Below are 72,089 nucleotides of genomic sequence, written 5' to 3'. Positions count from 1 at the left end.
CAGATTATTAGGGAGACAATCTTCTTTCTTTCAAGATTCTAAATACGGGTTTCAATAAATAGTGAAAGTTACATACCAACTGAAGAAACAAAGAATGAAAAATATTTCCCTCTGAAACGGGGATCTGCTTGGGTGGTCCGATCACGTGGCGTCTACTCAACAAACAAGCATTACTTTGCCTCCTGACCCTGATAATCTCTCCTACTAATCTACAAATTTTTTATTTTTGTGATCAAATTCTTTTTCTTTGTTTTTTTTTGTCTTTTTGTTGTGAATTTTGGTGGGTTTCCTTGGGCTTTTATTATCTTGGGTGTTACCTTCTCCATTTTGATGAAATTAGATTTTCATTTTCATGTTTTCTCGGGGTTTCTAGTACTTGTTTTGGGGGCACCTTGTAGGTGCAAACTTTCTGGTTATGGCATTAGTCTTGGAAGTTTTGCATCAATTAAACATGGGAAAGTCCAAATTTTCTATGGTTTTCTCGTTTGTGACTTTCTGAGTTTTTCCATTTACGTCATGTTATAGCCCTTTAGGTCCATTAAAACATTGTTTAACCATCCGACTTCCGATTTTTGATGTGTTACCTTCTCCATTTTGATGAAACTAGGTCTTAATTTTCATGCTTTCTTGGGGCATCTAGTACTCCTTTTGGGGACACCTTGTAAGGATAAATTTTGTGGTGGCAAGATTAATTAGAAAAAGCCACATAAATGTATGTTTAATGAACACACATTAAACATAGATAAAGTATTTGATGAAAAATAACTTCAATTAAGATGTCTAAGTGAAAATTATTGGCAAGCCCATTTATGTGTTCAGCCTAACATTTAATTTTTTAACAAAAAGACCCACGAAAAAAGAAAGAAAAACAACAAGAAGAAAAGAAGAACGAGTCACGTGATTAGCACATGGTAAGGATCGTTCCGTTTATTCAAATTCCAATCAGATTCTTACCAAAAAATCTTCTTTCCAGATTTCAAGTACGATGCCAATAAATAGAGCACAATAGAAATAAAGAATGAAAATTTTCCTCCGAAACTTCTCGATCGACTTGACTAGTCCGATTACATGGTATCTACTCAACATTACTTTGCCTACTAATCTAGATGATTTCATCCCTTTTTTCCCTTCTTACCTTTTAATTTCTGATTTTAGCGATAAAAATTATTCTTTCTATTTGTTTTCATCTATTTTTCGTGTGATGTTTTGGGGTTTTTTTGAATTTTTAATGTACAGGTGCACATATACAAACACGTGTAGATCTGTATATATCTTCGATATGTTCAAGTTTTGATTCGATGCAAATAATATTTATTCGTGAATACCAATTCTTATGGAAGCAGGCTCGAGTTGTTCCACAAGCATTCTATGGATGAGAAGGAGACATTGGGGGTGCAATGATTTACTACACCTGGAAGGCTAGGAATTGGAAGGTTTTCGAGAATAGAAGTGTACATACCAACTTTGTTATAGCACAGATACAGAGGGAAACTAAACTTAAATTAGAAATGTTATAGATAGTGAAGAGAGCTCATAAGATCTAATACTTGAAACATAGTAATAGTATTTAGTTTTAATTTCATAGCTGCAGTAGGCATACAAGATGTAACTAGTGGTGTATTTGTTTGTTTTGGGTTTCTGTGAGGCTTAGAGGCAGCAACACCCTTCCTGGAGGGTGGTTGTTGTCCTAAGTGCTCATTAGGTTGTAAATGCTTTTGGCTGGTATGGTAATATATTAACAGTTTATTACAAAAACAAAAAAACAAGAAGAAGAAAAGGAAGAACAAGTCACGTGACTAGTTCATAGTAAGCACCATTCTGTTTATTCTAATTCCAATCAGATTCTTACCGACACAATCTTCTTTCAAGATTCCAAGTACGATGCCAATAAATAGTGAGCATTACATATCAATAGAAATAAAGAATGAATATTCTCCTTTGAAACTTCTTGATTTGTTTGAATGGTCCGATAACATGGTAACTACTTAACATTCCTTTGCATCCTAATCCTGATTGTCGTACCCCATTTTAAACCGAGTCCAAATTGAGAGTACAACATATTGGTGATTTCTATTTATTTTATTTTAAGGAGTCGCCACCTAATTAATTTAACGGTGAATTAGGACACCTAGATGTTAACTAAGGTAAAGTTAAAACTAAACCTTTGTTAATAGTCTGCTTAACCAATGTGATTCTAGGTAAGGGCTCTATATTATCCTAAAGGGAAGGGGTTAGGCATCCTTTAGAATCCGCTAACTACGGTTATCCGACCAAACTTAGGTTAATTAATTGAGGCTAAATATAACACTTAAATTTTAAGAAAATGGGTTGCAAATGTTATAAAGGTTTTAAAGGAAAACATAGTAATGTTATTTAGACTAACTTGAAGAAATATAATGATTTGTATATAGATAGAAGCTTTTTAAGAGAAATCTAGACTTATCTTTTTAATAAAATGCAAAAGGTAACGAGTTTTCTTCCTCTAACTTTATTTGGTTGTATTCGGCTAAAATATGTATAATTGGATGAATCTTGAAAACAACGTTTATAAAATATGCTTGAGTTTATATTTGCGTATTAGTGACGTTTTAAAATGTATATGATAGAATAAAATATGATTCCCTTTACTTAAAATATATAGTCTTATGGAATTAATTTTAGTCTTCCTTAAACTAACTACCCATTTTACTAAAATCAAACCCATTAATTTCGCTAACTTCACTACGGTTCATCTAATCTAGTAAGACAAAATAAAACGTTAGTCATACAAGGCAAATAAAATACACAACAATAAAAATAAGGAAGAGAGTAAAGAGTGAATGGGCTAGGCACATTTTCTCGGACTGCTGCTGCGGTCTGTTTTGCTATTGGGCTTTGACCCATTTATTAAGACCCGAATGCTGCGAACTGTTCATGCTATTGGGCTTCAGCCCAGATTTTGTTTTCTATCTATGCTGCAGCTGGGCTGACACAAGAGAAGAGTTTCGTTGGGCTTTTAGCCCAACGCTGAATACGGGAGAAGACGAGTCCCCTCGGACTCGTAAGCGATGTTCATGCATAAAAAAAATGGAAAGAAAAGGATTAGCACATAACCAATAAATAAGACTAAACATGTATAATGTAAATGATTCATGTATATACCAGGTATACTCTCATGTATATATCCTAATATATACATGATGTCTCCTAAACCAATGCTTCAGTTCATTTGTTTACAGAGGCCAACAGGCAGAACACAAGGCCTTCTTTGCAATCGTGAATATAGGGGACAACAGTCATTGAACAATTTTTAGGCAATTATAAAACTTCCTCATATGTATTATGAAAATCCCAAGTAGGAAAAGAAAAACAGAAGATGGAGGAGAGGAATAGAAACACATAAGAAAACAAGTCACAAAGGGGGCAGGAGTGTTATGCAGAAAAATTAGCAGGAAACAGTAGCATAGAGTAGCATGGGTATGCAGCAGTCAAGATGAAAGAGAACAGGCAAGTTACAGCATGTTTGAAGGGAAGAGATTATGCAAAATTTATTCAATGATACACGATGACATGTCTAGTACGGGGAGAATAATCAACTCTAGATAAAGCACAATCCAAGCAACAAACTGAGTGTGACAGTAGGAATGCATCAGGGTCAATTATCACATTCAACAGAAAGGAAATAGCCAAGACAAGTCATGGAGTCAGTCACTGTACAAAAACAGATGAGTTCAGAAACAATTCCAAAAGCAGATGTGGGCATGAGCAGGAGACAATGCACAAGTACATACATGTGAAATTCACATCATAAAAAGACCTTAGTGACACAAACAGTAATAAAGTCAAACACATACTCCTTTGAAAGGGCAAAAACAGTAAACAGCAGTTGTAGGCAAGGCAAAAGGGAGAAGTATGCGGCTGCTGAGGACAAGCAAAGGCAAATTAGGTTGACAACCAACTCAAAACATTAATGTAGAGCTGAGTGGAATTTTTCCCTACAGTAAGACATAGAGGGAACATTTCAAAGTGGGAAGACACTGCAGCAGACTGACCAAGCTAAGCATGGATCATGTTCAAACAGGCTGTGGACTAAACAGCTTCTAATGAGTACCTCTTAGGACAGTTTTCACTTTAAACGGAGCTTATAGGAATGCCAGTGATTAGGTAAATGTATCTTAGCTCAGGTTAGGTTGAAGCAGTAACTAAACCAAGCTAAACCAACTAATGCATACAAACCAGATAACAACATCGTATGTATGATTTCTAAACTAAGCTATATAAAAAAAAAGGGCTAATGTTAATCAAATTTTGACTTAAAACTCATAAACTGACTAAATTATAAATCAAGCAGAGAAACAGAGAAACATATCCAACAAATATATAAAGGGCCCATTAACAGACTAATCTGCCAGAAGTCAATAAAGTTGCACTAGGCATCATATTAAGCCAACTAAACAACCCTCATATGCATAATTATCAAGCTAATCTAACAACTTAATATGATGAATGTCACACTTACAGATAGTCGGCTAGACCATATCTGATTAATACTGAACATACATAAATTACTAAGAAATGCTTAGTGACTAACGCATACCAACAGAATCCAATTAATCACTAAGCTAACACTCGACCATCACTTAGGCATAAGTTAAATAGATGGATAAAGCACAAAGCAATAGTCACATAGACATCAAATTTCAGGAATTGAGTCAACATGAGTTTGATTGAAGAATACGCTGACTTTAAACACCAAAATCGCCGTAAGTGATAACCAGCAAATGAATAAGCTAATCTAAACAGGCCCAAACAAACATGACTATGTCAAATTAGAGACCAAAACGAATCAGCGAACAACATTGACATATCATGTAATCATTTCATCGTATCTAACCCAAGCAGATTTCGTTCATGTCAGAGTATATTACTTGAATAAACAGAGTAAAAGAGGGACAGTGTCGACCTGTTTTAATCATATACACAATATACCTAAGGTATATACACCATGATGTGTATATCAGATGTATATCGAATGCATACCTCCCCCTTTACCTTAATACCCGTTGTATATCCTATGTATATTCAGCTTTGAATAGGTTCTAACTCCTGAGAATTCAGTCTAAGCATCCAAAACTACGATGTACATCTTTCAAATTCATTTTAGTAATCAACATCCTATCCTAACAGCATCCAAACATCCACAAACAACACGACGACAGGGAAACTACATAGTTAGCTAACTAGAGCAAAAACTAAATATTGAAAGTAAGAGACGTATCAAGATTTACCTTTTTTGTGTGCAGTGAACTGAGGCGTCGGGTCTCGGACCTATACTCGACTGCTACGAGATCTGAGCTTGAATCCACTCAGACCCAGAATAGTAGTAAAAAAAATGATTTAATATTTCGACTGAACTTCAAGATAAAAAACGAAAATTGATGAACCCAGTTCTTTTCTGGGGAATTTGAGGCGATAAAAAGTTTATGCTTTCGGGTATTCGAAAAAAAATACTGAAATAACTCCTATTTTTCATAGATTCGAAACAGCTAAGAATAATCTTTTCTTAGGGGGATCTCGGCCAACTCCACTTGTTCTTTTCAGGGGATTTCAGGTTCAAGATCTCCTTCCTAAGGGATTTCTTGCGATTCTCAGCCTTGATTCTTAGGGAATTTCATGAATCGAAAAACTCCTCCTTTAAGGATTAAACTCACAACTATTTATAGGATTTTTTATCTTTTGCGTTGAAGAAAGAGAAAGGGAGCGGGGGGAAGTGCGGTAGGTGAAAAAAGGAAGAGGAGCGGGGGGCAAACGGCGGTGGTGGGGACGAAGAGATGGTGGAGAGGAGCGGATGAGAGAGAGAGGTGAAAGAAGAGAGAGGGAGGAAGGGGTGTGCGGCTGAGGAGAAAAAAATGAAGGGGAAGGGAACCCTTGTTTTGAACGAGAATTGGGCCGCCGGGTCGGGTCCGGGTATTGGGCTGGTTATTTTAAAATGTTGGGCTGGTTGTAGATGAATAGGGTGTTGGGCTGGGTATTAAAATGACTTGTGGGTTGGTTTTATGGAATTGAGTTGATGAATTAAAATATGGGCAGAGTGAAAGAAATAGTTTGGCATCTAATTTAAATAAAAGACCTATTTTAATTAATTATACATTAGTGGGTGTCAAAATATCATTTAATATAAAAGTATGCAATTATTGGTGTTCAGATAAAAATAAAAATTATATGAGGTCGTAATAGCCGTGCAATAATATTTCGAAAGTCCACAGTAAATAAACACTATTATTTAATTATGCGAAGATAAATGCGATGTGTGTGCGTAAGCTGGTAAAAATGCTGATATGATAAAAATGTGAATTATAATAATACTGGTAACAAAATAACAATAATAATAATAATAATAACAGCTAGTAACTGTAATAATGAAACACCGATATTGATAAGGAGCTAATAAATTATAAAAAAATATGAATAATTATTTCTTAAGTTGCCAAAAATATTAGAAGCGTGAATAGATATTTTGGGGAAGGCGGGACAAAATTGGGTGTCAACAACTTGTCCCTCTTTGCCCGGTAATGATGAAAGAATTTTCGGACAAAGACGTTGACTCAGTAGCCTATTTTGTCCCGGCTAAAGGAAATTTGATAGGATTATGGTCGAACTCCGGTTTCCGAGTTGCCTACATATCTCGAGCTGCGCGAGAATCAGGTCGGGTGTAGTTCTGGGATAACTACGACACCTTATGAATAACGAATCCCGATTGACGCGAATTTTGCAAAATTATCTCAGTGTCGAATTATGATGACACTGGGTATTATGGTAGAAACTCGAAAATTCTGAAAATTGGATATGCTGGAATGAAGACGGAATATTTGGGTTTGGAGACGAGTGTTCGAGGTAGATCTTTGACCCTTGTCGGGAAGTCTGATTATCCTTTCCAACAAATTGCCCCAGTTCGCTGCCGAAGAAATAGTTCCACGAGTTGATGTGTGATGCCAACTTTAATATTGTCAAAAAGCCATAAGCTAAAAACAATTGTTAGCAATAAAAAAATATATGTGTAAATAAGACAGGGTTGGAGAAGTTTATACTTATAACCCATGTCTCGGAAGTTGAATCCACAACATACTTTGGAGATGAATTAAATTTATGGCTTCCACTTGAAGAAGAATTAAGTCAACATTGATATCCACTTTAACGAAAGCTAAATCCACATCCACGTTTGTTTTTAAGGAAATCTAAAACCATGATGATGTCCGCTTTTTGAGGAAGTCTAATTTATGATCACCTTCAAATCCATATGTGCAAAATCCATAGTGCGGAAATAGTAATCCACGTCCTCATTCACGGAATCCATGCCCACATCATAAAACTCATGATGTAGAAAAATGAATTCATGTCCACGTCCAAAGATCCACTATGCCCAAATATAAATTCACATCTACGTCCACATTTCACGGTACAAAAATATAAATCCACCTCCACTTTTGCAAACTTTAAGTGCAAAGAGATAAATCTACCTCCATGTCCACAAGATCTATAATGTAAAAAAAATAAATCCACGTCCACGAAATTCACTGTGCTGGAATTTAAATCCATGTTTATGCCCAAAATCCACAATGCAAAATAAATCCACGTCCACTTCCACGAACTTTATAATGTAGAAAAATAAATCCATGTCCACATCCGCATTTCACGGTACAAAAATATAAATCCACATCCACTTCCACAGACTTTAAGGGCGAAAAAATAAATCCACTTCCACGTCTGCATTCCACGGTACAAAAATATAAATCCATATCCGCTTCCACGGTACAAAAAATATAAATCCTCATCCACTTGTACGGTATAAAATATAAATCTACATCCACTTCCACGGTGCAAAAATAAAAATTCACATCCACTTCCGTGGTACAAAATATAAATCCACATCCACTTCCACGGTACAAAAATATAAATCCACATCCACTTCCACTGTACAAAATGTAAATCCACATCCACTTCCACGGTGCAAAAATATAAATCCACATCCACTTCCGTGGTACAAAATATAAATCCACATCCACTTCCACGGTGCAAAAATATAAATCCACATCCACTTCCGTGGTACAAAATATAAATCCACATCCACTTCCACGGTACAAAAATATAAATCCACATCCACTTCCACAAAATTTGTAATGCGGGAAAGATAAATCCACGTCCACGTCCACGTCCCAATGTTCATAATGTAAGAAGATAAATCCACTTCCACATCCACAATATCCACGATGCAGAAAATAAATTCACGTCCACTTTCACAAATTTTATAATGTAAAAATATAAATCCACTTCCACGTCCACATCCACGAAGTCATTTGTGCGAAAAATGATAGATCCACGTCTACTTTCACAAAATTTATAATGCAAGAAAGATAAATCCACGTCCACGTCCACGTCTACAATGTTTATAATGTAAAAAGATAAATCCACTTCCACGTCCACAATATCCACAATGCAGAAAATAAATCCACGCCCACTTCCATAAAAGTTTATAATGTAAGAAATATAAATCCACTTCCACGTCCACATCCACGAAGTCATTAGTGCGAAAACGTAAATCCACTTTCACAAAATTTATAATGCGAGAAAGATAAATGCGCGTCCATGTCCACAATGCTCATAATGCAGAAAGATATATCTACGTCCACATCCACAATATCCTCATCATAGAAAATAAATCCACGTTCACATAATCCATGATACTGAAATATAAATCCATGACTGCTTTCATAATTTGTAATGTAGAAATGTCTATCCACGTTTATGTCCACATCCACAAAATCATTCGTGAAGAGATATGATTCCACATCCATGTCCCGTTGTGACGGAAGTTAAATCTACAATCGTCCCCACGATTTAACATATGGTGCAAGATTTTGATCCTATCATCTCATTAAATACCACATTCTAAAAAGAACTTGTTAGCGACTTGAAATACATAAATATGTATGAAGTGATGATAAAGTTGAGGAATTTAAACCGATAACAGGTGACCATGTCCGTATCCACTTCGAAGAAGGTTAAATCCACGATTATGTATCCTTGATCCATCGAGAAATGCCACGAGCTAAAACAACTGTTAGTGGTAAGAGTATGTAAATAGCTGGATTTGAAAGAATTTACGCTTACAACCCTTGGTTGAGAAGATAAATTCATGTCCACTGTTGCAATCAAAATTTCATGAAGAGTGGAACAACGTCCACCGTTTAGCGCAAGCTAAATTTATGTCCACATTGAAGGATGTTTGCCTTTCGAAGAAAGCTAACTCATTGATCATGTCCATAATTAAAATCTGAGAAGAGTCCAATATGCACCACATCCATGTCAATTGAAACCTGTCTCATCAAAGAAAAATTGTGAGTTTAAAAGAAAATTGGTTGACTTGTGCTTGTTGGGGAACTTGGTCCTTGAATTGATTCTTGTCTCAGTCGCGTCCACGTTCTTCGATGCCTCACCAGATATTTTGCTTTGCCAAGGAGTTTCAGTTATAAGTAATAAAAAGTGTATTTTGAAAATAAGAGTAACGAGACTTGGATGACTTCGAAGAGAAATACTTAGTGGCTCTAATAGATAAAATGATTGTGCAGACTCGAATTCGAACTTATCAACATTTTAGAAAGACATGGACGAACTTTATTTAAAGTTGTTGAACATTTAAGACCACTTTTGTGCTACTTCTAAAAACATTGCCCCAGTTTCCAGTCCTGGAGGCGCTTGGTTCTAAACAATTGAAAAGTGAGAAAGTTGTAATGAAAATTTTTGAAAGCGATTTGATCGATTTCAAAAATTTGTCCCAGTTTCAAGATATTAGGACACATGAATTTAAACAATGGGAAGACCAATATCTTAAATAAAAATCCTTATGTGTCTCATAGGGACCAAAATGGTTGGACAAACCGAAGATAAAAAACATAGAAGGGCTGAACCCGCCTTGGGTTGCCTACGTATCCCAAAGGAATTAGGTCAGACGTAGTTCGTGAAAACTTGTTGGGGAGGAAAATGATTCATTTCTAGAGGGGCGACCGAACTCAGTGTCATGGATTGAAAGGGACTACAAAATTGTGTGTTGGGACCCTGATGAATAGATCGCGTTGTGTGCCTAGATCCTGATGCATACTCTGCTTTGTGTGCTAGAGCTTTAAAATGGAATACCCGCATTAGAAGGTGGGCGCCTGACTGAAATTAAAATGCCCGCATTATGAGGTGGGACTGAAATTTCAAAATACCCGCATTGTGAGATGGGTGCCTGAACTGAAATTTAAAATACCCGCATTATGAGGTGGGTGCCTGGACTGAAATTTAAAATACCCGCATTATGAGGTGGGTTCCTGGACTGAAATTTAAAATACCCGCATTATGAGGTGGGTGCCTGGACTGAAATTTAAAATACCCGCATTATGAGGTGGGTGCCTAAACTGAAATTTAAAAATACCCGCATTATGAGGTGGGTGCCTGAACTGAAATTTAAAATACCCGCATTATGAGGTGGGTGCCTGGACTGAAATTTAAAAATACCTGCATTATGAGGTGGGTACCTGAACTGAAATTTAAAAATACCCGCATTATGAGGTGGGTACCTGGACTGAAATTTAAAATATCCGCATTATGAGGTGGGTGCCTGAACTGAAATTTAAAATACCCGCATTATGAGGTGGGTACCTGGACTGAAATTTAAAATATCCGCATTATGAGGTGGGTGCCTGAACTGAAATTTAAAAATTCCCGCATTATGAGGTGGGTGCCTGAACTGAAATTTAAAATACCAGCATTATGAGGTGGGTGCCTGAATTGAAATTTAAAATACCCGCATTATGAAGTGGGTGCCTGGACTGAAATTTAAAATACCCGCATTATGAGGTGGGTGCCTGGTTCGGAATGAGCTGGTCGAGAAGCGGTAAAATAGCTTGCTTGGTTAAGTTCATCCAAGTTTGGGAATTGAGGTGGCATGGGCAAAGTCCGACGAACCCCATGAGATGGAGTCATATGTGGCGGAGTTTGAGAAAATGACCGATTTTGAAGTACCCTACGACTCAGTTTAGCAACTTGTTGCTCCAGACGAGCAATGATCTCAAATGTGTTTCTGTTTCATTAGAGGATGTGGGATTACTTGTGATCGGTAAACTAAGAGATGGCTCGGATGAAGTGGTTGCATTGATCAAACGAGTCTTTTTTTGTTAGCCAGGTGATTAGTAATGAGTCAGAGTCTAATTTGTTTTTGGTTAACCAGGTGATTATGAATGCTCCGCCAGTTCCCCTTTAGCACAAGTCAACCTTTTGTTTTGAAAATGAGTTTAAAAGGAAAAAAAAAAGATAAAACAAAAAAAGATAAAACAAAAAAAGAAAAAAGAAAACGAGTCAGTATAGTGTAAGGACATGTTATTGCACATAAACACATTATTGCACATAATACATCGCGTTCTATAATGCAAGGGACCTCTTTATGCCAGAGGTAGGCCTAACGAACATTTGAAGGACAAACATGTCTTTTATGTATCATTCCACCACTCTTCCTAAAACTAATTACAAGAATAATAAAAAATTATTACATGCCAGTTAAATATTCAAAGTTAATCTAAGATATCTAATACTTCATCTCCACTGATTTCTTTTAGTTGTCTTCAACCCTCCGGCATTAATTGGATGCTCCACGACAACCTGCAACAAAATGTCAGTTTTTCCTGAAATATTTATCTATAGAGTACTAGGTCCACATATTCCACATAATTGTCCTTCAAATAATGCACATAGATAGTGAATAGTGTCACTTAGAGTCATAGACTCATTTGGACATTTGGTAAGGTTGACTAATGAACTTAATACACCAAGGGTATTAAGCCTCCTAGGTTTAAAATGATGCATGTCCTTACAAGGTTTTGGTTTCGCTCTACCTAAGTAGACTAAGAGTTGGTTTCCTATGACACAAGGCTCCCCCAAGCGGACAATTTGGGAGTGGAAAGTCCGTGGCCGTCGACTACACCACCGATCGACTAAATCCACTAGACCAATCCAACTAAAGGGGTAATTTAGTAGTGCACAGGCGCGAACCGCGAAGCCGCTTTAAGTGTGTGAATATGTGTGAGTTTTCCAGGAGTGGAAGAAATATGAACGGAATGCCAATTTAATAAAAGAAAAAAAACATATCTATTACATGGCAAAGGCAAATAAGGCATAAAACAATAATAAAGACATTTAAAGCATATGAGGCAAAACAAACAAACACCAACAAAATATTAATTAACCTAAGTCTATTGTGGTCAGAACCTAAGATTCCCCAGTGGAGTCACCAAGCTGTTATACCCCGTTTTAACCGGGTTAAATTTAGAGTACAACATATTGGAGATTCCTATTTTTGTTTTATTTTAAGGAGTCGCCACCTAATTGATTTTAAGGTGAATTAGGGCACCTAATTATTAACTAAGATAAAGTTAACTAAACCTCCGTTAATAGTTTGCTTAATCAGTGTGATTCTAGGTAAGGGTTCTATATTATCCCAAAGGGAAGGGGTTAGACATCCTTTAGAATCCGTTAACTACGGTTATCCGACCAAACTTAGGTTAATTAATTAAGGCTAAATATAGAAATGGCTTACGAATATTGCTAAGGTTTTAAAGGAAAATAATGTTAGTTAAGATTTACGGAAAATATAATAATTTGTACAAAAGAGGACTTTAAACGCTACTTTAAAATAAGACTTATAAATGTCGCTTAGACTTTAAATGAAAATATAGTAAATGTTATTCAAAGATGAGACTTGTAGGAAATATGATAATTTGCCCATAAATAATAGCTTTTGAGAAAAGATTTAGCAATTTTGAACTTTGAATAAATTATGTTATATGAATGTAGCAATGTAGAAAAATATAGGCTTATAAACAGGATTCAAAAGGAAGTGAGTTTTCTTTCTCCTTTTTATTACTTCTTATTAATTATGCTTAGCTAAAAATATGCATGATTGATTCAAACTTGAAGAGTTATCTATAAAATATACTTGAGTTTATACTTGCATATTAGTGACTTTTTGGAATTTCTAGGATAGAAAGATAAAACACAATTCTTTTAATTCAAAATATGTAATCATGCTATTTTTTGAGAATCAATTATTCGGAAAGTGAATATTAAGATGTTATAAATAACTCTAAAAGGAAAAAAGAAAAACTCACTTCCTCTTGAATCCTATTCATAAACCTAGATTTTTCTACATTGCTATATTCATATAACATAATTTATCCAAAGTTCAAAATTGCTAAATATTTCCTCAAAAGCTATTATTTATGGGCAAAATATCATATTTTCATCAAATCTCACCTTCGAATAGCATTTTACTATATTTTCATTTAAAGTCTAAGCGACATTTATAAGTCTTATTTTAAAGTAGCGTTTAAAGTCCTCTTTTGTACAAATTATTATATTTTCCGTAAATCTTGACTAACATTATTTTTCTTTAAAATCTCAGCAATACTTGTAAGCTATTTTTATATTCAGCCTTAATTGATTAACCTAAGTTTGGCCGGATAACCGTAGTTAACGGATTCTAAAGGATGCCTAACCCCTTCCCTTTAGGATAATAAAGAACCCTTACCTAGAATCACACTGATTAAGCAGACTATTAACGGAGGTTTAGTTTTAACTTTACCTTAGTTAACATCTAGGTGTCCTAATTCACGGTTAAATTAATTAGGTGGCGACTACTTAAAATAAGCAAAATAGGAATCACCAAAATGTTGTACTCTAAATTAACCCGGTTAAAATGGGTACTGTTGAAGGTGAGATTTGATGAAAATATGATATTTTGCCCATAAATAATAGCTTTTGAGGAAAGATTTAGCAATTTTGAATTTTGGATAAATTATGTTATATGAATATAGCAATGTAGAAAAATCTAGGTTTATGAATAGGATTCAAGAGGAAGTGAGTTTTTATTTTTCCTTTTAGAGTTATTTATAACATCTTAATATTCACTTTCCGAATAATTGATTCTCAAAAAATAGCATGATTACATATTTTGAATTAAAAAATTGTGTTTTATCTTTCTATCCTAGAAATTCCAAAAAGTCACTAATATGCAAGTATAAACTCGAGTATATTTTATAGATAACTCTTCAAGTTTGAATCAATCATTCATATTTTTAGCTAAGCATAATTAATAAGAAGTAATAAAAAGGAGAAAGAAAACTCACTTCCTTTTGAATCCTGTTTATAAGCCTATATTTTTCTACATTGCTACATTCATATAACATAATTTATTCAAAGTTCAAAATTGCTAAATCTTTTCTCAAAAGCTATTATTTATGGGCAAATTATCATATTTCCTACAAGTCTCATCTTTGAATAACATTTACTATATTTTCATTTATAAGTCTTATTTTAAAGTAGTGTTTAAAGTCCTCTTTTGTACAAATTATTATATTTTCCGTAAATCTTAACTAACATTATTTTCCTTTAAAACCTTAGCAATACTCGTAAGCCATTTCTATATTTAGCCTTAATTAATTAACCTAAGTTTGGTCGGATAACCGTAGTTAACGGATTCTAAAGGATGCCTAACCTCTTCCCTTTGGGATAATATAGAACCCTTACCTAGAATCACACTGATTAAGTAGACTATTAACGGAGGTTTAGTTAACTTTATCTTAGTTAATAATTAGGTGCCCTAATTCACCTTAAAATCAATTAGGTGGCGACTCCTTAAAATAAAACAAAAATAGGAATCTCCAATATGTTGTACTCTAAATTTAACCCGGTTAAAACGGGGTATAACACTGATTATCTCATCCCCTTTTCCCTTCTTACCTGTTAAATTTCTCATTTTAGCGATAAAAATTATTCTTCTTATTTGTTTTCATCTTCTTTTTTTTTTGTGTGTATGTGTGTGTGTGAATTGTTTTAGGTTTATTTGAGATTTTAATATCTTTGGCGTTACATTTTCCATTTTGAAAAAATTGTTTTTTCACTTTCATGCTTTCTTGAATTTTCTAGTACTTTTTATGGGAACACTTTATATATGCAAATTGATGGCATTAGTCTTGAAGATTTTGCATCGATCAGACAGAAGCAAGTTTAATTAGAAGAAGCCACATTAATCGTGTGTTTAACCAATATAATGTAAATTTAGGTAAAGTGTTTGATGGAAATAACTTCAATTAAGATGTCGTGGCTAGCCCATTTATGTGTTTTGCTTAATATTTACTTCATGCGTCTATATTTACTTGTCGATGTTTGACCTGACACACCATTAAGAAACAATAAATAAAATGATAATTTTATCATATCACCCTAATTATTACAAGTCGTCTAAATGTTGGTAAATCTTGTGCGATTACACTAGATATATTGTTATTATTATTGTAAATGTTGGAAAATGAACTGAAAAATGCATTTAGTATTTTATAATAAGGAATTAAATAGGTATAATATGGTAAATAATTTTTTAAATTTTGTAAACCAGACAAGCAAAAATCAATATCTATTTTTAATATAATGCACAAATAACTTTTTTCCCAAAAAGACCAACTAAAAAGAAAGAAAAAAACAAGAAGAAATGAAGAACACGTGATTAGCACGTGGTAAACACCTTCCGCTTTTTTCCAAATTCTAATAAGATTCTTACGGATTAAAGAGGAAAGAAAAAGACGCAAATTCTTACAATCTTCCTTCAAGATTCTAAATATGTTTCAATAAATAGTGGAAGTTACATATCAAGAAAAAACAAAGAATGAAAATTTCCTTCTGAAACTTGGGGATCTGCTTGAATGGTCCGATACATGGCGTTTACTCAACAAACAAGCATTCCTTTGGCTCCTAAATGTGGTATTCTCTCCTTCTAATCTACAAATTTATGATTTTGTGATCAAACCTTCTTTTTCTTTGTTTTTTTGTCTTTTTTGTTGTGAATTTTCGTGGGTTTCTTTGGGTTGTTATTATCTTGGGTGTTACCTTCTCCATTTTGATGAAATTAGATTTTCATTTTCATGTTTCATTGGGGTTTCTAGTGCTTGTTTTGGGGGCACCTTGTATGTGCAAATTGTCTGGTCATGGCATTAGTCTTGAAGGTTTTGCATCAATCAAACATGGGAAAGTCCAAATTTTCTATGTTTTTCTCGTTTGTGACTTTCTGGGTTTTTCCCTTTACGCCATGTTATAGCCCTTTAGGTCCAATAGTACATTGTTTAACCATTGGACTACCCATTTTTGATATCTTGGGTGTTCCCATCTCTATTTTGATGAAACTATGTCTTAATTTTCATGCTTTCTTTAGGCTTGTAGTACTCTTTTTGGGGACACCTTATATGGACAAATTTTCTGGTGGCAAGTTCAATCAGAAGAAGCCACTTATATGTATGTTTAATAAACACACTTTAAATATAGATTATATCGGGTATAATTCATAGTATAATTTAATTGTATTTTAATAGCATTGAGGTATAATAATATATACTTGGTATAATATTTTCTTGAGATATACTTTGTGTATAAAAGTAACAATACACGTGATTTTTTATGTTGTCTAATGCTATTGACCCCCAATCAAAATAGAAAGGCCAAAGAGTATATAATGGAAAAACTGTGTAGGGAGGAAATGTTAGAATATATGGAGAAAGTGTAAAACGAAAATATCCTAAAGAAAAACAGTTATAGAGTCCACAAAATATGGGGAGCAGTTTCCTTATACAAAACAATTTATTTTACTATAAAACTAGTAACCTGTCATGAAATGTTGATAGCATTTACCTGCTATGAATATGTTAATATATATATTTTTTTTTTTTGCCTACTTATGTTTTTATCCCTAAAGTATTCGATGGAATATAACTTCAATTAAGATATCTTGGCAAGCCCATTTATGTGATCTGCTTAATATTTACTTCCCGTGTCCATATTTACTTGTCGATGTTTGACCTGACACACCATTAAGAAGCAAAAAATAAATGATAATTTTATCATATCACCCCCAATTATTACAAGTCGTCTAAATGTTGGTAAATCTGGTGCGATTACACTAGGTATATTGTTGTTATTATTGTATATGTTGGAAAATGAATTGAAAATGCATTTAGTATTTTATAATAAGGAATAAAATAAGTATAATATGGTAAATAGTTTTTTTTAAATTTTTTTAACTAGACAAGCAATAATAAATATCTATTTTTAATATAATAAACAAGTAAAAGAAGACGGAGAAAACAACTTTCCCCCCAAAAAGACCAATTAAAAAGAAAGAAACAAAAACAAGAAGAAAATTAAGAACACGTGATTAGCACATGGTAAATATCTTCCGCTTTTTATCAAATTCTAATAAGATTCTTACGGATTAAAAAGAAAAAGACGCAAATTCTTATAATCTTCCTTCAAGATTCTAAATATATTTCGATAAATAGTGGAAGTTACATATCAACAAAAACAAAAAAATTCCTCTGAAACTTGGAGATCTGCTTGGATGGTTCGATCACATGGCATCTACTCAGCAAACGAGCATTCCTTTGCCTCCTGACCCTGCTAATCTCTCATTCTAATCTACAAATTTCCGATTTTTGTGATCAAAGCTCTTCTTTTTCTTTGTTTTTTGTGAATTTTCGTGGGTTTTTATTATCTTGGGTGTTACCTTCTCCATTTTGATGAAATTAGATTTTCATTTTCATGTTTTCTTGGGGTTTCTAGAACTTGTTTTGGGGGCACCTTGTATGTGCAAATTTTCTGGTTTATGGCATTAGTCTTGAAAATTTTGCATCAATCAAACATGGGAAAGTCCAAAGTTTCTATGTTTTTCTCGTTTGTGACTTTCTGAGTTTTTCCATTTACGTCATGTTATAGCCCTTTGGGTCCATTAGAACATTGTTTAACCATTCGACTTCTGATTTTTGATGTGTGATCAAAACTCTTCTTTTTCTTTGTTTTTTGTGAATTTTCGTGGGTTTTTATTATCTTGGGTGTTACCTTCTCCATTTTGATGAAATTAGATTTTCATTTTCATGTCTTCTTGGGGTTTCTAGTACTTGTTTTGGAGGCACCTTGTATGTGCAAACTTTCTGGTCATGGCATTAGTCTTGAAGGTTTTGCATCAATCAAACATGGGAAAGTTCAAATTTTCTATGCTTTTCTCGTTTGTGACTTTCTGGGCTTTTCCATTTACGTCATCTTATAGCCCTTTAGGTCCAATAGTACATTGTTTAACCATTGGACTTCCTATTTTTGATATCTTTGTGTTACCTTCTCCATTATGATGAAACTAGGTCTTCATTTTCATGCTTTCTTGAGGCTTCTAGTACTCTTTTTGGGGACACCCTGTATGGACAAATTTTCTGGTGGCAAGTTTAATTAGAAGAAGCCACATAAATGTATGTTTAATAAACACACTATAAATATAGATAAAGTATTTGATGAAAAATAACTTCAATTAAGATGTCTAAGTGGAAATTATTGGCAAGCCCTTTTTTTTTTTTTTTTTGGTTAAACACGACATTTTATTTAGATATTAAGGAGCATACAGAGTAGCACCAGCTGATGTGGAGGCATTAGTTCTGGTTAGATCTGGGGAAAAGCCTACGTTAATATTAGCAGTAGATATAGTAGAGATACTACTAGTAGGGATTACATCAGAGTTGAGGTTACTAAGATTACCAAGTCTAGCTAGCTTATTACAAACCAAAAGTGGGACAGACCTAATACTAAAACGACCATTTTTGTCCTCCAGCAAGGTGTTGTTTATCCAAGGAGGGGCTTCCAACAAAAAATGCATTTGATCAGAGGTGGCTCTCTTTGAACCTTCAGTTGCTAGAACATGAGCCACCCTATTCCCTTGTCTAAAGTTATGGCGGATTGGAGGATTCCCCAGATTCCTCATGAAGAACCTGCATTGAGAAACAATATTAGAAAATAGAGGAGGGGGATGTTGTAGTAAAGTAATTTACCTCTGTAGCATCTGTTTCAATTTCAGATATATTAAAGTGATGGAGACATGCCAGACGGAGACCCTCAAGGAGGCCTTGAATCTCCATATGGGTAGAGTTGAGACTATTAGTGCGTTGGTAGTATCCCGCGACCCAGTTAGCGTTATTATCCCGGAAAACACCACCAATACCACCCTGAGTAGTGTCGGCCGGGAAAGCACCATCAAAGTTGAGTTTGATACCATCTTGGTTTGGGAGGAACCATTTGATAGTTATAGGGAATTACTTAGTAGGGGTAAGACAACTGGTGGAGTACATATATTCAAGTGTCCTAGAGATGACATAAGGAATAGGGACAGCGCGAGAGCTATTATTATAAATGTTAGGGTTGCGGTTGAGCCAGAGATGCCAAATAGCGAAGGGGAAAAAAAATTCCCATTGAAGAAGATGGTGTTGAAGGGTTTGGGGAGTGGAGTAGAAAAGAAAAAACCATTGAGGGTTTGGCTGCGGAGGAGTGATATGGAGAGCATTCCAAAAAGATTGGGCAATGGGGCAATATTGAAATATGTGATACATTGTTTCTTCCTCCCTGTGACAAATAGGACAAATATTACTATCAGTGATAGTGAGACGATTGAGATAGGAGTTAGTAGGAAGGCGATCATGATAGCAGAGCCACGGGAAAAATTTAATTTTGTTAAGGGTATGGAGTTGCCATATCCAGTGGCAGTTAGGTAACGAGGTGGGGGCAAGACTTATTAATTTATAAGTGGAGGAAGTGGTAAACAAACCATTGGAGGTGAGAGCCCATATAGGGAAGTCCTGAGGGGAATCAGGAAAGAGGGTGATAGAGTGGATTTTTTCTTGAATGGTGGGGGGGGGGAGGTCAAAGGAGCAATTAGCAAGATTCCAATAATTATTCACCCTAAGATCACTAACCTTTTTGTTATTATCCTCTAAAGTCAGAGGGCCACAGATGAGGTCCCTGAGGCTGTGATTAGGAGGAATCCATTGAAAATCCCAGAGATTGATTTTGCTACCATTAGAAATATTCCAAAGCAAACCTTGCTTACAAATATTCCAACCTTTGAGAACATTCTTCCAAATAAAGGAGCAAGACGAGGTTGAAGAACGATGACTATATTTTCTAATCAGACACTGGGCCCAAAGGTGAGTCGGATGAGCAAATAAGCTCCAAGCAAGGCCAGTTAAAGTAGCAAGATTTTTGGTAGAGGCCTTAGTAATACCTAACCCACCCTGATCCTTGGGTTTAGTGATTTGGTTCCAGCCGAGGTAATGCATTTCCTTTTTGATATTGGTACTACCCCAAACAAAGTCTCGCTAAATCTTGTCAATAAGTTTAAGAGTTTTTTGAGGAAGCTGTAAATATTGCATGGAGTAGTTAGGAATAGTGTTTAGGGTAGCACGAACTAGAACCAGTCTCCCTGAGGGTTCAAGCAATTTGTTTTCCAGGTGGCTAACTGTTGACGCATATTATCAATGATGTATTGAAAATCAGTGTGTCGAGGAGTTTTTGTTAGGATGGGAAAACCTAAGTATTTTCCAAAGGAACTAGCTTGATGGATACCTAATTTGGAAGTAGTAAAAAGGATAAAGTCATTTTTACAAGTTTGAGAGAAAATAATCTTGGATTTCCTTTTGTTAATACTTTGGCCAGATAAGGAACAAAATTTGGTAAGGCAGTGATTGATGGTAGTGAAACAGTGGGGCTGCGCAAGAGACATAAGCGTAAGATCGTCAGCATAAAATAAATGGGATAGGGGAGGTGCAGTAGGCGCAATTTTAATGGGTTTCCACAGACCAATATCTACATGGTGAGAAATATAGTTTGAGAAAAGTTCCATGCAAAGGATAAAAATATAGGGAGACATGGGATCCCCCTGACGAATTCCTCTAGAGGGGCTGAAAAATTGAGTTTTGGAACCATTTACCAAAATAGAGATGGAGCAAGTCGTAATACAGCTCATAATAAGTTGGGAAATTTTGGGAGGGAATTTAAAAAAATACAACATATACCGAATGAAGGACCACTCTAATTTGTCAAAAGCTTTTTCTAAATCAATCTTAAGGACAAAACTACCTTTAGAATTTTTTTGAGTGTTTAAGGTAGTTAATAGCTTCTTGAATTATAACAGCATTATCAGAAGGACGACGGCCTTTTATGAAACTACTTTGAAAGGGGCCAATTAATTTGTCTAAAAAAGGTTTGATGCGATTCGTAACAATCTTGGTAATAATTTTGTAAATAGTATTACACAGTTCGATTGGCCGAAAATTCTTTAAATGATTAGCATTAGGAATTTTTGGTATAAGACACAAATATGTGTTCAGCCTAACATTTAATTTTTTTTAACAAAAAGACCAATTAAAAAAGAAAGAAAAACAACGAGAAGAAAAGGAAGCACGAGTCACGTGATTAGCACATGGTAAGCACCGTTCCGTTTATTCAAAAATTCCAATCAGATTCTTACCGAGACATCTTCTTTCAAGATTCCAAGTACGATGCCAATAAATAGTGCACACTACATATCAATAGAAATAAAGAATGAATATTTTCACCTCTGAAACTTCTCGATCTGCTTGAATGGTCAGATTACATGGTATCTACTCAACATTAATTTGCCTACTAATCTTGATGATTTCATCCCCTTTTTCTTCTTACCTGTTAAATTTCTGATTTTAGCGATAAAAATTATTCTTTCTATTTGTTTTCATCTTTTTTTATGTGATGTTTTTGGATTTTTCTGAGTTTTTAATTTACAGATGCACATATACAAACACGTGTAGACCTGTATATATCTTCCATATGTTCGAGTTTTGATTCGATGCAAATAATATTTATTCGTGTATAACAATTCTTGTGGAAGCAGGCTCAACTTGTTCCACAAGCATTCTATGGATGAGAAGGAGACATTGTGGGTGCAATGATTTATCACACCCGGAAGGCTAGGAATTGAAAGATTTATGAGAACAGAAGTGTACATACCAATTTTGTTATAGCACAGATACAGAGAGAAACTAAACTTATATTAGAAATGTTACAACCAGTGAACAGAGCTCATAAGATCCAATGCTTGATACATAGACTTTAGTAATTAGTTTTGATTTCATAGCTGCAGTAGGCATACAAGATATAACTAGTGGTGTATTTGTTTGTTTTGGGTTTCTGTGAGCTTAGAGGCAGCAACACCCTTTCTGGAAAGTGGTTGTTGTCCTAAGTACTCATTAGGTTGTTAATGCTTTTGGTTGGTATGGTAATATATTAACAGTTCATTACAAAAAAAAAAAAAAAAAAATCCAAGAAGAAGAAGAAGAAGAAAAGGAAGAACGAGTCACATGACTAGCACATGGAAAGCACCATTTCGTTTATTCAAATTCCAATCAGAATCTTACCGAGACAATCTTCTTTTAAGATTCCAAGTATGATGCCAATAATTGTGAACGTTACATGTCAATAGAAATAAAGAATTAATATTCTCCTCTGAAACTTCTTGATTTGTTTGAATGGTCTTATAACATGGTATCTACTTAACATTCCTTTGCATCCTAATCCTGAATATCTCATCCCCTTTTCCCTTCTTAACTGTTAAAAGTTATTCTTTTTATTTATTTTTTTCATATTTTTTTTTCGTGTGTGTGAATATTTTTGGGTTTATTTGAGTTCTTAATATCTTTGGCATTACATTCTCCATTTTGATAAAATTACTTTTTTCACTTTCATGCTTTCTTGAATTTGCTAGTATTTTTTATGGGAACACTTTGTATGTGCAAATTGATGGCATTAGTCTTGAAGATTTTGCATCAATCAGACATAGGCAAGTTTAATTAGAAGAAGCCACATTAATCGTGTGTTTAACAAGTATAATGTAAATTTATGTAAAGTATTTGATGGAACATAACTTCAATTAAGATATCTTGGCAAGCTCATTTATGTGTTCTGCTTAATATTTACTTCCTGCGTCCATATTTACTTATTGATGTCTGACCTGACACACCATTAAGAAGCAATAAATAAAATGATAACTTTACCATATCACCTCTAATTATTACAAGTCGTCTAAATGTTGGTAAATCTTGTGCGATTATGTCACGACCCAACTAGGGGCCGTGACGAGTACCCGATACTTGTACTGAGCACCCCGTATCTATCATTTTACCTCTATTCCTTAGTGGGCCGTATGAACTATACCATATATTTTTTTTGTTACTGAACATTAACATTAGTAGCTATTTATAAACATAGGCTAATAAACTTTGTTAGCACGTTATACAGCGACGAGGACAATCCAAAGTACAAAACATCTAACTGTACATATCTGTCTACGAGCCTCTAAACAAAGTGCATATATACATAGGAAGGGCCGGGTTCTGCCGTGCCCGATTATATACACAAAAGTAGTACCAATAGGCTGAAGCTCCGGATCAACTGGAGCACTCTCAAGGAACAGCTGGTGAAGCTCCTAGGGATTAAACTCGTCTGTCTGTTGACCTGCGCGGCATGAAAGGCAGCGTCCGCAAGAAGGGACGTCAGTACGAATAATGTACCGAGTATGTAAGGCATAGAAACAGCATACTAAGCAACATTAAATATAAATAACAACATCATGGGCTCATAGAACGTGTGAGGAGGTAAGAAAGTAACCTGTACATAGGAATGCCTTTTTGGCCAGATACCATGCATGCTTGACTTTTCCGCCTCTAAATTTTCTTTTGTTTAAAAAAAAACATTTCTTTTTCATAGACATAGAAAATAGAACTCATATCCTGTCATGTCATATCATGTCATATCATATCGTGTCATATCGTGTCATATCATGTCATATCATATCATAGCGCCGAACAACGCCGGCTCGCCCACATAGCGCCGAAATACGTCGGCTCGCCCGTATATCCCGCGTCCGGGATGATATAACGCCAGCTGACCAGGTGGCAACGCGTCTATAGCGCAACATATATCCCTTCCCCTCATATCTCCCTCCCTCCCCCCATGTACATATACATATCATATACATATATCATATAAGCATGCCGGAGAGCCCAAGGAAAAATCATGTTCATCATAATCATCACAAAAATATTCTCATTAGAATAGTTACAATACTTATCGTTCGATAAACGAAACAATTAAGAAAATCCAGGAATAATGGGCCCACCTCGGGTCAAATGAGGTGGCGTACACGATTTACATACGTTACATTTCATGACGTCACTTGTGAGAGTTTTAAGGTAGTCGGGTCCTATTTGTGCAAGTTCTAGATGTTTAGGCAATTTTTCAACATTTCATACAATATTTAATTCAATTCTACTGAATGAAAAAGGGTCAACTTTAAACTCGGATTTCTAGGAATAGGATTGTCCCCGAGGCTCGTATCCACCCTATTGCCTAAGACATGCCAAAGAAGAAAGGGTGAAGCCTTACATACCTTTTCCGCTTCATACACGTCTCCAAAATCAAGTTTCAAATTCGCCAAAATCTACAATTTGGTCACAATTACCAAATGTTAATTGTAAGGCTTTAAGATTTCAATCTTAACCAATACTTGTCTACAAAAATTTGGGCAGCATCTCCCCTATAAATACAACATCCCCGAGATTTAACTCGGCTCAAATATCAACAACCATACCAACAACAATATCAAAACAACCCCCAACTATAACATAACGATGCCCGAAATTCTAACGAACACTTACAATACACCAAGCAGCCCATATACACTTCTTATACCTTATTTCATGCAATATTTTCAGCAAATTTCAGGGAAATACAACAGCAGCCACACGACACCACATCATCTACTCATATGCAAGAAAACCACATTATTATCTCTATAATCCTTACAACAACCCACAACAATTTTAACTCCAACTCTAACCATTGAATTCCTTCATTCTCCTCACATAATCTTTGATTATAACAACCAAAATATTAATTCAAATCAGTCCATCAATTTCAATTAAAACAGCCCCTAATCCATAAATATCAACAAAACAACAAACGAGTTTATAATGTTGTTTTCTCCGTTCTAATTCGTTAAAACTCTAAATAAACACTTTAATAAAATAAAATGAATCTTATAAATACCTTAGCAGCAGCTCCACCACGAAAATTCCATCCCCCAAGACCAATATTTAGCTCAAATTGAAGGCAACGCAACGTACGACGTTTTTCTCTTCATGAGCTTCGCGATTCGGGGCTTAGATTTTGGTCAAAATTGATTTTTCTCTAAATTTCTCCTCCCTTTCTCTCTCTAGAATGTTCTAAATGTTTATGGGTGTGTTTTGGTCTGAAATGTGGAGAGAAGACCGAAAATTTTCATTAAATGACAATAGAAATGGGCCTGACCCGATTTGAAGTCGGGTTGGGCCGAATTCACTGTTCATCTCGACCTTTCTGCCTTAAAATGTTCATATCTCCTTGTACCGACGTCACCTGGGAACCCACGACCTATGGTTGGAAATCTAATTCAATTATCTACAACTTCTATTTCTTGGTATTTTTCCAAATTCCAAACTTATAATACCGTTTTTGCCCCTAAAAGTCAGATCACCCGAAAACGTTTTCTTAAAAATATTCGTTTGGAAGACTTCCACTTTGATTTGGCCCAAGGGTCCTTCTTGAGTTGTGTTTAACTTCACATATGTGATTCATATGACTTTTCAGATGTCCCAAAAAAATCTCGATGTGTGGGCCCCACTTCAGCAAATAATCTGACGTTCAAAAATACAGGATATAACAGATTATACTTGGTATATTGTTGTTATTATTGTAAATGTTGGAAAATGAACTGAAAATGCATTTAGTGTTTAATAATAAGGAACAAAATAGGTATAATATGGTAAACAAATTTTTTAAACTAGACAAGAAAAAATCAATATCTATTTTTGGTATAATGAACAAGTAAAAGTAGACGGAGAAAATAACTTTTCCCCCAAAAAGACCAACTTAAAAAAAAAAACATGAAGAAAATGAAGAACACGTGATTAGCATGTGGTAAACACCTTCCGCTTTTTCCCAAATTCTAATAAGATTCTTATGCATTAAAAAGAAAAAAAGAAAAATTCTTACAATCTTCCTTGAAGATTCTAAATATGTTTCAATAAATAGTGGAAGTTATATATCAACAAAATCAAAGAAAAACTTAGGGATCTGCTTGGATGGTCTGATCACATGGCACTGAACAAACAAGCATTCCTTTGCCTCTTGACCGTGGTAATCTCTCCTTGTAATCTACAAATTACCAATTTTGTGATCAAAACTCTTCTTTTTCTTTGTTTTTTCTCTCCTTCTAATCTACAAATTTCCGATTTTTGTGATAAAAACTCTTCTTTTTCTTTGTTTTTTCGTCTTTTTTGTTGTGAATTTTTTAGGGTTTCTTTGGGTTTTTAGTATCTTGGATGTTATCTTCTCCATTTTGATGAAATTAGATTTTCATTTTCATTTCTTCTTGGGGTTTCTAGTACTTGTTTTGGAGGCACCTTGTATGTGCAATTTTTCTGGTCATGGCATTAGTCTTATGGTTTTGCATCAATCAAACATGGGAAAGTCCAAATTTTCTATGTTTTTCTCATTTCTGACTTTCTAGTTTTTCCATTTATGACATGTTTTAGCCCTTTAGGTCCAATGGTACGTTGTTTAACCATAGGACTTAGCATTTTTGATATCTTGGGTGTTACCTTCTCCATTTTGATGAAACTAGGTCTTAATTTTCATAAATTTTCATACTTTCTTGAGGCTTCTACTACTCTTTTTGGGGACACCTTGTATGGACAAATTTTCTGGTGGCAAGTTTAATTATAAGAAGCGCATAAATGTATGTTTAGTAAACACACTTCAAATATAGATAAAGTATTTGATGAAAAATAACTTCAATTAAGATGTCTCAGTGAAAAATTATTGGCAAGCCCATTTATGTGTTCAGCCTAACATTTAATTTTTTTAACAAAAATAACCACTAAAAAGGAAAGAAAAACAACAACAAGAAAAGGAAGAACGAGTCACGTGATTAGCGCATGGTAAGCACCGTTTCATTTATTCAAATTCCAATCAGATTCTTACCGAGACGTCTTCTTTCAAGATTCCAAGTACGATGCCAATAAATAGTGCACATTACATATCAATAGAAATAAAGAATGAATATTTTCCTTTGAAACTTCTCGATCTGCTTGAATGGTCCGATTACATGGTATCTACTCAGCATTACTTTTCCTAATAATCTTGATGATTTCATCCCTTTTTCCCTTCTTACCTTTTAAATTTCTGATTTTAGCGATAAAAATTATTATTTCTATTTGTTGTCATCTTTTTTTTTTGTGTGATTTTTTTGGGTTTTTTTTTTGAGTTTTTAATTTACAAGTGCACTTATACAAACATGTGAAATCTGTATATATCTTCGATATGTTCGAGTTTTGATTCGATGCAAATAATATTTATCCGTGCATACCAGTTCTTGTAGAAGCAGGCTCAAGTTGTTCCACAAGCATTATATGGATGAAAAGGAGACATTGGGGGTGCAATGATTTACTACACCTGGAAGGCTAGGAATTGGAAGATTTTCGAGAACAAAAATGTACATACCAATTTTGTTATAGCACAGATACAGAGGGAAACTAAACTTAGATTGGAAATGTTACAAACAGAGAGCTCATAAGATCCAATACTTTATACATAGACTTAGTATTTAGTTTTAATTTCATAGTTGTTGTAGGCATACAAGATGTAACTAGTGGTGTATTTGTTTGTTTTGGATTTCTGTGAGGCTTAGAGGCAGTAGCACCCTTCGTGGAAGGTGGTTGTTGTCCTAAGTACTCACTAGGTTGTAAATGTTTTTGGTTGGTATGGTAATATATTCAATAGTTTATTACAAAAAAAATATGGAGAAAAGGAAGAACGAGTCACGTGATTAGCACATGGTAAGCACCATTCCGTTTATTCAAATTCCAATCACATTCTTACCGAGACAATCTTCTTTTAAGATTTCAAGTACGATGCCAATAAATAATAACATTGCATGTCAATAGAAATAAAGAATGAATATTTCCCTCTTAAACTTCTTGATCTGTTTGAATGGTCCGATAACATGGTATCTACTCAACATTCCTTTGCATCTTAATCCTGATTATCTCATCCCTTTTTCCCTTCTTACCTGTTATATTTCTGATTTTAGCGATAAAAAATATTCTTTCTATTTATTTTCATCTTTTTTTTTTGTGTGTGTGTGAATTATTTTGGGTTTATTTGAGTTTTTAATATCTTTGGCGTTACATTGTCCATTTTGATAAAATTATTTTTTCACTTCCATGCTTTCTTGAATTTTGTAGTACTTTTTATGGGAACACTTTATATATGCAAATTGATGGCATTAGTCTTGAAGATTTTGCATCAATCAGACAGAAGCAAGTTTAATTAGAAGAAGCCACTTGCAAGTTTAATTAGAAGAAGCCACAATAATCGTGTGTTGAACAAGTATAATGTAAATTTAGGTAAAGTATTTGATGGAACATAACTTCAATTAAGATATATTGGCTAGCCCATTTATGTGCTCTGCTTAATATTTACTTCCTGCGTCCATATTTACTTGTCGATGTTTGACCTGACACACCATTAAGAAACAATAAATAAAATGTTAGTTTCACCATATCACCCCTAATTATTACAGGTTGTCTAAATGTTGGTAAATCTTGTGCGATTACACTAGGGATATTGTTGTAATTATTGTAAATGTTGGAAAATGAACTGAAAATGAATTTAGTATTTAATAATAAGGAACAAAATAGGTATAATATGGTAAATAAATTTTTAATTTTTTAAACTAGACAAGTTGTAACGATCCGTTTGGTCGTTATCGTGCTTCCGACCCATTTACCCCCGTTGATCCTTCCCTGAGCCCTATTAGTACGATTTTGACCCGCGGGGATGGGTGGCACGGTTCCTGAGGTAATCGAGCGAGTTTTATGATGACTTATGAGAAATAGAACCTTAAAGTGAAAGACGTTTGGCCGATAGTTGACTTTTGGGTAAACGGACCTTTTTTGGTATTCTGTCGATTCCGAGGGGTACGAATGATCAATTATGACTTGTTGGGATGTTCAGTTCGATTCCCAAGGCACTCGAAAGCATTTTAGGTTATTAGTTGGAGAGTTGGTCTTTGGCCATTGAGTGTTGACCAGGTCAAATAGACATCCGTTGGGAATTTCGAGACCACGAGTGAGTCTGTAGCGCGTTTTTATCTATGGCTGCATGTCTGGTTTGTATCTGGAAGGCCTCGGGTGATTGTCGGGTTTTGGGAATGAGTTAGTGAAAAGCTAGGAATTTTCTAGTGTCTGGCGTCCGCCGTAGCGGCACCCTATGCGCGGTAGCGGACCAGCCTCGACGAGGCCTGGTCCGCTATGGCGAGTTATGAGGAATCGTGTTGAGTCGCCACAGCAAACGGAGATCCGCTATAGCGAACTCACGGTAGCTTGCTGGCACAGTTCCGCTGTAATGGAAGAGTGACCGCTGCAGCAAACGTCGTGGACCAGATTGCTATTTAATGGTAAGTTAAAACCCTTTATTTCATATCCCTACATTTATTGTTCCTAAGTATCTTTGAGGCGATTTGAGGAGGTTTCAACAAGATTTCATTCATTTACCTTCCATAACCATGAATCTAAGATAGAAAATCTATAGAACTTAAAAGGAAGATGGGTTTTTGATGTTTACTTCATTATTTGAGTTGTAGTCTTTCAAAATGAGATTTGTTGATGGATTTGACTTATCTAAGCATGGAATATCATGAATTAGGAACCAATAGGCTTGAATCTTCCTTTATAGTTGAAGAATTAAAAGATTGAAAGTTAGGGTTTATACCCAAATTGGGGGTTTTTGACTTGATGATGAAATTGACCTATTCTCTGGTTAATGTAGAAATTGGGGAGTAGAATTGAACTTCTAAAACGTTGAGTTACCTATTCCATCTTTGAAATACCCGTTTTATCCTTGTCGGCCCGTTTCCCTTCTTTTACTTAGTTGATTTTGATTTGAACGAATGTATAGCAATATGGGTATCGTAGTTTCTTGTTTCTATGTTAGAATTCGATATTGGATATACATAGAGTACTTGGAGGCTCTCTAAAAAGGCAAGGCAAAGGTTTGATTGTTCGTGGCTCCAGCTCGGCAACTATGTAGGTTACGGCTTACCTTTTTAGTTAGACTCCAATTAGCGAAGCATATGTAGAAGTTAGTTATTGACGGAGAAAGCATGTTAAGCCTTCGGGTATGGAGTTGGGATGAATATACGATTAGGTTGGTATGATTTCTGACTTATGTGGGCTTGTTGCCTTATTGTTGTGATTGGATTTGTCGCCTTATTTGCTAGTTGAGACTTGCTTATGCTTTCATCTCTCTTTATTATGTCGGTTATCATCGGAAGGAGGAAGAATTATGAGATTACGCTTGAATTTGATGTGTGTTTATGATAAGTCACGAATGAGATTCTTATTACGATTATAGTTGATTATGCTATCATGTATGGCATACATACTCATTTCCCCATGATACATTGATGTGAACTTTATAACTTGGTATTGATGATGATAAGTGAGGAAGTGGAACTTTAATTGGTAGTAAAAGATTGAGTTGTGATAAGACACGAATGGGATCTTGATTATGATTTACTGTTGGTAATGATATTATGCAAGACTTGATATAACTTATGGTGTTTATGATCTCCATAGCATATTCATTGGCATTGATTTTATGTGATTCAGCATTCATGCATGCATACATTCATACATGATGGAAATGGTATGAAAATAATTTGATGAGAGAAGTGTGAAATCAGTTTGATAAATTTATAGGATCAGGTTGCATGCCACAACAGATATTTATGGGATCAGGTTGCACGCCACAACGGTACATGGGCGCCTTGGGTCCCCTGCGAGTCATGACTATCGAGACGTGGAGGTACTCCGTCGGTAGCATGTGTGTACGTGCATCGCACACTCATTCATATTACATCCATTCACATCTCTGATTCTGTTTGTTGCATCTGTTATATTGCATAGTGCGTTTTAGCCTTGATTCTTTGGTTGTTAAATTATTTGAGATGTTGCGTGCTTGTTAATCCCTTACCTAGACACTTGATGGATTCGAAGGCTAGAGGTTCCGCCTAGGCTATGACTGTAGACTACTGAGATCTAGTGTGGTTCACATTATTGCAAGACTTACGGGGATGTGCTTAGTGACTGTATTTGGACTGCTTATCTGCTTATCTTTCAGTTTCTTTCTTTTATATATGTCAACTAATTGTTGTCAGCCTATGATGCCTACCAGTACGTGTTGTTTTTACTGATACTACTCTTGCTACATCCTTTTCGGGGTGTAGAGTTGTTCCAGATACTTGAGCGAGATTCAGTTAGCCTTCAAGGATCTCACGGAGTTCATCTAGACTTTTCTGTTAAATTCTCATTCTAAAAAGAAGTTGTATTCAGGTTGTGATTGTAATTTTTATTCAAGTTGTATACTTAGAAGCTTTTGTACTATTCAGATCAGATTCTTTGGGTAGTTTATGTATTTCCACAATTATTACTTTATATGATATTTGAGACTTATTAGCATTTATATTATTCTTTCGCATTGATAGATTATATGTTGGGTAAGGGAAGGGTTCGCCCACTTGGGGGGAATGTGTTGGGTGCCGGCTCGACCCTCATTTTGGGTCGTGACACAAGCAAAAATAAATTTCTATTTTTAATATAATGAAAAAGTAGAAGTAGACGGAGCAAAGAACTTTTCCCCCAAAAATACCAACTAAAAGGAAAGAAAAAAAAACAAGAAGAAAATGAAGAACACGTGATTAGCACGTGGTAAACACCTTTCACTTTCTCCCAAATTCTAATAAGACTCTTACAGATTATAAAGGAAAGAAGAAAAAGACGCAAATTCTTAAAATCTTCCTTCAAGATTCTAAATATGTTTCATAGTGGAAGTTACATATCAATAAAAACAAAGAATGAAAATTGCCCTCTGAAACTTGGGGATTTGCTTGGATGGTCCGATCACATGGCGTCTACTCAACAAACAAGCATTCCTTTGTCTCCTGACCGTGGTAATCTCTCCAATTTCCCAATTTTGCCATCAAAACTCTTCTTTTTCTTTGTTTTTTCGTCTTTTTTTGTTGTGAATTTTGTTGGGTTTCTTTGAGTTTTTGTTATCTCGGGTGTTACCTTCTTCATTTTTATGACATTGGGTTTTAATTTTCATGATTTCTTGTGGTTTGTAGTACTTTCTTGTTTTGGGGGGCACCTTGTATGTTCAAATTAGTCCCGTTTGTGAGTTTCTAGTTGTTTGCATTTTTGACGAAAGTAACTTTTTTCTCAAAAAAGGCCCACTAAAAAGGAAAGAAGAAAATGAAGAACACGTGATTAGCACGTGGTAAGAAAATGAAGAACACGTGGTAAGCACATTCTGTTTTTTCAAATTCTAATCAGATTCTTACAGATTAAAAAAAAAAAAACAGATTCTTATTGAGACAATCTTCATTCAAGATTCTATGTACCGGTTCAGTAAATAGCGAAAGTGACATATGAAGAGAAACAAAGAATGAAAAATATTTCCCTCTGAAACTTGGGGATCTGCTTGAATGGTCCAACTTCTTCTTCTTCTTCTTCTTCTTCTTCTTTTGTTTTCACCCTTTTTCTGTTGTGGATTTTCCTGGGTTTATTTGGGTTTGATATCTCGGGTGTTAACTTTTCCATTTTGAGAAATTAGATTTTAATTTTCATGCTTCCTTAGGGTCTAGTACTTTTTTGGGGGCTTCTTGTATGGACAATTTTTTTGTGGCAAGTTTAATTAGAAGAAGCCACATAAATGTATGTTTAATAAACACACTTTAACTATAGATAAAGTATTTGATGAAAAATAACTTCAATTCAGATGTCTAAGTGAAAATTATTGGCAAGCCCCAGTTATGTGTTATGCCTAACATTTAACCTTTTTCACAAAACGATCCACTAAAAAGGAAAGAAAAACAAGAAAAAGAAAAGGACGAACGAGTCACGTGAGCAACATTGGTAAGCACCGTTCTTTTTATTCAACTTTTAATTAGATTCTTACTGAGACAATCTTCTTTCAAGATTCCATGTACAATGCAAATAAATAGTGAACATTACATATCAATAGAAGTAAAGAATGAATATTTTCCTCTGAGACTTCTTGATCTGCTTGAATGCTCTGATAACATGGTATCTACTCAACATTCCTTTGCCTCCTAATCCTGATAATTTTATCGCATTCTCCCTTCTTATCATTTAAATTTATGATTTTAGCGATAAGAATAATTCTTTCTATTTGTTTTCATCTTTTTTTTTTTTTGTGAGAATATTTTTGGGATTATTTGAGGTATTATATCTTAGGCGTTACATCCTCCATTTTGATGAAATTAGATTTTAATTTTTATGCTTTCTTAGATTTTCTGGTACTTTTTGTGAGAACAGTTTGTATGTGCAAATTTTCTAGTGACATTAGTCTTGAAGGTTTTGCATCAATCAGACATAAACAAGTTTAATCAGAAGAAATCACATTAATCGTATATTTAAGAAGCACAATTTAAATACAAATAAAATATTTAATAAAAAATAACTTCAATTAAAATGTTTAATATAATGAACAAGTAAAAGTGAATCGTTGTGCAACTAAAGTGAAGAAAAAAAATAAAGAAGAAAATGAAGAGAGATTCACGTGACTAGCACATGCATCCCTTTTTCCAAATTCCAACCAGATTCTTAGGGGGAACAATCTTTCTTTTCAAGATTCTTAAAAACATACAGTTTCAATAAATAGCGAAGGCGTTACATAATATATAGTATATGTCAAGAAAACCAAACAAAGAATGAAAAATATTTGCCTGTGAAAACTTGGGGATCTTGCTTGGATGGTCGGATCAAATGGCGTGTACTCAACAAACAAGCATTCCTTTGCCTCCTGACCCTGGTATTCCCCGTCAAAACTCCTTCTTTTTCTTTGTTTTCATCCTTTTCTTTTCTGGGTTTCTTTGGGTTTTTGATATCTTGGGTGTTGATGGAATTGGGTTTTTATTTTCATGCTTTCTTGGGGTTTCTAGTACTAGTTTTGGGGTGTGTAAATTTTCTGGTGGCACTAATCTTGAAGGTTTTGCATCAATCAGATATGGGCAAGTCCAAATTTCCTATGTTTTACGTCCTGTTATAGCCCTATAGGTCCATTAGTACATTGATTAATCATTGGACTTTCTATTTGTATGTGTTCTTGTTTGTTATCTTGGATGTTACATTCTCCATTTTGATGAAATTCGGTTTTTAATTTTCATGCTTTCTTCGGGTTACTAGTACTTTTTTTGTATGTGCAATTTTTCTGGTGGCATTACTCTTGAATATTGCTTGTCCAAATTTGCATGTTGAGCCATGAATATTTGCATGTTGCTTCATAGCTAACTATGGCATGTTGTATTTGACCTAAAATTTTTTGTCATAAGGAAAAGAAATAATAAAGAAGGATGTAAATGAAAACAGCCTCTCTACCTGTTAGGTAGGGGTAAGGTCTGCGTACATCCTACCCTCCCCAGGCCCCACTTTGTGGATTACACTAAGTATGTTGTTGTTGTTGTAAATGAAGACTGAAAGTTCTTTGATGTCGGTCTTCATAGGGGACAAAATCCAAGGGGAAGACGAGGCACATTTTTCTTCAGTTCCAATCCATGTTGTTACTAATCCATCTGAACTACCTGTTGAATTCTTGGAGCCTTCTCCTGAGACGCAACTGGTTATTGGTTTTGATTGTGAGGGTGTTGATCTTTGTCGCCATGGGACTCTCTGTATTATGCAGGTAAATCCACAATCTGAATGTATATCATGTCATTCTGCCTTAAAATTTCAAATTATTTAAGTTGAAGTATGGTGTTACATGGCCTGCAATAATGAAATATTTTGAGGTTAGTGAATAGTGGTCCATACAGCTCTAGATTAATGAAAATGTTAATCCAATTTGATGGTCATGCTTTTCATGGACCCCCGTAAGCCTTTGAAGTTATGAGCTTGTAATGTAGAGTTTTCAGATTTGATGTGTTTTGCTCAAAAGTTTCAGTTTACCTAACGCGGTAATCCTAGTTTGGGAGGGATGATTAGGGGACTTTTCTTTTGGTGAAGTATCTTTTAATGCTCTATTTTTGCAACTTGATGAACTAGGGCATAATTAAGATGGTTCTCCCAGAAAATATTTACTTTTCTACCATATCCACATCATGTGCTCCCTAGATCATCAGGTTTAAGACTAAAAGCTACACCTGCTTGCCTTTTTACGAGGTATATGTTTTTGAATTGTTGAAGTGTGTGACTATCTCATGTAAAAATTTAAGGAGAGCACACCTTTATTTACTTAATTATGTCTTCAGCCAAACCTTCTCATGTGCGGGCATGATTCTTTTTTGTGGTGAGTGGCGGCGAGACTCGAACCTAAGATCTTCGTCGCCTCTAATACCATGTTAAAGTATGTGACCATCTAATTTAAAAGCTTAAATTGTTAGAGAGAGTACAATTTATTTACTTAATTATGTCTTTGACATTTATATTCTCCAAATGTATCTTTTTCTGCTGACCATCCGCAGTAGCCTTAGATGTCCCAATTGACTAGTGGAGTATTTGAAATGCTGAAAACTGGCATGTGGCATCAGAGAACCTCATACATTCTCTAACATGTCATGATACACACGGGCAATGTAATTAAGGTTTTCACTGTTAGTAGCATATGAAAGTCTGTTTTGGCTGTTTGCATCTGTGATCTTCTGTGTTTGGGAGAATTTATGTTTGATCGAGGAGGAAGACAACAGGTGAATTGGAAGAGAAGTATGAGAATAGACATCTTCAACATGTTCAACATTGAGATATCATAGCTAGTTCTGTTGGATCTTCTTCCTTTCTTTTGTCACTCATTTTACCAGCAATGAATGAAGATCCAATGGTAGACTGAAGAATAAGCAGTTGAAAAATGTGACGGAAGAGAGATCATGGAGGAAATTTTTAGGCAAGGAAGGAGAGAGGGATATAACTATTTTTAGACAACAATCCTCAGCTTTGACAAATGGGGTGATCTGGAGAGTGTTGGTGGGGTTAGAGAAGCCTTAAAAAGCGTATTTGATATGATAAAGCTTTTATCATAGCTATTTTTAGGCTTTACCTTTTTTTTTATTTAAGGAAGAGAATATCACTAAAAGGCATCAAGAAGATGCAGTGAGTACAAAAGAGTGCGATAATAGCTCCAATACAGAAAATCTAAGCTAAGATCAGGGAGCTAACAAAATCCAGAAAGTAGTCAGCACTAGATAGTTCCAACTAAATAAGTTCATTAAACAACTACCTTTAAGGAAAATGTTGGAGTTGATCAGCCATAAAAACACCTTCGGTTTCTTTCTTTCCAAATGCACCAAAAACTAACTGCTGGTATCATCAGAAATTCCAGTTTCTTTTTCTTTTCTAGAAAATCTTGCTACATCGAAAATTATGACAAAAAGTAGGTTCGAGGAAATTTTTAGTGAATGAAGGAAAGAGGAATATGGATATTTTGAAAAGTCAATCCTCAACTTACATGAGTGTGATGGAGTGTGAAGTGCTAGGGTTAGAATACCTACATGCCTTAAAAAGTGTAAGTTGATGCTATTAAGAATATATACAGCCAGTTTTGCAATGATCTGACTTTCTTTTTAGGCTTTCTTATTCTAAATTTGAAAAAATCTCGCGATGTGGTGGCAGCATGTATTTCTTTTTAAAAAAGAATGATTTGATCATATCCCTTTCTGCTCTTATTCCTTGTTTCCTTTTTCTCTTGCTGCTTTTGTAGTCCCTGCATTCCCAATGTTTTTTATGTTTTTATATAAGTTCCAACTGTTCCAGAATCCAAATGCAGCTAACTTCTGCTACTTTTTGGTTTGTTTCAATTGATTTGACCCCTCTTTAACTGTCTTCAAGATTTCAAAATAAATTTATGGTAATACCACTATTTATTGGTTGATAGGCAATACTGTCTATTTTCTAACATTGATGTGATGTGATATCTTCTCAACATAGTACCCAACTTCCATACGAAGTCAAAGCTATTGACACACATACCTCAAACTAACTACAACAGGGTAATATAAAAAAACTCTTTCTAAATCTTCATATTAGTCAAATTGGGTCGTCTAGATTGGGGTAAGAGTTTTGGGAGTTATCAAAAGTAATTTTAAATGTGCCTTGTGCTAAATTTAATCCTTGTGCTTGTATCCTTGCCTTCAAAACATTGATTCTCAAATAGTTGGCCTCCGAATCATAATATTCAGTTTCTTCTTTATTGTCTGGTGAATTGAAGGCTTCACCATCCATAAGGAGCTTCTAAGGCTGTGGCATATTCAGATTTGCCATTAAATTTGTCTGCTTGTTTCAGATCAAAACAAAAAAGTGATATTTGCAGCCTAACCTAGTATTCATAATGCTTCCAGTTGATAAACTTTTGTTTGTACAGCTCGCCTTTCCTGATGCAATATATTTGGTTGACGCTATTCAAGGTGGAGAGACTGTTATCCAAGCCTGTAAGCCTGCACTTGAGTCTAATTACATCACAAAAGTTATTCATGATTGCAAACGAGATAGTGAGGTCTCTTATTGATTTCTTCTCTTTTTAAATTCTTTGTATTGTGAAGCTTTGTTGCATGTTTAATTTACTTCTTCATTCTTCTTTCAGGCATTGTATTTTCAGTTCGGCATAAAGTTGCACAATGTTGTGGATACACAGGCAAGAATTCTCACTTGAAGTTGTCTCAGTATACTTAATTTGCACATGCCTTTAGTTTAAGATGTGTTATGATAATAGTTGAAATGTATGAAGCTGGAGCAGTTTGTTAAAAGAAAGTCATGTTAAAACTAGAGTTGATACAGCTATTAGTAGTATATGTTATAAACAATAGATTAATAGCTAAGATGTCTATAGATAGACATGTTTATTGAAAGACAAACTAGAGTTAATAATAGTATTGGTCGTTTGAATAGTTTGAATTTCGTACATAGACAAGTTTGTTGCTCCGGGGAGTGGTTAAGCAATTTTGAGCGGACGATCAAAGAGTAGGTCACATGATTTGTGAAGGAGGAATTATTGAATGTTGTGTTTGCTGCTACAGTTTAGCTAGAATAATTAGTTGTTTAGTTTTAGACTCCGTCTACTACTTTGTTTAAATTTAAACTTATCTTAGAGATATTTCAGTTTGACTATTTATTCTGCAGATTTTCAGCAGGTTTTTATGTTTTCAAGTGGCTATTTAAAATGCTATGGTTAATTAAAAATTTAGGAGAAAATTGTAATCATATTTTCAACCTCCTTGTCGCTCCATCTTTTAAAGAACCCAACAGTGATATCAGAGCCTCAGTTTCTATTATAGGATCTGTGAGTTCACTCAAAAAGAACCATTTGAAACTATTTTTCAACATGGCAAGCAACAGTCTCTCCTCAAATGCCCCACAAGCCTTCATCGGTGAAAACTATCAAATTTGATCTGTGAAATGAAGTCTGGTTTTGAAGCCTATGATCTATAGGAAGTTGTGATGGAAGATAGACCCTTAATTCCACCACCCCCCTGCAATTTCTCGATAATCAAGCACAAACAAAAAACACAAATTAAGGAGGAACAATGTTCTAGATTGAAGCAATTAAAGCAAAGGAGTTTTAAATATTGCATTAGCTGTTATAGTTTTGCTACAATAACTAGTTGTTAAACTTTAATTTTTTTTTAGATATTTTTGGTTGTTGAGATATTTTAGTTTGAATATTTATTCTCAGATTTGCTACAGGCTTTCTGCTTATAAGTGACTGTTTTAAAGCCCTATGGTTAATAAATTTTTATTCCCTCCGATTCACTTTGTGTTTTAGTTTGACTAGGCACGGAGTCTAACTGTCTAAGAAAGCAATGGAGACTTTTGAATCTTGTGGTCTTAAACTAAAGATGTGTATAATGTACCAAAATGCCCTTTGAATCTTATGGTCTTAAATATGGCATGCGGGATTGTTGAAATTAAAGAGTTACTAAATATAGAAAGTGACATTGTTCTGGAAAATACTAAAAAGGAAAGTAAGACACATAAATTGAAACAAAAGGATTAAGACAAAATTTGAATCATATTTTCAACCTACCTCCTTGCTGCTCCATTTTTTTTTTTACGAAACCCAACATACCAGGCCGCTTTATGGGGGACCTTTTTAATTTTCGTTACTGCCTTACTGCCAAGTATTGGTGAAGGGTAAAAGTAATACTCTTGCATTTTCAGTCCATTCAATTACATTTGGTTTGTACCTATTCACCACATGGGTCCTTCCTTTAGTTTTCTTTCCTCGACCTCTTCTGACTGTCAATGATCATTCTTTAGATTCTTCACGGTAGTTTCTTCTTCCCAACTGGTTGGTGATGAAGTTAACAATTGTGATTACATGTTATGGATTGAATAGACTGATTCGAAAACATATTAGAGATTAAGTGAGTCACATCCTTCATCGTTTGTTCTCTATCTTTCTGTTTTTATTTCCCAGAATATGTTCCTTTGCATGTCCGATTGTCTGTTCTTTCTATAAATTTGACATTGATTATGGTAGCTGATTATAGCTAGGGTTTATTTACCTTGAAGTGATAAATGGAGAGTAGTATGGTTGTGACCAGTTTGATACCTTGGATAATTAATGTTTATACTCTCTCCTAAAGCAGATTGCATATTCTTTGATCAATGAACAAGAAGGACAAGCACGGGTCCCAGATGACTACATATCATTTGTTGGTCTACTTGCTGACCCACGTTATTGTGGTATTGATCTTTCTTCTGTTTTAAATCTTTTACTTGCTTACGTGTGCCTTGAACTTTCACAACCTTGTTCTGTTGATCCTGCTAGATAGATATGAGCTTGAAAGCAAGGATGAATGAAGCCTAACATCTAGTGGAAACTATCATGTATATGAATGCATTTTTCTATAAAATTAGATAACAAGTTCCAAGGGAGAAATAATAACCTCATTAAGATCTGAAATTATCACAATTTCCATGCTGGCTTCTAAACCTAATGAGTTCTATCAACTGGAGCTTGTACTCAAGTTGTTTGGCATCCCTTAACACTATGCCGGTGTGGCTTTATTGCTTATGAACTTTTTCGTTCAATGTTTTTTGGACTCTTTCTTTTCATATTTTTACAGTTTTGAATCTTTCACTTTCTCTGCCCTTCGTTCAAATTGCTGTCACCTACGAGCCCGAAGATCTTGATATTTTGGCCCTGATCTCTAGCATTTCAGATCTTTTAAGTTGGTGTTTTCTAAGGATTCGAGTAAAGGATTGGTCTGCAGGGGTGATGAGTATTCTATGTTCTTTTGGCTTGGTGGGGGCCTGATGGAAGGCATAACGAGTAATAAATCTATAATAAAAAGAATTTTAGTAATCTGATAGTTTTCTTAGTTGTAGATTATCTGGAATAGATTTGGTGGACTAAGGGATTTGCGTATAACACAGTTCGGCAAACTACCTCTAATCATTTTGGCACTGTCATAATACATTTCTAATTTATTTGCGGATAGTAGGCTGCAGTTTTACTCTTAACAGGAGAGGCAGTCATTTCTTTGTATCTTATGGTTGAAATGTAATTTCTCATCTTGATTGATCAAAAGTGTATTTGCTACTGATCAAAATAAGACCGAAGTGTCTCAAATAACTGCCAGGATTTGGTTTATTATTAGCAACTTTCTTAGAAAAGCATAGATGAGTTAATCTAAAGTTCAAAAGCCTTGTTAAAGAATATTAGAGCAAGAGTTATCTTGGCCCTTGTGACAGCTATATAAATGCTCTTTATGTTTTACTTTCTATCTGGGAGTTGCTGGAATACTCTTAGGGGTAGTTTGATTGGTGGGCTAAGGGATTATAATCCCGGAATAAACGGTGGGATATTCTGTCCCATATTTGGTACAATTTTTTATTCTGGGACTAGCAATGCCAGGATTGTTTATACTACATTTGTGGTATACTTTTATACCACACTTTATGTGGAATAATGATCACCAGGATTACTACTCCTGGGATAAAATAGTGTCACACTGTTACTCGGACTCTTCAAAAATGTCGACGGGTGCGTGTGGGATCCTTCAAAAGTAGTGTGTTTTTGGAGGATCCGACACGGGTGCGGCAGCAATTTCGGAGAGTCCGAGCAACTTAAATCAACAAAGTGACACTTGTCCTTCTCCAAAGCTTTTCTCCCAAAGTATTTTTAGAAAGAGTTAAAATTTAAAATAAAAGTTTATCCAATTTATCCAGTTTTAAACAATACACTAGTTTTATATTATACCTCGTATATCGTATTTTTAGTCCAATGAACCAAATACCTACCAATAAAAGTATATCCACTAAATAATCCCGTCATTATTTAATCTCTGTATTATAATCCCCTCAAAATAATTGTTCCCATACTGGTTGTTCCTGGTTGTTCACTGTTCAAGAATTCTTGTTTAGACAATTCAGACCATCCATACATAGTCTTTTAATCTAAGATTGAAATTCTTCCATATTTTATTGCTAAAATAACTTGTTCACAGACCAAACAAACCTTTACTCTTCGTGTTCTTTATACCCACCCAGCCACCCTAAAGGAACTGCAAGGGTTGGAACAGTTTGAGTTTGGTGCAGTATTTAGTGTTCTCTTGTGTTTGTGTGTTGAACTTAGTGCTTCTCTACTCCGGTTTAAGTTTTGAGCCGATGCAGATTTGGAATTTGTGGGAACTAAACATCTTCTTGCTTGTTGGACAGGAATATCTTATGATGAGAAAGAAGAAGTTAGAGTTCTTCTAAGACAGGTGAGTTAAAATTTTGCTTGCACTTCAGCAAAGAAAAGCTGTTTTCTTGGATTAAATTATGTCCATATGTAGCTATATGTACATTGATTTGTTTACGGATATGTATACGTGACCGGTACGGGTACATGCAGTTCTTTTGCTAATTTTTAGTGTATTTTGAAGAATTTACATGAAGTATTATCCATAACCAAATCACACCCCTTCAACACGGGTATGTCAAAGGAAAAAGATGGACCCATTTCTCGTAGTTAGAGACCTTAATATGTGTACTTCAGCCTCTAAAGGTAAGATGGGGGGCTTTTTCAACATTTTGCTCCTCAATTGGAGAGCCAACTACTAAACTGGAAGGAAAGGAAATAAACACCCCAAGCTTGTCTCCTTTTATCCTAAGCAAATAATGGGAGATGTGTCCTTTCACATGTTGAGTAGTAAGATTTTGCTACTATAGGTCCTAGCCAGGAGAGAAGGTTCCATGTTTTCCTCTGATTTGTGATCTCTCTTTCCTGGTCAAAGTTTTTATGGCTAAAAGATGGAAGAATCTTTCTCATGTTGTCTGAATTCCCTTTTCTTATTCTAGGAAAGCCATCATTTGTCTCAGCTATGTTTTTCTCGTTTCATCCAGTAGCATTATGTAAGTGTTAAATAGTAGCACATACAAGAAATTCTGATGAGAGAGATAAATAGTGGAAGGTCAACTGCGAGATGATGAATTATTTGTCAAAGCCTGTTTCCCTCCCACCCACCCCCACCCCATCCCCCCCGCGAATATAGATGTTTTTGTAGTTTTCAGTCACTAAATCTACTTAAAGTTTCTATGGTTAATTATGTCTTTCACATCTGCAGGACCCAAAGTATTGGACATATAGACCATTGTCTGAACAGATGATCCGTGCTGCTGCAGATGATGTCCGATTTCTTCTTTATATATACCATAAGATGGTGCAAAAGTTGTGTGAAAAGTCCTTATGGCGCCTAGCTGTCCGTGGTGCCCTCTATTGTCGCTGTTTCTGCATCAATGACAATCATTTTGCAGACTGGCCGCCTCTACCTCCAATTCCAGGTTTATTTCTACCCCGTCTCTCTCAGTATTAACTGGTGTTGTTTGATTCTTACATGTAAATTCGGGCATATGTAGATTTGAATGGCTTTTTATATTCGGCAGTACAATATTTTTCTTTGGCTATGAGACGTAAGTTCAAATAAGGAATGGATGGAAAGAATATCTGTTAGCTTTACATGGTTCAACCCTAAGCTTGCTGTAAATGTGTAAAGCATTTATGGTTTATCTCATGGAAATGATTTCATCTTTTAGGCAGTGTTATCAAAAGCGAAAAGTGCGAAAAAAGCTCTTAGGTCAGCTGGGGCTTTAAGCGCGAAGCGCATATAAAGCGTGGGCTTTAATGAAAAAAAGCGCAATGGTACAAAAATACAAATATATATATATATTTAGTCCAAGATTAATAATAATAAGCATGAATAACAAATATATGGACAAAGAAATTGTAAAAATATTAAGATAAAGTGAAATATCAATCATCTAGTGTCACCTCCTCAAGAGAGGCTCATTGGCAAGGAAAAGTATGTCTTAGAGCCTTGATGACGACACTGAAGCGCACATAAAGCGAGGCGAAGCGCTCAACATGTTTTGAGCCTCGCTTCAGGGCTTAAGTGCGCCTTTGATAACACTGCTTTTAAGCAAATAGGTATATAGGAGTAAATGTATTTTGAACCGCTAGTTTAGAGAAGCCCCAGTTTGCGCTTTTTTTTTTTTTTTTTTTTTTTTGATAAGGTAAAATTTGAAGCCCCAGTTTGTCTTAAGAAGATGATTTATTCAGTATTGGAATGAAGTGGGCCTGAATAGAGTGGAATGGATATGAAGGATTTATATGGACGACTTCAACTAATTTGGAACTGAGGCCTATTTGATTGATTGAAGCATATAGGCAGCTATAGCAAGCATGCTGGTAAAAGTTTGATTGGTTCCACTGAGCCATAAATTTAGTAAGTAGTACCTTTTCAAGAAGCACACTTCTAAAATTGTCTAGTCCTGAGATAAGGAGGTTAAAGTTGTGATTTCAGATATCGGTAAGAAAATTTAACTTGATAAAGCAATGAATTATGTCTCACAGGTTTTGTTCAGTTCTAAAACCATGCAGATGTTTGTTTTATATGACCAGCGCAGACATACATCCAAATATGCTGCTCTGGCGTGTAGAACTCAGACTTAAGAGATCATGTCCCAGATGAAAGTCCTAAGCTTGTACATTTAGGCATAGTACTAATATTAGGTGGGTTGTGATTGCAGAAAATATTGCTTCTGCTGATGAAAGTATCCATGAGGAAGAAATCTTGTCTGTTCTTGATGTCCCCCCGGGGAAAATGGGACGTGTTATTGGCAGAAAGGGAGCTTCTATATTGTCGATAAAGGAGTCATGCAAGTATGTTTCTTTACTTCAGCTTTTAATGTGTGCCTTATTGTCTGTTGGATGGTAAAAACTCTCCTTTTTTCCAAACATTATTTAAATGTTCAGCTTCTGGGCTTAAACAGCAAAGATAACATGATCCCGTTTGTTCCAATGCACAATTTCCTCTTTTATTCTAGATCCCATGAAGTATCGAACAAATGCATCTTGATTCTTGTGTAAAGAGAATGGGAAAGAGAGGGTAAGAGTGCAAAACAATTAAAATGAGCATTTCAAACGTGTTGCCCGACTTTTTCTCAAGGTCTAAAAATAAACCTGAGATTAGTTTCATTAAAATGATGACAGCGCTGTGTATCTACTGATTTTATCTAGTAGCTTATCACCCGACGTTAGCTGCTTTAACCTAGTGTTTTGTCTTTGCTTGTATGTATGTATAGGTTTATTAGTAATGAAGTATTGATGTTTGGTACTTTGATATTCTTTTCATTTGCAGTGCTGAAATATTCATAGGAGGTGCTAAAGGTCCTCCTGATAAGGTTAGTGCTATATTGTGAAAGATTGAATGCTATTGTACCTCTTGAAATTGTCCTTGCACCAATAATGTTTACATGGTACGCATGTTATTTTTCCTTTTGATAACTAACATAAACAAGACATGCAACCAAGTTTTACTTTGTACCTTTTGAAATCCTCAGGTGGTTGGTTGCCTGTATCCTTTCTTTTTGTGTGTGTCCCTCGTCGTATTTTCATGATTTAAACATCTTAGATGCAAAATTGCAAATAGTTGAGTTTCCCACCTTAACTACTGTTTCTGCAATGTTGTTGACTAAATTTAATTGCTTTGAGTTGTTCATTTATATGGTATTGAACGGTTACTTTTGGCCTAAGGGAAGGTCTTTTAAGTACCAATACCAAGAAAATAAACAGGTCAAGTTTTCTTCTTCTCAAAAGCAGTTCCAACTGCAGTCCCAGTGTACTCGTGTAGTTGGTCTCACCTAAGATTGCTTTGTTGCAGGTTTTCATCATTGGACCAGTGAAGCAAGCAAGAAAAGCCGAAGCCATTCTAAGGGGAAAACTGCTAGATTTCTGATCAGGAGTTCATGCAGGACTTATATTGTATCTTTAGACTAAGAAAAAGAAAAGGCAAAACACATACCGGCTCTCGTACTTTGTATCATAAATAAGAAGTTTGTGTGGCTACAATGTAAGATTTGATTTGCTCACCAGTGACAGTTTTTCAGCTACTAGACTGCGAATATTGAGGAAATGGAAAGGATGAAATAAGAAATTTTAGTGATGCTCTTAATCTTGAAGTTCATTTAAATTACTAAAGCATTGGAAATTGTTCCAAATTCACTTCGATGACGAAAACAATTCTTGGATATTTCATCTACAGCTATTAATCACAGCTTTCGCAAAACTTTCAATCCAACACTGAAAGGTTATAATGAAAGCAGTCGAACAAAGATTGGCGCTCATTAATATAGGAGCAATCAGTATCAATAAATTGACATGACTATCACACTCTCACAGGTTCAACAAGTGTGCGCAATCACATACCCTAATGGCAACAAGCTGCCCTAGAGTTTGCTGTTTATTGATGTATATATGACAAAAACTTCAAGATATGATTTGAAAATTGGATACAAGAAAGCTCCTCAGAGTAGAAAAATAGAAGAAGCTGCATGGTACTTCAAATAGTGACTGGTTACCCAATATTTGGTCACTTCCCTAATTTACACAATCACACTGTTGCTCTCCAATCGTCAAAGCTCACAATTGAATATCTTGAGTGAAACTGAGCGACCTAATATGTGTTGCAAGGGCAATTAAAGCAATTATTCACTTCTGAAAGCTGCCAAACTGATAGTTTTGTGTGTTGAGACTTGAAAATATGTCATCTCCAGCTGTTGCTGCTGATGGAAAACCGGATTTGCCATGCCCGATTCCTTGACCCATTGCTCTGCTAGTGTAAAAAGAAGTTGGCCCTTTTTCTCTCTCATCTGATCCATCAGTCAATCCTCCCACGATGCCAACATCTGCCAGGTTGACCTTTTTGGCTGCAAGTTAGGGGAAAAGAGTTAAAGTTCAACTTTCCGTAATACCACTTATGGGTAATTTTTGTCATTCAAATTGTTAAATCTTTCCAACATGTGCACATGTATGGTCAAACCATCAAATATTAGGCACAATCGGCTAAAATTCACGTAGTTGATAAGGATCTGCTCTCAGCAGGGACGGCTGAACCATCTTTTGAGCAAAAGTGAGTTGGGAAACAAGACAAAAAGAACAGTTCTGCATTGCTAAAATTTGCAATTAGGCTGGCCTCGTAATCGGCATTGTTAAGTATCCAATCAATGACTCAAAATGTTGCTAATCTGACTAAGCCCACCAGGTCACTGAAAGTTGCACCAAGATCATCCAACCCGACTCATTCATTAAGTGTATGCTGAAATCAAATAGGGCATACCAGGATGCAGTTTTTTCTAAGGGTAGTTTTCAGAAGAATATCCAGTAACTGTAAGACTAATTCAACTTAATGCATGACACCTCCAGAATCAACGTTTGATGAAAAAACAGCACACGTCACTAAATATGAATAGCAACAGCACACATGATAATCAACATTAAACAGAAATGTAAGTGATGTTACCCAGCACTCAGAACTTACGTGCACTTATATTCAGATCAATCAGCCCACGGCTCAACGAATCAGCCCATATTCCAGATCTGACTTGAAATGTATCCTTCTTCGGTGGTGTTTTAGCTTCAACAGACGATTTGCTGACTTTGTCACGAGCCTCATGACTCCCACCATTGGTAGCATTTTCATCGTGCATAGGTGCAGGTTTATGAGAAACAAATGAACCAAAAGGGTCAGAGTTATCAAAAGTATTTAGTGGAACTGAAGCAAATGGATCAACAATGTTAATATTCATCTGGTCTGGTTTTGAGGATCTGTTATCAGACTGTATAACTGGATCCGGGGCAGCAAAAAAATCTATTGTTGAAGCTGCAACTGAAGAGGCAGGCTGGGTGGCAAACAGATCCACACCCTTCTGCAGAAAAGATAAATGGCTACTTTATAACTAACCAACCAATATTCAGAGTAAGATTTTTAACAGGGTGATGGATGGATTCTTACTGGAGTTTGGGAAGTTACACCCGTTTCAGTTTGTGGTTTTGCTGATACAAAGGTGGCATCAGAAAATAAATCACCCTCTGATCGAACACTTTGGGAAGTTACACCCGTTTCACTTTTTGGTTTTGCTGATACAAAAGCGGCATCAGCAAATAAATCAACCTCTGATGGATCAGTGTTCACTGTAGATGTAGCAGTTGGAGCAGGTGTTGGTGCATCCAATAGGTCACCAAGCAAATTTTGCTCAAATAGATTTACTTGGTTAGAATTCCCTGCAGAAGGTTCTGTTTGACAGCCAAAATAACTTGGTAAATTTCGAAACAAACAAATAGAAATCAAGCTGTAAGTTGCATTCTATATTGGATTAGGACCTCAATGGTTTCCTTTTTAGCACACATATGTGCTCTCATTCAATGTGCGCTATTACCCCTCTCCCATCCCCCCACCCAAGAGATTTATGACGCAAATTTTACTTTTGGCACCCAAAAGGCCTGCACTTCTGCACAATAATCTAATGTAAAGATAGATGTCTCCTATATCAAATAGATGTCTTAAAAAATGAATAATAGTTTTGTAGTTTTCTTAGACCAGTATATTAATATGCTCTAATTCCTTGATCATTGTATCCGGTAAAATAGGACAGTCAGGTAAGACAACTTGTTTGACTTTTATCATTTGGCCAACCAACACACTTATAAATTTTACTTGACTCAAAAAGAACCTAAATTTTGATTTAGCACACGACTCCTGCCACTACCTTCAATAGCATAATTTGTTGACACCCATCCCCATGCTTGGGCAAAGTTACAGAAGTTATTTGGCCCGTATCTTTGGATCTGTAACTTACAGATAAATATTGGTACATAAAACATGTTATAGGAAACTTTGCACAAGGAGGTCCCACTCCTATAAAAAAACAAAATAGAAGACTGCAAACTGAACCTCTTCGAAACCTCAACAGATACTTACTAGAACTCGAAGTACCCCGAGGATCAAAATCGTCAAAATCTTCCTCGTAATCGGTTGACGGTACAGTTGAGCTCTGTGAAGGACGTGAAGATTTTTCAGGCTCACCTACCTTCTTTATCGTCTTTGATCCACTAGCAGAAACAGTTTCTTGAACTTTGCTGCAGATGTCATCAAGTTCAGCAAAGAGAGACACATGTTAAAACATGCAAGAAAACTACCCATTCATGAAAAAACAGCTTATTTAAAGTTTTGAACTTAATTCAACACAGCGCTAAATTTTATCTATGATATATATTAAGGGGGAAACTAAAGTTCAAACAAGCTCATTATTGCAGCTTAAAGTATGAGGGCAGGAAAAAAACACACTTTAAATGAAAGGACAGAAAAAGCACAAATTTGAGAGCCAGTGTAGACCACGGAGCAACCTATTTAAACAATCAAAAGCCCAGTTCAGAAGAAAATGAAAAAATAGAGAAATTTCTTCTTTTTTTTCAAATCAAAGAAATTATTAAAAGAACTTCCCTACATTTTCTCTCTTATTCATCTTTCTTTTCTCTACTCTATTCACGTCCTCTCTGCTGTTACCTTTCTCTTGTGCCTTTTGTCACTTTCTCTTTTTAACTTTCTTTCTACTTCAGCTCAGCTTTCTCATTCTATGGACAACAGACTCCTATCACTCTACTCTCTGTAATCTTTTTGGTTATATCGATTAAAAAAAAATTAGTTTATCACTAAATCAGTGCTAGTACAATTTGCAAAGATAGGAATCCTTAAAAAAAAAAAAAAAAAAAAAAAGGAATCCCTTCTATACAACTTCCTATCCCTGTAGCAAGCCTATGAAATCCACCATGCTAATTTCATCTTCAACATCCTGTAGATTCCACCAACAACAACAAGCCCAGTATAATCCCACCATGTGAGGTCTGGGGAGGGTAGAGTGTACGCAGACCTAACCCCCACCTTGAAAGGTAGGGCGGCTGTTTCCGAAAGACCCTCGGCTCAAGAGAGGAGAACAAGAGAGGAAAAACAAGCCAAAAGTGATAACCATCTATACTTAATCTTACGCACGTTATTAGCTTTCTCTTCAAAACATCTTGCATTTCTTTCTTTCCACAACACCCAGCAAACACAAGCCGAAATTGTTTTCCAAGTCTTCCTGACAGGTTTCCTAATTCCTTCAGTACTCTAGCTGGACAGTCGCTCCCTCACTGAATGAGGCGTGGTGAATGGTATCTTGAATAAGTTAAAAAACAACGACCATAACTGACTTGCCACAGAGCAATATAGAAAGAGATGGCTGCAATTTTCCCCTTCACTGTTACACATAACTACTACATAATGACAAACCTCTTTTCTGTAGATTGATTGTCAGGCATGCCTCATGAGTAACCAACCCCATAAAGCAACAAACTTTGTAAGGAGCCTTGGACTTCCACAAGTGCTACTATGGCCAACTAAAAGGACTTCCCCCCTCACAACTAGTTGTTTTGTAGCATGAATTAACTAGAAAATTCCATTTGTTTGCCTAGTCTCAGAGGGTACTGTCAGGTGCCTCGACATTTAGAGCCACTTTGTCCAAATCTTCTAACAAAGAGCCACTCTATGTATCTCCCAATCGGAGCAATTCCTTCTAAAGCTAATGCACAAGCTGCTACCATTCCAACGGTCTGAGACCAAGCTATCTGTTAGTGGTAAATCCATATAAGTCCTGATATTTTATTTTCAGTGGTGTGACCTATCCAAGCATCTTGCCAAAACCTGTCTCCCATTCCCCACTTTAATCCTTATGTTGCCGTAAGCTACAAATATGTTTCCAAAGGCCTACTCCATGGGAAGTATTAACTGGACCCGTGTAACAAAGACTTTGTTCCTTGTATTTGTCTGAGTTCATCCTTCTCCACAAGCTTCCCACTTCTTTACGATATCTCCACAACCACTTCATCAGTAGGCTATTGTTGTGTGTTTTCAAGCTTCTGATGCCTAGACCACCCCTTCTTTTATCTTCCAAAACCGTGCCCCACCTTACCATGTGGAAGGCCCTCCTATACTTATTTATTACCTTCCCAACAAAAGTTCCTCCTAATCTTGTCTATCTACTCTCTCTAATCTTACAAGATCACCACATCACTGCACAGACTGTTCATTCTACATCAACCCTCACACACCAGAGACAACAAACACATAATCCTACTATTTGTCTCGCCAACAAATAAGAATGCAGATGATAGTCAAGAAAAGTTCTAGATATGATATCTAACAAATCCTTAAGCTGGCGGATCTTAGCAATTAAAAAGAAAAGGGGCAGCCCAGTGCACTAAGCTCCCGCTATGCGCGGGGTCCGGGGAAGGGCCGGACCACAAGGGTCAATTAATTGATATTAATTATAGACGATTTTAGGCCTAAACATTGGCGATGAAACTTTTCCAACGCATCTGCATTTCCAGAAAGAAGTGAGGAAAAATCAAAGAAGTTCACAGGCGTCAGTAGTTCCCTCATCAATCAAAATCAAATTCCTGAAGATGGAGCAAATGCTAACCAAAACATAAAAACATCAATGTGCAAAGAGCCTACATTATGTGGACTCATCTAAAAGCATTAAATCTTCTTGTAACAGTAACTCATGTGTGAATCTGTTACGGACAATCTCACTATAGTTGGTTTTAAATTTTTCAATGTAGCTAAAAGGATCCATAAGATTCGTCTATAATTTCTTAGTGTAGTTTAAAAGGATTCATCAGAAGCACTTATCCTTATCCCCCAACCCTCCCCCGGCTCCCCAAAAAAATACAGCACCCTTCACGCCTGTTTGAAATGGGTCCTTCAAGGCAAAAATAGAGAAGTGATAACATAGATAACTTCCTTTTTCTAGAACAAGCAGAAGATAGAGCAAAAGTTTGTGCTAGCAACATGAACATCTGGGAAGATAATAACATATATCCTCATTTTTTCCATTTTTCTGGTATATATGTTCCATTCTTCTGCAATAAGCTTTGAAAGAGTATGTTAGTTGAATGGTTATGCATCACTAGATAAAAGGTTCAGGAATTACATAAAAGCATGAACTGTCCTAGACCACAAACCCCAAATGTGAGTCTTTTTCATGCAAAAACCTCAAGGTTAAACAGCTACCGTATAAAGGCAGTGGAGAATAAGAGCCCGTTTGGATTGGCTTATAAGTTGCTTATAAGCTGTTTTCAGCTTTTTTGAGTGTTTGGCTGGCCAGCTTAAAGTCATTTTGTGCTTAAAATAAGCTCAAAAAAATAATTGGGCCCATTTGACTTAGTTTATCTAAAGCAGCTTATAAGCTGAAAACAGCTTATAAGCCAAAAAAAATAAGTTAGACTACCCTAACTTATTTTTTTTAGCTTATAAGCTGCAAACAGCTTATAGGCATAAGCCCATCCAAACAGGCTCTAAAGGAAGTCAGCAACACTTATTTAACAAAAATAAATGATCAAATAAATAAGTTAATGTAGCCGGGTGCACAGACCTGCCATAGCGAGAAGATCCCTTCTTTGACTTATAAGTACTTTGATCAACCTTATGTTCATCATATCGATTCTTTTCATTATAACTATCCTTAAATGAATCACCATCACTTTTATTTCCAAAACCTCCATATCGCTCACTACTCTGAAAGCCTCCACTGCTACTAAAAGAGGCAGAGCTTGCCTTATATGTCATTCCCGAAGATGATACCCCAACGTACCTAAAAGGAAACATCTGATATCATCAGCATGTAATTATGCAATTAAAGTTTTCAGGGACTCTTGAGTAATCAAAAGTAAAGTCAGAGCTTAAAAATTACTTACTTCTCACGATTTGCAGCAGCTTTACTCCTAACCTCTTGTATCTTCTCTTTGTTATTCAATAGTGCCACAATATTTTCTGCCTTCTTCCTCACATTAATTCCCAAATCCTTACCACTTGGCTCAACGTACTCGAAACTTGTGAGAGACTTGAGTAGAAAATTGAAATGATAAATGCATAAGATATAAAAAGTACCATACTTGTTTCGTAAAACTAGAGCTCTATGTTTAAGTAATGACGAATGAAGAAAAGAAAATTGACACAATAACATGAAAGTACGTACAGAGATCTGATAGGTATGTTCTATAATGTCATCTACTGCACGGTCAGCTCCGTGCGCCACCAAGTACTCTATAACAGCCAACGACTGGTACAAAAATTAATTCCATAACTATTTAAATAAGAGATTGTTTGAAAAGTTAATAGAATAAAAACTCGAAAAGAGACAACAAAGTTGACCACTGGAAGCTTAACTCTTTGCTATCTTTTTGTATTGTTTGAAGTGCTGAAGTTTTTATTCTCTTAGCTATGAAAGTTGATGCCATAAAAAGTACAGTTCCTACCTTATAGACAAAACGCCAGCTCTTTCCAGTTTCAGTCAATCTTGTCCAGAGCACATTCATGACCATCTGACACTCGGAGCTGCAAAATACCTAATAGATCAACCAGCTGAAGAAAAGACTCAAACAAATAATTACTCAACTGAATCCAGAAAATATAATGGATAAGTCATACAATTTTTTTGTGGCCTGTGCTATCTCAGCCAAAGCAGTACCATGAGGGCCCCAGGGCTCATCTTCAGTAGCATCCAATACCTAGTACCATGTTGAGCTAATCACATCATCATTCAAACCAATGGAAGGAAATGAATAGAAGAGAGTCCTAAGGGTGTGTTCGGTATGAAGGAAAATGTCTTCTTGGAAAACGTTTTTCAAGAAAATAAGTGGGTTTCTTACTTATTTTCTTGTGTTCAGAACGTAAGCAAAAAATATTATCCTAAAAGCATTTGTATATAATCTAGAAAAATACTATGGGCGGTGGAGGTGGGGATGGGGGCTACGGGCTTGGGGGTAAAGATGAGGTGTGTCGGAGGGTGGAGAGGACAAATTCAATGTGGATGCCATTTGTGGAACTTGTTTTCCTTACTATCACTAGGGAAGTCATTTTCCTCTTAAGGAACTTGTTTTCCTAGAGAAAATATTCTCCAAAAATTTTGAGCAACCGAACATGGAAAAATCGGATAACATTTTCCAGAAAATATTTTCCTCCATATACCGAATACACCCCAAGTCCTAACATCCCTATGCATCTCCTTTCATATAAAAAGCCTAACTTAAGGATAATCACCAGCCTATGCGTAGACCAAAAAATAATCCTGAACTATTTAAAGTTAAAACGTATCGTAAAGAGCATAGCCATGCCGATGCTTTCATGAATACATTTAGCCTACACTAAACTTCATTTTTAGGGGCCCAACACGTCGTCAATTATGTAGGTGGTTAAGATAATTAGCAAACAGCAGATAGAAATCTGAGCCGCAATAAGGACAGAGATCAGAAATTGAAAGATCCGGCCAAATAAGATGTTGATAGCATTGTAATGTTATTTCCATGGTCCAACCCCATAGGGTTCTCTATGTGTTCTTCTATACATTTTCTACTCAACAAAGGCGACACAATTTTACTTCAGAAAATCTAGTGTACTCACTACAATCAGAAATTTTCATTTCATCCGGGAAAAAGCCATCTTTTTCTCAACAATGTCTTTGTCATTTGATCGAATATCGTTCCGCTAGATTTAGTAATAATTCAAAGGTCCTTAGCTTGAGCAAGTAGTTCATTAACTTAATTAATCAGTCATTAATCTACAACATCAAGGAATAAATACTGTATACTCACAATGAGCTATAAAATAAAAAAGTTTACCTTCTGCTCGATCTCAGGTACTTTCAACACTTTCAAATTCACCTCCCTCTTACTGCAAAAATCCCAGTAAAAATTAGTAATGCATAAAACAATTACTCCCTCCGTCTTACTTTCCTTTTTAGTCTGTCATGTCCCAAAAAGAGTGTTTCTTTCTATATTTAATAAGTTGACGATCCAAACATCTTACGTGGCAAGTTTAAAATCACAAGATTCAAACGACATGTATATACATCTTTAATTTAGGACTTCTTTATTTCTTAAACTCCGTTCACAGATGAGTAAATTAAAGCTAATCTTAATTGAAAAAGATTAAAAGATGATACAAATTTAGAGATTTAAGCAAAAGATGATAAATTGAGAGCTTACATTTCGCGGACCGTTTGATCGAAGACCTTCATGAAATCCATGGCTGGGATCTGATCTTTTACTTGTTTTTAAGGGAAATTGGGATCTGAAAGGAATGAGGATGAGATCTCTCTCTCTCTCTCTCTCTGAAAAAAGGATGAGATGAGATCTCTCTCAAAAGTGTAGCTTTGCCAAGAGCTACACAAATAGCAGCAAAAAGCATACAACTCTGTTTTTTTTTTTTAAATAAAATAAGGGAGAAGAACAAAACCGACACTCGTAATTATGTTCCTTCTTTATGACTACCTCTTTCCATTTTATGAGTTACCAAAATAAAAACAAGTACTAATTACTTTACTTCTTTCACGTTATTAAAGAAATAATTATTGTGAGACAATTTTTTGAGCTAGATTGACTATTGATTAGAATAAGAGGAATTAGTACTCACCAATTTCCTTATCTTTTTTTCTTTCTTTCTGTCCTCTGTTTTTCTGTTTAATTTACAAGTTGTGATAAGTTGGAAATTAGTGCTACTGTTTTGAACAATTTTATGAACAACACAAGCTGTTATTACATTTTACCGGATTCATCTTTTATCCATCAAGTAATCTAATTATGTGCTTTAGTATTTTGTTACCATTTTTATATCGATGCTACAAAAAAAAAAGAGTTCAGTGATTAAAAAATGAGAGGGATAGATTTCTGATATTTGGCACAAATATCTATATTTAGCATCATTTTACCTCTCGTTCTTAGTTCTTTAATCGCGTTATCTATGATGGAATCGTTGTATTCGAGCTTATGTTGGTATGTTTTGTGTGTTTAGATATAACGAGGACAATTGACGAAAAACCGAGCAATTTTGGTAGATTTTGGAGGCAGTTTCATTTGTACAAGGTGACGAGAGGATCGCACAACACTTAGAGGATTTTTTGGGAAACTGAAGGACCTCAAGCGTTAGACCCGCCTCGCGGGAGGGGTAGGCTCGTGTTGGTCACACGTCGCGCCCCCATCACAGAAGAATCGACTCTCTGAACTTTGCAAATCAAAGTCTACATAACACACCCGCGTTGGACCCGTGATGCGGGTGTTGCCCAGTTTTTCCCGTTTCGATCGGGATTTAGTCTACTTATTTTAGTTTTAACCCTAGACTATAAACAGACGTGTTATTTATTGTAAACGACCTGCTGGGATATCCATAAGACTTGTACGCCATCGTCCCTATTTCTCTCTCTTAAGTTTTATTTTATTTTCATTATTCAATCCTTGATTACTCATGAATGTTCTTCATCTCAAATCATGAGTAGCTAAACTTCTTTATTCTAGGGTTCTGGCAAAGACATGATATTTGGTTTGGCGACAATTTATATCGGTTAAATTTTCATATTTTGGCTTGCTTATTTCTTCTTGTGCTTAATTGTTTAATTACTTGATCACTAATTAGACACTATCTGTAGTGTGTGAATTGAACTAGGGATAGGAAATTTGCATACGTAATAAGAATAAATAGGGCTTGTTCGATATAATCATTTCGCTAATGAGAATAGGAATATACCCTTTAGCCTTGCTTAGTTAAATACGGAGATGTAAATGCGTTCTTGTTACTTTCTGGCAACGATAGGGATATAGGCGTTAGAGTAGCATCTACAGGCTTGTGAGCAATTCGGAAGATACTCATAAAGTTGCAATTAACCCGTCAACCAGTAACCCAGGAAATAAGATAGGTAGAATTGTCAGAAGACTAATTGGATTGTCGAAAGCCATGCCCCTGAAGCTTTCTCTCATCTGATAAACCTTACAGTCTTCGTCACAATTGTCTCAGTCACAAAATACTCATATTGATTTGTTTACTTTTAGTCATAGTTTAGTTACAACAAACTCCTTGATTTTTACCTCTTGAATAGTCATAACGGAATTTGAATTTGTTGAACAGTATAAAATCTAAGTCTCTGTGTGAGTACGATACCTAAACTTTAAATTATATATTACTTGTACGACCACGTATACTTGCGTGTACATTTGGGAGCAACAATCTCCCTTCCCTATCCTCTTGCAATTATTTTTGTTATAAAATGACGCCAACTGCAAGTGTTTAAATAGCTGTAGTTGCGACCAAAACAACAATAATATACTACTCCATTACGTTTCAATTCCTAATCTATATCTATATATAATATAAAGGTAGCAATAAATAAGGTGATGTGGCCCTTCTCTATAGCCAGCATTCCTATTTATTTTTTTCCCCTTTTTTTGACATTTTTTCCTCCATCTCTCTATATAAAATACATACAATAATCTACTAAAACTAATTAATCTAATACCACGTAGCTATTGCAATTAAGCCCATTACTGTAGTAATTGTTTGTCTACTCAGCCCACGTAGCATGGTAGCAGCAAATAAGACTATCTTTACTGGTAAATTAATTCTATTTGGATTAAAGCCTAAAGTCGTTTCCTCTCAAAGTTAGCTCACCTTTTATTGGAATCCGCGACTTTTGTAAGACAAAAAAAAAAAAGTTGAACCAAACTAACATAGAAAAAAAAAACATAAGTAGGTTTTACGCACTAATTTAATGCGTGAAAGGACCAAACTGCAAAAATAAAAGTTTGGCCTTTCACGCACGAAATTCGTGCGTGAATGAGGCCAACATAAAGTCATGCAATATCTGCCTCTTGTTATGGGTTGACCACAAAATATGTGCTTTCTATTTTTCCAATCCGATTACAATATCTAAAGCATTGTACATTTATACCTGCTAATATGAGATATTTCGTTTCTCTGATGCACCATACCACAAAATCTTCAAGTAGTTGGCATTTGTTTCAAATTTCTAAAAAATGAGTTTGCAAATTATGTTTTTTTAGGCCCCGGCCGTTTGAAACCTGGTTCCAAGTTATGTTTGGACATACAATTTGGATATTTTAAGTTGTATTTTCTCTTATAGACATAAAAACCCCACAAATTGTGAAAATTATCAAAACATTCTCAATTCTTATACAATCTTACCAAATGAGTAAATCATAGTTTATAACAAAATTAGTACACTACTACAAGGCTTTTCTAAAAAATGCAACATCAATTAATCAAACTTTACTTCAATAAAATCGAAAATTTAACATGAATAGTAATGTAACTACTATTTCATATAATCTTCCCGCATAAATTAAAGGTTGGTAGACATAAATAAAGGTTGGTGGAAGTTAATGAGATTGGTAAATGATTGATGGGGCTAATTGCTAAAAATATTTACCAACTTATGAGTCTTTTTTTACAAAATATTAACTTATGGGTTAATTTTGTATTTTAAAAAGTTGAAACCATGGTTTCAAACACCATGCTTTTTGGATGATTTGGGTTCAAACCATGGTTTCAAACCTGGTTTTAAACCCTGACTGAAAATTGATGACCAAACGCTGGTTTGAAACCACAGCTTCAAAATTGATGGCCAAACGCCTACTTAATATGAGTGAATGTGTAATTTGTATGTAGGCAACTACATTTTTAAAAGGTACAGTGTATACATATACAACTATACAAGTATTAAAGAAGAGTCTTCATAATAATTCCTTACATAGTTTTTGTATTGTTTTGTTGCTAACTTCAGTTTGTAAGGGAAAATGGTATTGCATGACTTTTTGTTGCATGACTTACAAGAGGCAGATATTGCATGACTTTTTGTTGGCCTCATTCACGCATGAATTTCATGCGTGAAAGGCCGAACTTTTATTTTTGCAGTTTGGTCCTTTCACGCACTAAATTAGTGCGTGAAACCTACTTTTTTTTTTTTTTTTTATCTTACAAAAGTCGCGGACTCCCTTTTATTGGGTACAACAACTCTTCGTCTCATAGCAACTCTTATTAGTCTCTTCAAAATAAACATTGTACATGAACTCTTCTGGCAGAAGTGAGCAGCTGTTTCTTGCATCATTCTCATCAATATTTTCTCATTGCAGTGACTTTTAATATGTATTAATCATTTATAATTACACTTTCATACTCTATTTAATCAATTCTTGTGCCTTTTCATCCTCTATTTATGCACTATTTATGGATTGGAAGTGAATCTTTTTCATGTTTTTTGTTCTGTCCACCTTTTAACTGATGTTATGAGATATACTTGAATTTTCAGGGTTATAACTTAGGGGTTTGATGTTGTTTGGTGTAATGAATAATTGAGCTACTGATGATTGGCTTTCTTGATTTGTTCTGTTTTTCATCTTTTTACATCAGGTTTGGCAGAGCATGCGTCCCCAAGCATGGAAGTTCCGGTGAAGCTTTTGTCTCTTTCTTCTTATTCGTTTTTCAATTGACTTTCACAATATCTTGTCTTGAGATTGGATGTCCCAATCTATTTTCTTTCCCGAACAGGTAGGGAGATACAAGATGTTAATTTTTTATTTTAGATTGAGGTGGAAACTAATGAATTTGGTAGGAGCAATATTCGAGCATTTTGAACATTCATCTCCTGTAAAAGGAGACACACTTGAATGTTGCTATGGTTCGCTCTTTTTAAACACTTTGTTTCTGCAGAATTTTCGATTATTATGATAGAGCTGTTTCGTTTTGAGACACTTTGAATGTGGTGCAACTCTTCAAAATAGTTATTTGTATTTAGGTGAGAGTTGTGACTAAAATCAATTTGTTAGACAGATTGAAAATAGTTATTTCAAATTTTTATTTGTTTCGTACTTGCTAATCTGTTCAGCAAACTATAATTATCCACATTCAAAGAGAAAGACATTTAACAATATTAACTCTTTCAGTTACTTTCCCATTTTAAATGATTCTATCCAATTAAAGGCTCGTTAGAAAATTGAAACAATGTGTCCCTTTTTTTCCAGAAAAAATGCCATTCTTAAAAGTTCTTTGGCTAAGATTCTCCTTTTTGGCCTTCTTTTGCTCACTTTTTTTCTTTTATTTTAATTCACTTCAATTTGTAATTTTTATTAATACACCAATTTGCAGTTATTATTTAGTGGTGGAATTCATAAGTAACGTATGAGTAGTTTTTTAGTGGTCTATCAATCTTACTTCAACTTTTCATTTTCCTTACTAATGCAAAGAAAAGAACCCTTTAAGTTTCCAGCAACCCTTTGGCAATAAATTTAGTGGATGAAGGCATTTCTAGAGGCTAGGCTCCTATTCAGTGAAATAATTATTATGCCAATTATCAAATTCTACTCCACAGAAATGCAGTGCATAAAGTCCCAATTGAAATCTCACCAGAGATTTGCAAGTGCATTTCCCAAATACTGTGATATTGTTAATAGAACCAGATTATACTGTATCAATGTCCTAGAGCATTAAAGCTAATCGTAAGATACTTATTCACTAATTTTTAGTTCTTATATTAGTGTGTAATTGAAGTGTGATAACTGAGAGTCACTGAATCCTTCTTTTTCGGTACATTTTTAATGTGTATGCTTTTCGTCTATTGAAAAGTTATACTATAGTTGGTGGAAGGGACAAAGGACTCTGTAATTTTTGCATTCTTAGCTCATATAAATTGCTTTTTGTATATACATAACAAGATCGAACTAAAAAAAGTTAACAATCTGGCGCTAATGTTATTTAGGGACAGATGAATTAGATTTAATCCTCTTTGCTCACCTACCTATATGCCTTTGAATTTGTTTAATTAGTTACCTATATCTTATAACTTTGAAATTAGAGAATAAGAAGGAAAATAAATGTTTAAAATGAACAGATCGGCAAGTACGAAACAAATTTAAAGAAGAAAAGGAAGTAAAGCAGAAAAGGTAAAAGAGACCTAGGTACAAAAAAAAAAAAAAAAAAAAAAAACTCAAGTGATGAAGAAAAGTATCAAAATTAAATGTGTTAATAATAATAATAATAATAATAATAAAAACTTGAAATTTAACGTGATAAGATTTAAATAATTTTAATTCTTATTAGTAAAAGATTAGTTAGGTCTGTTCTAAAGTTCACTAGTCCTAAATAATCTGGGGTTGATTATATCAATTTTACTATCTCACTAACTTGAATTTCCATTTAAATTTATATAGACTAACACTATACAAAATAATAAAAGTAATTAAATTTTCTATATTTCCTATCGCATAAGAATCTTTAATCTACATATATTAAAAATGCGAAGGGCCTTAGAAATATTGATTAAACTTTTTGCCCTTAGTTAAAAGACTCCACAATAGACAAATTTGTCATTTACTATTTTATTACTAAACACTAATAATATAGTATTTCCTTACAAAATAAAAACTGCAATATAAACTTGTCGTATTTTTAGCACAAAAAAAAAAAAGCGACCCTAAATAATAAAAATCTCTTTCTTCCTCCGTAGTAATTAATGATAATTATTAGAGTCCTAAATTAACACACAGTTTTACCTTATATTTAGGACTTCAATTAAATCTATCTATATATAAAAGCAGAGGCAAAAACACCTCATTAAGCCAAATGGAGGCCTAATAATCAGCCATGTGGCAGCCTAAAAAATTAAAGATTTAATATTCTTTAAAAAAAAATCAAACCAGTTACAACTCTACGGTTTTACATTAGGGGAAATTTCAATAATGTACAATGATGCATACAAAATTATATTCGCGTAACCATGTTTTTAAATTACACCCCTTATTAGCCACTTTTTTCACAACATAAAACATTATACAACAATATATATCTGGAGTAGACAATGTATCAACCTTGTATAATAGTGTTTAAAGTGTATAATAATGTATAAGAGGTGTTTATATCCAAGAAAATTCAATTGTATACAACAATATACAATAATTTTTCAATTATAGTGAGGGTACAAATATACAACAGGCTTTTGAAGTGAGGAGTACAAATTAGGCCATTTCAGCTAATTTTACAAACATGGGCTATTTGGAGTAATTATTTTTCCTAAACAGTCATAGATTATTTTCCCTTTATTTTAATCTTCTCTGCGGTTTTCTTCATTCTCAGTGGTACTTCTTCACTCTTTACTGAAGTACCAAAATAACCACAGTCAACGACGATGATGGTGACTTTGACTTCAGCGAAGACTCTGACATCTTCGATGAAGGTATGAGTTACAGCAATCACTCAGTTCCTTTAATTTTGTTTCAAATTTTGAATGTCTGACGGAATGACTGAGAAATTAGGAATTTTTGATTAATCGGTTTGTGGAAGTGTCTTATTTAAAACCCAAAGCGGTCACGTTAGGCCTCGAATCAAAGTCAAGGTCCTGATTTTTGTAAAAGCCCTAAGTTCGAACGCCACGTCTATTTCTGAATTATCCAAGGAAACAACCATGTGATTGACGACTCGACGCATGTTCGCTTAAACTAACGGTTTGTGATTGTTTTCATTGTTGTTACAGAAGATTCACGGTTTGAGAATGGTAACAGTACTCTGTGAAGCATCACATCCTAAAGGTTCTTATGCATTTGTTTATGGGTTTTAGTTCCTGGGTTTGATAAAATGGGAAGTTGATGTTGCCTAGCAGCGGGGTTAGCTCGTGCACGCAATAGCAGCGTGCCAATTTCCAGTCATATAAAGTATAATTTTCTAACACAACAAAGGGGAAGGACGTGAACATACCGCGTACGCCCACCGTAGATCGTATTAGGCGTATACCCTGATAAAGCAAAAATGAAACAAGGAAAAAAAAAAGTTGCAAAACATTCAAAACTAACTATATATATTGTAGATAATAGATTATAGTCTACATCTAATTACCATAAGCATGATTCTTATACAAAGCAATGTATGTAACAAGATAGAAGATGCAGAGTACAAAGTGTTGGGATCGGAAAAAATCAAGGCATCATGCGGAAGCTAATAATTGTAAACCTTGAACACGATAAATTAGACAATAAAGAAAACTATGCTAAAAGAGATATAAAATATTGATATGATTTGGCCAACTGGCATAATTATGAAAAACTAATTAAAAAATATAAAAACTATTGGGAGAACATCTCCCGAACAAATCTTCTATTCATGGAATTCTAAAACTTTCCTCCAAGAAAAGATAGATATTTTAGAGTCCATTTCCATCCAGAATTTTTTTTTTTTGAAGTAAAACACAATTATGATAAAATTAAAATAAGGTAAGAATATCAGACAATCCTAACACAAAGTTTACATTTTTTTAAGCGTGCAAAAATTAACCTCGGAGAGTTTGACCACACCAATGCTTGAAAGGTCTTTATTTCGTCACAATCAATATTCCTGGCCTTAAAGGTGAAATAAAAGAACATCCCACCGGCATATGATGAGTTTGCATTCACAATGTCTACAAACTCATACTGTTGATCTTTAGCGTTCCAATTGCCAAGTTGCACAGCTCAGTGTATTTCTGTTTTCTCATTGGAATCCATGAATGACACAATATGGGCGTGAGGCGGACGGACAGAGAAATCGAAACCCTCGTTCTCATCCAACTCCCTGTTATAGTGGTCCCACACCTTGCGGTCCACCTTGGTACCCTGGGTAAGGTCAACAACATAGTCATTGTATATGAGGTTAAGAACATCCACAGTTTCACTAGAATCATATGAATCTTCATTCATGTGCTCCTCTTTCTCTACTAATTGTCGTTTCCTCCCATGAAATGAAAATTCCTCTTCATTGATATGCTTCTCTGAAAATTCCCAGTTTCCAAAAGGGTGCTCCATTGCAATTTCAGTCCTAATTCCCCAATTTCGATCTCTAACTGTCTTTGTGAATTGTGAATGAATACTTAAAAGCTGTCATCTCTTGTGTTTATAGTGAGTAAAGGCAAACCAAATTAAGGTCAAATTAGGACATAAATAAAAAAAAGTGATATTATTATTATTATTATTATATAATAATAATAATAATAATAATAATAATAATAATAATAATAATAATAATCTATCTACATATATTAAAAGCACGAATAATTTAAGCTAAATGTTGAATGACCAAAATATCCCTTATATATTGATAAACTTTTATGCCCTTAAAATTTTAATTTAAGTGAGGGTAAAATTGTAAAATAATTACCAAATTTAACTAATTTATATCTATATTATATTAAGAGCACGAAGGGCCTTAGAAATATTAATTGAATTTTTCTCTTCATTAAAAGACTCCACAATAGACAAAATAGTAATCTAATAGTTGTCTAGTATTTATATTTAGGAGTTAAAACTTAAAAGTCTATTAAAGTTTTATTATAAAACCTTTCCTCATTTAAATTGCGCATCTAAAATTTAGAACTTTGAAATCAACAAAAATTGTAATTATTATTGTTCCTTATTCGGTTTATATACAATATAATAGATATGGGAAAAAAGTTAGTAACGCATGAAAATTTACATTACGAAATTTTGGAATAGTTTATGGTAATGATATTTAATTACTTTTGCATGCAACACTCTATTCCTATAACTTAGTTGGCTCAAACCAAAAAATAAAAATAATAATAAATTAGTTGGCAACTTTTGTTTAGGAGAGATTTATAGCCTGTTTGGCCAAGTTTATTTTTTCCTCAAAAGTACTTATTTTTTTAATAAGTGCTTATTTTTAAAAAAGTGAGGTGTTTGACCAAGCTTTTGGGAGAAAATAAGTGTTTTTAGGGAGTAGCAAAAGTAGTTTTTCAGAAGCTAAAAAAATAGCTTTTGCCCAAAAGCACTTTTTTGAAAAGTACTTTTGAGAAAAATACACATAGAAACACTATTTAAAAGCTTGACCAAACACTAATTGCTGCTCAAAAGTACTTTTTAAATTAATTGGCCAAACACAAACTGCTTTTAGCCAAAAGTACTTTTAAAAAAAGTACATTTTAAAATAAACTGCCCAAACAGGCTATTAGCATGCACTTGTACAATGTCTTCGGTCATAACAGTTTATTATTTTGTTATATTTATTTTTTAAGGAAATAGAGTTGTTATTGAGTATCATTTTTTCCAGATTTTGGTGGTAAATAAAATTCTATTATGATTAGAGAAATACGTTTATACCTCTAGAAAAGAATTCTATTGATGGGTGAAACAAAAAAAAAAACTTCCTTAAGAACATGTTCGACAGTCTTTTCTTTTGATATAGTGTTCTTTTGCAAATATATAATCTTTTATAATTTACATGGGTTAAAATTGTATATGCTTGATCGGTGTGTGATTAGACTTTTTTTTTTTTTTTTTACTTTTTCATAGATTGGTTGATTCATGCCACAAATTCTATTACTCCATCTTGTTGATTTCTTCAACCTTGCTACCGAGCTCGAAGGCAAAAATGTTAGAGTTTTTTGGTTTTATTCATTAAAGGTATTTATTAGTTATTAAAAGCACGAAGGGCCTTATTGGTTATTTACTGGTACACAACTCAATAGTTTTTTCTTTTTACATTTTGTTCTTTTTGAAATGTACATAGGTTAAGTAAGGATATCGTAGCTAGCTAGATGTGCAATTGATGATTTGGTTGTTTCTTATTTTCTGAGAGATCTGGTTGATTCAAGGCATAATTTTTCTTGAACGTCCTGCTGGTTTTCTTCTACCTTGCTACATCAAGGGCTTAGCTATCAATATATCACAGAGTTGAAGGTAGAGAAGGGTTAGCCTTTTTCTTTTCTGGGTTTTCATGATCATTAGAATTTTTTGTTAAAAATTTATTACTTTTTACTTTAAACACAACTTAATTTAATTATAGTTATAGAGGGATACTAGGGAACTTGCCGCGCTTCGCGCGGTTATGAAAAAAGTCAGCAAGTTTAGAAATATCTTTTTTTATAAATTTGATCGAGATACAAGAAACAAAAAAAAATCAACTTTTAGAAGTAAAAAAATGATAAAATCACAATATAGAAACTTTAGTAGAATTGGAGCTTATAAAAATTACTTTTTTATTGTCAAATATTCTTTAAAATGAAAAGAATAATTTATTAAGAAAAGTTGCATATATTATAAGGTTAATACACAATTTTCTTAATTTAATATAGTTCGAATTCATATATTTAAGGACTTGATTTTTCTTCTTGCTTTCATTAAACGGTAAAATTCTTGTTCGATGAATCTTTCTTCTATTCAAGTAAAAATAAAAAGAAACCAAAAGTGATGAGGCTAAAGGAGGAAAAAAAAGTATCTATTTCATTTCTTTTTTTTATATTTTGTCCTTTCATTGTCCTTGTTTTTTTTCTCTCGTTTTTTATAATCATCTAATAATTCCCTCTTGTTTATTTCGTCTTTATCCTCTATTACAGTATTTGTTTTCTATTCCTTTATTGCTTTTTCTTGTTTTTTTCTTCTTTTCCTTCACTACCAAAAAAAAAAATGTAATTTGCGGAAGTTGAAAAATACGAATCGCGGAGGTTTTAACCTCCGCTATTTGTCCTACAATTACTCTAAAAATAAGTTTTTTTTTTTCATGCTTACAAATCTCTATTTTCTTACTCTAAGACATCAAAATGTATTGTTATTTCAATATTTTCATTACTCGACTTACAAATAAAGAAAACTACATCTCCAAAAAAGAGGGAGAAGCAAATAGTTGGAAAAAGCAAAAGAAATAAACTTATATTTTACGTAATTTATAACAAATTTCTTGTCAGCAAGAACATTTGGTCTTATTTTTCATTTAACCTTTAGTCCATTATGAGCATTTCATATGACAATAGTAGATTGGGATTGTCACCTGTTCACTTCATCTTGGCCTCAATTATGATCAAGAATTTACTTAATGATATTGCCGATATTCTTTTCTGTTTACTAAATTAGATATGATTGACTCTGTCAAATTTTTGCTAATTTTTTGAAACTAGAAGAAATGAACAAATCTTTAAAGAAAACATAAATGGTTCTTCATACCATAAGAAACGCCTAAAGAGGGGGCGTATTTCAATATTTAATATATATTCCTTTTAAGCAATTAGTAATATTTTTTGAACCTTCGTTAATAGTTAGCAGATTCCCGACAAAGTTACAAAAAATTAATTTGAGCCTAAACGAAAATAAAGACTTGCGACACTCAAAATTCGTAAAAACTCAAACTAAAGAAGTTTCATAGAGAGAACACCCGAGAAAATAAAAAGAAAGAAAAAAAAATACAAAACACACATCTTCCTTAGGATTTTAATCATAAGAAAATAGATGAAATAAGAAATACGGAGTAAATGCACAATTTTTGAGCTGTTTACGTCATCTCCTCCCGCAAACTGATCAACATTCAAGAGCCTTCGTCATCGAGTCAAGATAAAGCATAAATCTATAATACCATGAGAATATTACTATTTCAATATGGAATGAAAAGAATAATGTTGATTTATATAGGGAAAACTTGAGGAATATCATAAGGTATCTTAAAGTTGAAATTAAATAGTTGGGGGTTATGAATATGAAAACTTAAAAATCATGGAGTTAATGACATTATTAAGAGTAGAAGTTTAATTGGCATAAGTTATGAAGATGAAAATTTGAAAACAAATAAAGGAAAAAAACAAATAAAGAAGAAAAAAAGATAACCGAAAAATGTATTAAGTGCTATAGCCTATAGCTACATGAGTTAGGCAAAGGAAGGGGATCAGATTTTTTTTTTCCAGTAATAATCCAACTGATCAAATTTTTCCCGTACTAATTCAATGTGTTTAGTAGATTGAAGCAGAAAAATGAAAAAAATGCCAAAAGGAAAGGAGACTAATATGAATATGTTATGAAATATATTAATGTGGATGTCCTTGTAGTCCTTCCACTACTCTTCACCATTATGTTCCACCTCCATGTTCTCAAATCTTTAATGCCATAACCTCCCACACCTTCGCAACTTCATCCATGATCTTTCCCATTATGTCAGTGATTAATGTATTTTAAGACATCCCTTTTGTAATCCTACATTTATGTAATTGTATAAATAGAGGCATGGAATGTGATATGAAACGCACTTGATATTTGGAAGAACTAAAAAATCCTCTCCTCTCTTTGTCACTTTGTTGTTCTTACTTTCATCTTTTGATATATTGTACTAACTCTTTTAGGTTGATTTTATAACACGTTATCAGCACGAGTCTCTAACCTGTTGAGTTATATATGTCTACGAAGTTGTTCTACATTGAACCCTTTTTCTCAAAGCTATGCTTCGCTCCTTCATCTGGTACGTGAGTCTAATTTTAATTTGAGTTTGTTATGCCAGTTCCAATTTGATACAAAACTCTTTTGCTATTCTCTGCCTAGCTCCTTCATCTGGTACGTGCGTCTAATTTTAATTTGAGTTTGTTATGCCAGTTCCAATTTGATACAAAACTCTTTTGCTACTCTGTGCCTAACGTTTGTTAGTTTAAATCTGCTTTTTGTGCTATAAATTTTAAAGTTCTTTAAACCATTGTTTGTAACCACAAATTTTTAAGGATCAAAGAAAAATTATGTTTCCAAATTAACAGAAAATGTGACACATATATGGATGTGCTATCATTTCTTTTACGTGATTGTCCAGCAGAAATTCTCTATATATTCTAAGATTGATATGATATTACTGTTCTTTAATTAAAGCTATTCTGGCATATAAACTAAGTAGAAACCAGAGTATGATATCTCATACATATGTTAGTAAGTAAGTTCTCATCTAAAAAATTACTTTTATGACAATTATCAACCACAACTTGACAAGTTATCAGGCTATGTAATAGGTTGATTATTTATTAAATGTTTGGTTGTTTCCATTTCCCTGTCTGCTTGGCCGTTTGTCAACATATTCACATTAGAAAGATTTAGAATTTTTAAGTGGCAGTAGATTATATAATCTACGGAAAGAATTCTTTATTAGTTATATATATGTTTATTGACTTCTTGTTAATTACACAGCTGATATTTATTTAGCATACCTGCTATATAAATATTAGTCTACTTATGAGTAAAAGTTTTCGTTGATAAATTTTCTCTCTATTTCGTTGATATCAATATTGTAACTCATGCACTCTCAATTTATGAAGCACGTATATATGACTATAGTCCATTCCTTGAACAGAATATTATGACTTGTGATGAGCATCGTGAATGCTCGCCCATTTTTGAAAGTGAAATGTGAATACATTATGGGTAAGGACGTGCTCATGTATGGTTGGATAAATGTAACATCCTGTTTGGTCGTTATTGCGTTTCATACCCTTTTGATCCCTTTCCGAGCTTTATTAGCTCATATTTGAACCGCGGGGACCATTGGCATGCTTACCGAGGCCATCGGACTTGATTTGGGTAAGTTTTGGAAAAGTTTGGCTTTTAATTGAAAACCATTTGACTCATAATTGACTTTTGGGTAAACGGACCTTTATCGGAAATCCGTCGATTTCAAGAGGTCCGGATGGTCGTTTAGAACTTGTGTGTATATTCGGTTTGGTTCCCAATGCACTCGCGTACATTTTGAGACTTGGATTGAAAAGTTATTTTTGAAGTATCGGGGGTTGACGCAGTTAACGAGACCTCCGACGGAAATTCTGAGGCCACGATGCGTTCGTAGCGCGTTTTTACGTATATCTGCATATTTGGTTTGTATTCGGGAGGTTCCGAGATGGTTCCGGGGGTCGATTTCAAGTTTCGAAATACACCAGAATTTTCTGGTGTCTGGTGACTATTGAAGTGGTGGCTAAACCGCCGAAGCGGTAGCGCGAAAATGGTGGCCGAACCGTCGAAGTGGTAGTGCGAAAACAATGATCGAACAACTGAAGCGGCCGACAGACCAGATTTGGCCCTAAGTCTTACATTCATTACCCACTCCGAAAATAGATCTTTTGGGAGCATTTCTTGGGGGAGAATCATTGTGGTAAGTTCTTCCATCTTCTTTACCATTCCTTATTCCATTAATCATCATAGGAAAATCTATAAAATGTGCTAGTTTATTTAAGAACTTGTAGATTAAAATAGAGTTTTTATGAGTTCTTCTTTCTAGCCTTGTAATCTTGATTAATTGATTGGGTTTATGCTAGATTATGATGTATCTAAGGTTGTTAATCATATATCTTCCATTATTAGTGTTGGATTCTTGAATCTAAGAGTTAGGGTTTATACCCAAAATTGGGAGTTTTGCTTGGATTTTGAAATTGGATGAATCCTTGAGTTATAGCAATTAGTTGAGTTTGATCCCCTAGTATTTAATTGGATATTTTACCCCCGAATTTCCCGTTTTGACCTTGTGGGCCCCGTTTCCTTAAATTCTAGGGTTAGTTTTGACCTAATTTGAATGATAGTAATATAGGTATCGATCTTCATGATTTCTAATCTAGATTTCGAATATGCCTAGACTTTCTTGATCTTGAGGCTCAACAGAAAGGCAAGGCTAAAAAGTGATTGTTGGTATATTGCTGTTCAGCCATCCAGGTAGGTTATGGCTTACCCTTAGTGAGACTTCGTGTAGCGAAGCATATATTTAGATGATATTGTCGGAGAAAGCATGTAAACCTTCGGGTATGAAGTTGGGTTGGTTATTATCTTAGGTTGGGCTCTGTTACATGATTGGGGCTAGCCACCCCGTTGTGTTGTGACGTGATTGCTCTATTGTTATTGGCTTGATGCCGCGTGGTAATAGTAGATATTGGAGATTATTGATGTATCTTGTTCATGATATTGTGGTACCTCACTTGTTGATGTTGGTACGAGGATAGTACTCCATATGACTTGTGTAGTCTTTCATGATATGGTTGGCGTACCCATGGTTGGTACTTGTGATATTGACCTGATTATTGATGTTGATTCATACATTGCACGCATTCACATCTCTCATGATATACTGTTGATACATTGTTGATATTTGATGAAACACTGTGATGAGCTGTGCTCAGTTTGCATGAGAGTGATGGGAGAAGTTCGATATCCTATGGTTATCCCGGAATCGTGGATTGTGTGGAGTGATGTAAGAAGTCCGATATCCGATAGTTATCCCAGAATCGTGGATTGTGTGGAGTGATGTGAGAGTCCGATGTTCGATAGTTGTCCCGGAATCATGGATTGAGTGAGTACATGGATTTCGCGAGTCCTGATAAGTTGGTATTTTACCAACTTATCTCTTCTTTAATCTTATATTTTTACTATGTTTGCTTGAGAAAATAGTGCATTTAATATCATTTACATCTATTTTACAGGTTTTATATGATTTAGAAGTGATTGGAAGAAACCAAGTGAAAATAAAGTCAAAAAGAGGCCAAATTGGACAGATTTGCAAAACTGTCAAAACTGGACAGATTTGCAAAACTGTCAAAACTGGACAGTTTTACAAAAACAGGATAGATTCGCAAAAACGGGCAGAATTGCAAATCTGAAATATGGGGCATAAAAGAGAGGCTTAGGGCAAAAACATGATGATCTTTGGCATCACACGTAAACTTGGAAGCTAGGGTTTCATCACCAACACCATTGGAGGAGAAGATTTGAAGCACTTTAATGAGATATTTCTTAATCCTTTCTTCAATTCCTTGTTTTGTATTGAATATTTATGCGTGTAGTATTTCATTTCAATACTTGAACCTTGTTTATGGAAGTATACATTGTTTAAGTTTGGATTGAATCTCTTGTTTTGTTTATGTGTTGAATGATTTTATTCGTAATGAAGTGGGTTAATGTTTCTTTAATTAATCTCATTTTGAATGATTCTTAAGGGAGTAGCTAACCCTAAGACTTGCCCATTTATTTTGATTTAAACTTGGAAGAGGCAAACTCGGGATTGGGAAAGATTAATTAACAAGAATTTGGGGCGTTAACCCTCATCTAATGGAAATCGACTTAGGGATAGGCGACACCACTTGTAGCCATATTCGGGTGTTCTTAATGCTCCTAATAATTAAAAAAAAAAAAAAAATGGCGCCGTTGCCGGGGAACAATTTGGCGTATTTGGGTTAGTTTGGGATTTAAGCTAACTTGCTTTGGTCCAAACTTTCTTTGCTTTATTTTATCTTAAAAAAAAAAAAAAAACTGACCAGTTTGTGCTAAACTGCACAGTGTCTGCAGAACTGTCCAGTTTTTGCAGAATTGTCCTGTTTTTGCTTCTGCAGAACTGTCCAGTTTTTGCAGAACTGTCCAGTTTTTGCTTCTGCAAAACTGTCCAGTTTTTTTTTTAATTATTATTTTTTATTTTTTAAATGGCATCATATAATGAAAATTGGTTGGATGGTAGTTGTTCATACTTTGATGACCCATGTCCATATTGTGGAGGACCTCACTTTTGGCAAGATTGTGAAAATGCTCCCGGGAGAGAGATGTGCACCGTCTCAATCCTATGATGGGAATATTTGTAATATATGTGGTGGTCAAAATGGACATTGGAGTGACTGTCCTAATTATTTTCCTTACCCTCTCCCAAGTTGTTCTAATGAAAATACTAGTTGTGCTTTTGAGTTTGATAGGAACAATGATATGGCAAACGAAGGGCAAAGTACCGGATATGAAGGTGTCATGGAATTGCTCCAAGCATACTTTGACCGAGAAAGGGAGGAGGAGCGAGAACTCATCAGGCAATCCATTTTAGAAATGAACAAATCACTTGAGGATGAAATTTTTTCAATTTCCATGGATGTGCCTATTCCTCAAAATGAAGTAGTTGAAGAAGAGATTTCAAATTTACAAGATGAGCCCGAAAATTCTTGTGACCACAACAAGAGTTGTGAAATTGAAGAAGTGGTTCAACTTGAAGAAAATGAGCCAAATCATAAAGAAGAAATCTCCAATACTCTAAAAGAGGAAATTGAGGAAATGTTGAGTGGCATTATGGGGAGAAATGAAAAATATGGGAAAATTGT

The 72,089-nt window shown here is 34.7% G+C and overlaps 2 protein-coding genes and 1 long non-coding RNA gene across 6 annotated transcripts; 1 reads left to right on the top strand and 2 right to left on the bottom strand.

Moving 5' to 3' along the window:
* Positions 1–23,142: 23,142 nt before the first annotated feature.
* Positions 23,143–25,460, bottom strand: LOC132635862 (uncharacterized). The gene is made up of 3 exons (XR_009580784.1): positions 25,006–25,460; positions 24,347–24,397; positions 23,143–23,412 (listed from the first exon to the last, which is right to left on the bottom strand). It is a non-coding gene; the product is annotated as an uncharacterized LOC132635862 (long non-coding RNA).
* Positions 25,461–31,947: 6,487 nt separating this feature from the next.
* Positions 31,948–45,502, top strand: LOC132635861 (uncharacterized). Of its 2 annotated transcripts, none has more exons than XM_060352444.1 (10): positions 31,948–32,008; positions 34,583–34,761; positions 37,429–37,560; positions 37,648–37,698; positions 39,653–39,749; positions 41,727–41,773; positions 42,617–42,833; positions 44,079–44,211; positions 44,690–44,732; positions 45,212–45,502. In XM_060352444.1, the coding sequence occupies exons 1-10, from the start codon at positions 31,963–31,965 to the stop codon at positions 45,284–45,286; spliced, it is 1,020 nt and encodes a 339-aa protein (XP_060208427.1). In that variant the 5' UTR covers positions 31,948–31,962; the 3' UTR covers positions 45,287–45,502. The 2 variants fall into 2 exon arrangements, with proteins under 2 accessions (XP_060208427.1, XP_060208428.1); XM_060352445.1 differs by lacking the exon at positions 31,948–32,008 and adding an exon at positions 33,706–33,891.
* Positions 45,503–45,680: 178 nt separating this feature from the next.
* On the bottom strand, positions 45,681–54,713 carry LOC132635860 (clathrin interactor EPSIN 1-like). Of its 3 annotated transcripts, none has more exons than XM_060352442.1 (11): positions 54,409–54,713; positions 54,043–54,094; positions 52,853–52,932; positions 52,681–52,759; positions 52,401–52,484; positions 52,120–52,265; positions 51,798–52,016; positions 48,308–48,465; positions 47,342–47,610; positions 46,868–47,255; positions 45,681–46,256 (listed from the first exon to the last, which is right to left on the bottom strand). In XM_060352442.1, exons 1-11 carry the CDS (start codon positions 54,447–54,449, stop codon positions 46,039–46,041), a joined length of 1,734 nt encoding a protein of 577 aa, XP_060208425.1. In that variant the 5' UTR covers positions 54,450–54,713; the 3' UTR covers positions 45,681–46,038. The 3 variants fall into 3 exon arrangements, with proteins under 3 accessions (XP_060208425.1, XP_060208424.1, XP_060208426.1); XM_060352441.1 differs by having other exon boundaries at positions 47,342–47,622; positions 54,409–54,705; XM_060352443.1 differs by lacking the exon at positions 52,401–52,484 and having other exon boundaries at positions 47,342–47,622; positions 54,409–54,710.
* Between the last annotated feature and the right edge of the window lie 17,376 nt (positions 54,714–72,089).

Source organism: Lycium barbarum, chromosome 4, assembly GCF_019175385.1.
Source record: "Lycium barbarum isolate Lr01 chromosome 4, ASM1917538v2, whole genome shotgun sequence".
Taxonomy (NCBI): Eukaryota; Viridiplantae; Streptophyta; class Magnoliopsida; order Solanales; family Solanaceae; genus Lycium; species Lycium barbarum.
The sequence above is the reverse complement of the archived record's forward strand: the minus strand, read 5'-3'. Positions and strand labels throughout refer to the sequence as shown.

Coding starts and splice junctions, on each gene's coding strand:
- LOC132635861 (XM_060352444.1), top strand. CDS start 31,963: ATGGCGTCTACTCAACAAACAAGCATTCCTTTGTCTCCTGACCGTG. Junction 32,009..34,582: donor TCCTTTGTCTCCTGACCGTG/GTAATCTCTCCA, acceptor CGGTCTTCATAG/GGGACAAAATCCAAGGGGAA. Junction 41,774..42,616: donor TTAGAGTTCTTCTAAGACAG/GTGAGTTAAAAT, acceptor TCACATCTGCAG/GACCCAAAGTATTGGACATA.
- LOC132635860 (XM_060352441.1), bottom strand. CDS start 54,449: ATGGATTTCATGAAGGTCTTCGATCAAACGGTCCGCGAAAT. Junction 52,266..52,400: donor AACATACCTATCAGATCTCT/GTACGTACTTTC, acceptor TTTCTACTCAAG/TCTCTCACAAGTTTCGAGTA. Junction 52,017..52,119: donor GCTGCTGCAAATCGTGAGAA/GTAAGTAATTTT, acceptor GTTTCCTTTTAG/GTACGTTGGGGTATCATCTT.